Source organism: Chiloscyllium punctatum, chromosome 42, assembly GCF_047496795.1.
Source record: "Chiloscyllium punctatum isolate Juve2018m chromosome 42, sChiPun1.3, whole genome shotgun sequence".
Lineage (NCBI taxonomy): Eukaryota > Metazoa > Chordata > Chondrichthyes > Orectolobiformes > Hemiscylliidae > Chiloscyllium > Chiloscyllium punctatum.
In genome coordinates this window covers 19,500,429-19,572,517 of record NC_092780.1, presented here as the reverse complement: position 1 = coordinate 19,572,517, position 72,089 = coordinate 19,500,429, and the positions used below count along the sequence as shown (strand labels likewise).

The following is a 72,089-nucleotide window of genomic DNA, read 5'->3' as shown; positions in this document are numbered from 1 at the left end:
GGACAGACAGATGGAAAGTAAATCATGTCCCACAAATGCCAGGCAATGACCTTGTCCAATAAGAGAGACCCCAACCACTGCACCTTAACATTCAATCATATTATCGTTGCTAAAGTGCTTCACCATCAACATCCCAGGGGTGACCATTGACCAGAAACTGAACTGGACTAGCCATATAGATACTTTGGCTCCAAGAGCAAGATAGATGCTAGACATCCTACAGTGAGTAATTCACCTCCTGACTCCCCAAATCCTGACCACCTTTGACAAGACACAAGCCAGGGTGTGATGGAATACTCTCACTTACCTGGATGAAAACAGCTCACGACAATGCTCGAGAAGGTTGACACCATTCAGGACAAAGTAGCCCATTTGATTGACACCAAATTCACAAACATTCATTCCTTCCACCATTGATGTACAGTAGCAGCAGTATGCATTATCTATAAGATGCACAGCAAAAAATCACCATAATTCCTAAGACCACTACCATCAAGAAGAACAAATGAAGCATATACATGGGCAAACCACCAGCTGCAGGTTTCTCTCCAAGTCACTAAACATCCAAACTTGAAAATATATTATGGTTCCTTCAGTGTCACTAGGTCATAATCCCAGAACTCCCTCTCTGTCAGCATTGTGGGTGTACCTACATCAAATGGACCACAGTGGTTCAAGAAGATACCTCACCACCACTTTCCTGAGGGCAACTAGTAATGAGCAATAAATATTGGTCCAGTCCACGAAGCCTATATCCTATGAATTATTTTCTAAATTAAAGGTTAATTGTCAGACTCTAAGGACTGAATGGCTTACTCCTGCACCGATTTTCTATGTTATTGCTGAAGGAAATATGACAATTGTTGGGATCTTGGAAATTTAAAGGCCAATGAAATTTAGTTGAAAATGTTAACCTTTCTTTCTCTTTCTTATCTTTCTAACATTTCTTACAGACTTGCATTTATTGTAATGAACATTTTATTTTTGAATTAACAAATCCGGATGTGAGAAATTAATTAAAAGGGCATTTTCAATCTAAAATCTATCTTATCGGCTAAGATCTGATTATCATACTTTGCCATTGCTTTTCCAAATCTGATCATTTTTGAACAAAATTGTATGTGTCTTCAATATTAAACTTATGTAGCCAATATATAGAAGTATACAGTGTGGCAAGAGACCAACTCATCCAGGCCGACCAGATATCCTAACATATCCAGCTCCATTTGCCAGCATTTGAACCATATCCCTCTAAACACTTCCTATTCATATACCTGTCCAGATGCCTCTTAAATGTTGTAATTGTACCAACCTCCACCTTTGGCAGCTTGTTCCATACACTCACCGCCTTTGCATGAAAAGATTACCCCTCAGATCCCTTTATAAATCATTCCCTCTCACCTTAAGCCTCTGGTTTTAGACTCTAATGACGAGCGCAACATTGGCATCTGATAGATTCAACATCCTGTTGATTTAATAAGCATAGACCTTAAACTTAGTAATATTCTAATTTTTTTTATATATCATTTTATGATACAAAATGCAAGATGTTTTCATGAAACTTGTATCTGATCAGCAATCTAATAATTTTATGAATTTTTTGGATGATCCAGGCAACCATTGAAATGAAACAAATTGCGAAACGAAGAACTGTGGATGCTGGAAATCTGAAACAAAAACAGAAATTGCTGGGCGTACACAGCAGGTCTGGCATAATCTGTGGAGAGAAAACCACGTTGATGTTAATGCTGTTTTCTCTCCATAGATGCTGTCAGACCTGAGTTTCTCCAGCAATTTCTGGTTTTGTTTGTGATTGAAATTAAAGGATTTTGCATCTGAAATACCTAACTATCTGCTTATGACATTTCACACAAAGCCACAGGCTGATCACCAATTATTTTCAAAGCAGTGCCACTTGGAGCAGTATTCTATTCCACCTTCTAATTTGTTGATTCAAAATAACAAGTCTTTTACAAAAGTACAGCTGAACAACAAAACAGTTAGTCCCCGTATGGAGTGAAGAAAAAGCAACAACAGCACAGCAGCTTTACTGCTCCTAAACAATAGACTGTAAAATGCATCAGGAAAAAGTGAGGACTGCAGATGCTGGAGATCAGTGTCAAAAAGTGTGGTGCTGGAAAAGCATAGCAGGTCCTGCAGCATCCGAGGAGCAGGAGAGTCAACGTTTTCAGCATTCCTGATGAAGAGCTTATGCTCGAAACGTCAACTCTCCTGCTCCTTGGATGCTGCCTGACTGGCTGTGCTTTTCCAGCACCACACTTTTTGACACTGTAAAATGTGCTTGTCAGGTAATCAGGATGATCCCACAAAGAAAAAACAGTTTGCTTCTCATCCTCACAAGTAAAAGACAGGCATTAGAATGTGGCACCACAAGGTGAATGGTATCCATGGAGAATTGATTCACAGTATACTCAGAGCTCAACAGCTGTTCGTTTTTGACTAAAACTTTGCAAAACATGCAATTTACAACATCACTTCAATTGAACTGTTACGTTCCAACCTGGGGGCTTAAAACCTGGAACTGACCTGCTTACAGCACCTCCCAAAGCTACAAAGATATATACAATATTTAATGTACTTGGAAAATTGTTGGATATATCTTTCATTGCATTAAAATACAGCTTAAAATAAAGAACTGCAGATGCTGAAGAAGGTTCACTGGATTCGAAGCGTTAACTCTGCTTTCTCTCCACAGATACTGTCAGACCTGCTGAGTTTCTGTTTTTGTTTCAGATTTCCAGGATTCACAGTTCTCTGTTCATAGACAACTTGCCTTTCAATCAAACATAGCGACTGATTTTGTTTCATGTTGTTTTGTTTCTGACAGCGAGAATATTCTCAAACCTATGGAGTGGTACCACTTTGATGATGGCTGTGAACAGTGTGGAACTGACACCTTCATCCGGGAACCTTTTATAGTGCACTTCCACTCCCTCACTACAAGTATGCCTTCAGTCATCTCAAACAGTTATTTTGTTTTGTTGAGAAAATCTGGGATCCACTAAAACGAATAAGTTATTCTGGCGAGCCTGCTGACAAATGAAAAACCAAGGTTGAAAACCTGAGTGGGAAGGTGATCTGCTTCAATCCTGATGAAAAATGCTGTTAGTAACCAGTGCCTCAGCTGGAAATACAAATAATATATTGCCACATTACACTGGCTTGTGCTGTGACCAAGAATTATGTTGCTTAGAAAAATTGAATTGAACTGCAGATTTTTAATAGCATTAAATACCATCCGGATTCTGTCAGCAACATCTTGCCTTATACAAAGCCAATAACATAAAAAAATTGAACAGGTTTAAGTAGCTAAAGTGTCCAAGCCCCACATGCCCTTACATCATAAACCAGAGAACAATTTATTGTGATTGAAACTGTGGAAAACTAGTATTTTACTATAAGAGTTCTTTTAATCATTATTATTTTATTTTCCTAACTCAAGCTGCCATTTCTAGTTTTTCCCATTACTGTATTCTATTTAAAATGACACACAAGTCATTCAATAATTCTGATGATTTTTCTCTCTTGGTGAGGGACTAAAGATGGGCTCATTTTTATTTTAAAATAAAATGCCTATTTTAGACTATGTAAATCTGGAAATCTGAAAAGCAGCACAAGTTTGAGTCAGTTCTGAGGAAGAGTCACTGGATCTGAATTGTTAACTCTGATTTCTCTCTCCCGATGCTGCCAGACCTGCTGACATTTTCCAGCAACGTCTGTTTCTTTTTCTGATTTCCAGCATCTGCAGTTCTTTTGGTTTTTACAAGTCTGGGTCAGTTGTGCCCAAAGTAAAAATTCTTGGTGATTGTGTCTCTTGATGTAACTTGTGGAATTTTCCCTTCTGTTTTCAAAGTATGGGGGTGTGCAAGTTGTGTGACAATCACACTACCCCTACCACTGAGAAAACTAAATCTATCGCCCATCCATCAGCTCATTAAGAGCTGACAGACACCATGAGTGAGTTTCTTTGACACTAACATCCTGGTTCACCATAAACTATCAACCATTCAGAAGTCCATTGCTTGAGGCCTTCAAACTATCAACCATTGAATGGTTGATAGTTTGTATAATCGAGAAGATAAATACCTTTTATGCTCTTGCCATGCAGTGGGTGGGTCACAGGGAAGCAGAGGTCGTGGGGTTCAGAAGTGAGGGCAGAGTCCATCTCTTTCTTCCAATCTGTGCCTCAAATTGACCCCAGGGCAATTAGAGGCCCCTTCAAATCAACAGGCATGCTGCCTTTATTTCACATTCAGGTAACTAACCACAACTCATTCACCAGATAGGTGAGTAATCAGAGAAATGGCAAGTTGAGGTCCTTGAATGGCCATTAGTTGGCCACTTAAGGGCCTTAATTGATTGTAGGCAAGAAAATCACCCTTTGACTTTCTTGCCTGTGATTTAATTAGTAGGAGGGCGAGAAAGAAGTGAGTTTCTCTGCAGACTATGTTAAAACATTATTTCGCCTGGAAGGGAAAATCACACCCTTGTTTCCAAGACTCAAATGGAATCTAAATATTTCCTAAATGGAAATTGAAATATTGTGCTTGCTTTTTTTTGCCTTTAAAATAACCTTCAATGGGTGAGTTCTAAGAAATAATACCCTTCACAAACTCTTTGATATTAACACCTGTTACAATGTGTTTTGACAGCTGTCAAGGATTTTGTACTCGCAGCCATCCACACTAGTCCAAGTTATGCAGTCAGAGAGGTTGATGGATTGTATGATGTTTGGGCTGATGCAAAGGATCACTTCAATACTGAGGTATAGCACTGTGACAGGTCATTCGGTCCAAAAGATGGATATAAGATATAATAGATATAAGCTGGTGCTTATGGTTTACTCAAGCCTCCTCCAATCCTTATTTATCTCCTTATCAATATATCCTTCATTTCCTTTCTCCGTCATGTCTAGCGTCTCCTTAAACAAATTTATACCATTCTCACCTCATGAATTGTGTATGTGCTATGGTAGCCCAATGGTTAGCACTGCTGCCTCACAGTGGCAGGGACCCAGGTTTGATTCCACCCTTGGACAACTATCTGTTTGCAGTTTGCACATTCTCCCCATGTCTGCGTGGGTTTCCTCCCACAGTCCAAAGATGTGCAGGTTTGGTGGATTGGCCATGTTAAATTGTGTCTAGGGATGTGCAGGCTAGGTGGATTAACCATGAGAAATGCAGGGTTCCAGGGATAGGTTAGAGGGTTGGTCTGTGTGGGTACTCTTCAGAGGTTCAGTGTGTGATTGGCCTGCTTCTACACTGTAGGGATTCTATGAAGTCCATATAGATCCTTACAGACCCTCTTTTAGTCTCAAGTGTAAATAACATTCCCTATTTCTATCAAATATTTTTGATATTTCTTTCAAACCTCAGAATTTCTTAAAAGGTCAGTCTCCTTTCTCCTAGAGAAAGAAAGCACTAATCCTGTTTAACTTTGCCAATAGGCATAACATCTCAGTTCTGGTATGGTTTGAATAAAGCTCTTTTGAGTATTCAGCAGTTTTATCGGCAGTAAAGATCATCTATCGGTTCAATTCAATTATTGCATGCATTTTTGTGATTTTTTGTGACATTAACTCCTAGTTTGCTGTCCATATTTACTTCTCTGCTTTGAGGGGATTTCTCTTCCAGACCTCTGACCAAATTGTTGCTTTAGCTAATATGGCTCAACTGTTAAAAGAAATAGACACTTCCAAAAGTAATTCAATTTGTTGTCTCTTGGTTTCCAACACAGAACATCTTGATACTTGGAGATTACAATGCAGCTTGTAACTATATCACAGATAGTGATTGGCCTCATATACGACTGCGTCAACATAAAAAATTTCATTGGCTGATTGGTGATGAGGTAGACACAACTGTCAGTAAATACACACATTGTGCATATGACAGGTAATGCTTGCTACACATTGATGTAAATAGTTATAATGCATGTATTTTATGCTTCAAATATATGTTGACTATTCCAACCCAGTCATATTTCCAATTTTGACAACATTTTGCATGGTAGCAGTTAGAGCTCAACTGTTGCTCTCTTGCCTGAATTAGGTTGCTGGTTCAAATCATGCTCCAGTATCATCCTGTCAGATGTGTTGTCTTTTCGTGAAGTATTGTCTACCCTCTTGGATAGCATACAAGATCCTGTGGTGATTTCTGGGAGAACAGCAGGGGAGTTACCCCCAGTGGTTTTGCCAATTTTTCACCCTCAATCCATGTCACAAAAACTATTATTTGGTCATTATCACATTGCTGTTGGTGGGACTGTGCGGAGTACCAATTGGCCACTTCCTGTCCTACATTCTAACAGTGACTACACTTCAAAAATACTTAATTGCTTGTAAAGTGATTTGGGACATCATGAAAGGTACTATATAAATGCAAATTTCTCTTTTTATGCTTAGGTTTGTTGTGACCACAGAAGGATTGCTTAAGACAATAGTTCCTGGCTCAGTCAAGGCCTTCAATTTCCAAGAAGCTTTTCATCTCCCATATTATACAGTAAGAACATAACATCTGTACGCATCTGTTGAACTGTAAACAAAATTCTCACAATAGGTTAGAAAACATTTACTAATAGAACACTTGAAGGTCAAATTGTATGTGTCTTTTTTTTTCTTTGTTTAAATATATGAAAAATAAATTGTTGACATTGTACATTTTTGATTTGTTTTTATACTACAGGTGAAAGAAGTCTCAGATCATTACCCTATTGAGCTTGAACTGGAGGATGATCGTAAGTAAATAAGCATTACCCTTTTCTAAAATGGTTAGAATATGCAATTGTGAAGCAAAATAACATAATGGAGCTTAAACTTTGATAACTTCAGTTAGATTAACTTCTGATTAAAAATACATAATAACCAGCTTTAAAAAAATATTGCCGGTCAAGATTTCAAATATTGAAGGTACTTTTTGAACAACGTTTTAAAGAGGTTTTTTTTATTCATAATGGAGGTTTGTCACTCTTTATGACAAGTGCAAAATAGTTGCATAATTCCCTCAAGTTCTAATACCAGTCAAACACATTCCATGAAATTTAATATGCTCAGCTGGTGTTTAATTTCATATTTCATTTTTATCTTTAAAATGTCTGAATTGTCAAGTTTAATGAATTGTATAAAGAAAGAAGGCCAGCATTTTGCTGTCAGCTTTGTCAATAGCCCACATACAGAAATCTAAATACAGGCTGTTTTCCTTGTTGTTTAACCACTATGATGGTGATGTTAAAATTGTAAACAAAAAAGGACAGATAACATTTTTATGGCAATACATGGAATGCTGGCAATGTCAGCATTGCCCTTCACAGATCACATTTCAGACCGGTTCATAGGGAAATTAAGAGTCATACACATTGGCACACATCAGGAATCATAAACAGGCCTTGTTGGGTAAGGACAGCAGATTTCCTTCTCTAAATGATATCAGGAGATGAAATGGAATTTTACAACAATTTGGTGGGGTTTTTTTTAGTTACCATTGCTGATGTAATTTTTTTATTCTAGATTTACTTAGTTAATTGAACTTAAATTCTCAAACTGCTGCAGTGGGATTTGAAATGATGTGCTGTGTTATTGGCCCAGGACCTTTGGACTACTAATCCAGTAACTAGGCTACCAATATGAAACTACCATTTTTCTCATTTTCAATGGTATTCTCATTTTTCCACATTTTTAGTAGAATAGCTGAATGACTTGAGATGTGGAGACTCTGTGTTGGACTGGGGTGGACAAAATCAGAAGTCAAACAACACCATGTTATAGTCCAACAGGTTTATTTGAAATCACAAGATTTCAGAGCGCTGCTCCTTCATCAGGCAAAGTCTTGGAGAAATGAACTTCTGTGTTATTCAGATGAGTCGAATTTGTTGTTGCTTTGCTATGATTAGGGCCAGAGACCATTTGCAGTCATTCTGGCAGCAAGCAGTGGGCAGCAAAACATCATTACTTCCAACCAGTTAAATACCTTAAGGCAAAAGCAGACATTTTTCAGGCAATTGAAACCATTGGCAAAAGTACTCAGATTCAGCCTGATATTTTCTAACAACATAATAAGACTTCTTAAACTGCTGAGATTTTAGGAGGCCCAAAATGGAAAAGTTAGGGTACAGTGAGAAATGAAATAGATAAAAATCTGAAATGGGACCCGAACCAGCCACAAACCTGAGCGCTCCTACTTTCATTGGAGGCAAAGAATGAGGGAGGCAGCCAATCTGCTCTCATGAGGTGGGTTAGTTGTTAAAGTCTTTTAAAGAGGCTGCATACTTCTATTTTTAACCAATGTCAACCTGGTTTCCCAGGCCTAAAGCAACCAGCTGTTTAAAATGGCTATATCAATCAGTGAGCAGTTTTATAGCACTGCTTGTGTGCTGGGAGGAGAAGTGTTTACTCAAGACATCACAAACTTATCTGACCCCGCCCCCAACTCCACAGTCTCACCTGACACCACCTTCGATCACTGACTCCCACCACTGATCCCCAACACTAACATCTCCTCCAGTCAAGGCTCACCCAATACCCAATCTCTGCCTTTCCTCTGTCACCAACCCTGACCTCCAAAAACCAGAACATTTACTCAATTCTTGACTGTGGTATGTATAATATTCAGGTATGTGTATGGTATACAGCTGAATTAAAACAACTGACTCATAATTTTAATAGTAATTCGCAATGTGATGTGCAATACAGTCATTTGAGGGAACATGAGCAGTAAATTAGAAAGCAAATATTAGAAAGACAGCAATGGCATATCCAATTAATTTATGTATCAATATCATTATAAATTTAGATTCATTTTTAAAGAATATTGTTTGAAAAGACTTGGCCTGTTTGTCTACTGGTTCTTGCAATTGTCATGCATACAGTGAAGATTTTTTTTGAGTTATCTCATTTTCTCTTTTTGCATAGCTAGCACTGCTGATGCTAAATACAAGACTGGGACAAGTATTGGTATCAGTGGTGGAATCAGTGGTGGTCCATGTAGCTGCAAAGGTGTAGATTTCACATCCTGCGCTGGACGGTGTGGTGCATATTCACCTAATTTTCCTTGCAGTTGTACTGCAAGCTGTTCTAAATATCGGGATTGCTGTGCAGACTATGGAAATTATTGTTAAGGTTGGTAATGGCACAACCTGTTTGTGTAGTCTTTCTCCAAAAGTTGTTAGATCTTTACTAATACACACATATTTGACTCTGTTGGCTGTTTTGGAAGCATAAAAGTGGCAAAGTTTCAATCAAAACATGTACATGCTAGATACATCTGTCTTACACCTGCATTCTGCAAGTGGATCACATTGCAAACAGATTAATGCCAAATCACTGTTTGCTGTCAATACCAAGCTGGGCTGGGCTATGGAATTGGAGGCAAATCTTCAACTTGAGACAACATTGAAAGAATCCAAAAAGCCTTTGTAGACTCCACTCACAAAATATCAAACTACTAGAGTAATAATCAACAAGCCTACATAATGTTAAACTTTGCAGCAAGACAATAGAATAGAAATTAAAGTGTTAATCAAACTTCATGGCGGTCAGACCAGCCCATACCTTGAATACTACATACAGATGTGGTCATATAATAAAAACTACAGGGCAACATGTGGTGCAGACAATAGCTTTGAAGATGATATTTGGGCTCACATTTTTAAACATGCTCAGAGGTGAGGACCAGGTCTATATTGGACTGCCATTTCTGGTCTCCAAATGGCATAGCATGTTGCCAGCCTGGCCACGCCTCCAGCACTTTTGCAGAGCCTGTTTGGAAGAGTTAGTATCCTTTTGCATGTGGTGACTAGCCAAATAAGTCCCTCACTAAATCTAGGTAAAAGTAAGGACTGCAGATGCTGGAAACCAGAGTTTAGATCAGAGTGGTGCTGGTAAAATACAGTAGGTCAGGCAGCATAAATCTGTCAAGGCCATTGTGCAGTCAGTGACTTGAATGTTCCAGCTGACAATTGAGGTTCTCCGTTAAGACTAAACGTCAGTTCATTTTTTTCTGAGTGACTTTTATAAGAACTGTTTTTTTTTCTTGGGGTTGCTTTAATGGGAGGCTTTTATTTCTTATTTATAATCCATGAGAGGATAGCGAACAGCCCCACTTAAAACCAGTGTACTTGATGAATGTCTTGGTGCCCTTGGAGATGGTAGTTTGGCCAGCTCCCTGGGCATGACTTGTAGTGACCTCAAGGCAGCAAGCTGGCAAGCCAGTGAACACCTCACCCCACCCCACCATGGCCACAATTACAAGATGGCAATCTGTAGCGATAGAGAACTCCCACTCCATGATGACAGCCAGGCAGCTGCAGCCCTCCTCCTTTCCATTTTTCAAAAGTGTCTTCAGAAGGTGCCTCCTTCTTAAGATATCAGTTCTTTCTCTTTCCCACTTTGGCAACTCCAAAAATGGATAGTGAGGCTCCCAGAGTGTCAATCCTGGAGTCCACCATCTATTTATTTGGACAGTATCCCTGTTGGTGACCATTTATTTGGAAATAGCCCTCTAGTTGCCAACAGTAGCATCTTTATTTCCTCCTGATGATCGGATTGCGATTCACCAGCAAAACTTCAACTTGATGTTATAGATATGAACTATGACAACTCCCTGAAGTTAAAATTAGCTGGTCTCCCATTACTGGCATGCACTTGACCCCACCTGATTATCCCATAAATGCAAAAGTACAACTTTAGAGATGTCTTGGTTATGAATTTTATGAATGGTGAATTTGGTGCCAAGCACCTGATGTTAGGAATTTCTGATCTTCTAATGGGGAAAAAAAAACCACTCAAACAATATTGGAACATGCCACAGTGATGTTAATTGTTCTTTTGAAGTGGTGCACTCAATGACCAATGTATTCACCCCATTATATTAACGGACAAAATATTGTAGCAAATGCGTTACATGTAATATTTGGTATTTTTCCAAAATTAAATGTAAAAGGAGATCTGATTAAAGGGAGCTGGATGAAAATATTCCCTCTGAATCAAAGTGAGAGGATCATTGATTGGTGAAATAACTGCACAGTGGCTAGTATCCTGTTACCAGGTTGCCTTCTATTTACATGGGCTGTGACCAGCCAGCTCCAAGCCAGTCCCTAGACTGATGAGTCCTTGTAAATCTCCTGTTTATATCTGTCAGCCAGGGCTCCCTAATTGGCCTGAATTAACAACCTCAATCAAGAATCTCATAGTCAGTGAGATCCACCTGACCATGGTTCAAATTACTACAGTTATGAACCATTTGAGTTCATCCAAAAAACAGCAAAGAGTAGCCTGGATATGTAACAACTCATTTGAAATCCTATGTTTCAAGATCAAGTGAATTAAGCATTAAACTAAAATAACTAATTTAAATATGAAGTTATATTTTTGCAGAGGTTGAAACATTTGTTTCGGATCATCAATCTCAATGACTGTGACACCCAAAGCAATAAATTCAAATTCTTTCTACTCAGTATGATAATTTTCTTTGCTGAATAAGGAGGGTCATAAGAAGAGCTGAAAATGTGTTGCTGGAAAAGCGCAGCAGGTCAGGCAGCATCCAAGGAGCAGGAGAATCGACGTTTCGGGCATGAGCCCTTCTTCAGGAATGATCCTCCTGAAGAAGGGCTCATGCCCGCAACGTCGATTCTCCTGCTCCTTGGATGCTGCCTGACCTGCTGCGCTTTTCCAGCATCACATTTTCAGCTCTGATCTCCAGCATCTGCAGTCCTCACTTTCTCCTCGGGTCATAAGAAGAACAATGCAGAGGGCTCAGGAAATTCTGGTATTTTATAAATGATGGGATGAGTTATGTAGATCATTTCCTGGTCAGCCTGTGCTGTATCAATGTATGCACCATTGAAGCACCATTGATACAGTACGACTTCTTAGAAATGTCTAAGTCAAATATTTTACCATTTGGATTATTAATGATTTATTCTTCTTACAGGTTGCACGTAAAGGTAGTTAGAAAGCTATTGGAAGTCACGAAAGCTTAATAAGAAAAAACCTCAAATGAATTCCAGAAGCAGAGAATAAAATTGATCATTGCAATTTGCTGTGTTTCAGTTTTATTAAACAAATAGGCTTGCCAACAGAATACTTGGAATCAGAAAAGTCACAATGTGCCTGAGCATGGAATGGTCAAATTCAAATTTAGAAGCAGCATTACCAGTCAGGTTTGATTGCTGAATACCTGGGAACTACCTCGATCCAAACTTTGCCAGGAGGGAAACATTATCAAAGGGCCTTTTGCTTAAGAGCTTAGGGCTTAGGAGAAGGAGTGGCTCCATTTCACCCTGTGATCCTGTTCTGCTATTCAATAATGGAGTTCCCTTGTACTCTTGAAGGGTCAGGTACAACTTCATCTACAACTTATGGACATCAACTACTTTTCAATATAATTTTCCATCTGCCAGTCTAAACAAATGAGTGTCAGAAATTTTGCTCCCAAGTTTCCTCTGAATATATACTTTCTAACAGGAATAATTGGATAGCAATAGGAAGCAGAAATCCTGAAGAGATGTTGAACTTAATTGTAGCACTCCAGCCATCAGCCAAGCTGAAATATGTTAACTCAATGCATACAAAAAGTCTCTGTACCCATTTAATCAACACCATTGATTACAATGACAGATTAATACTTTAAAATTTGATCTAGACTTCTGACTGAACTGCAGTTCTTAGAATTAAACAAAGTCTGAGTTAAATGATTTGGTTACACTATGTTGACTTAGAATACGAACAATCAAGCAAAAAAAATTGAATCATTCATCATGGAAAGGCATTATTAGCTCATGGCATGTATTTCTGAATTCCAATACCTTACCTGACTGAATTGTTTCCCACCCACTCCCATTTTACTATATAAAACGTCCATTCCTTCAGCTAAATACAATTTAGAGCTAAATGAACCATTAAGCTGTTTCTTGGAGGCTGATTAACATCTCGGCATCTAACCAGCTTAATGACCTAATAGTGTCCTGGGTATGTTTTGCTTTTGAGATCATTTCTGTGACTGTAAATCCAGATAAGAGCTTATTCAAATACACTATTTTCTGGGAGAATGATAATGTTTCAGGATGACTGACTGATGGAAATATGAACAGCGATAAAATGTGATAAAAAAGATAGAAGCTATTAATTCACATAAAACTAAATCTTGGCTGATTCTGAAGCTGTGCAAATGACCATTATGAGTGAGATTGTGTCACTCTATCAGCTACTTCCAATGTTTAATTGACAACTGCTCAAAATATCTTAAGGAAGGAAGCCACACTGCATTCCCCACAGGGAAATGACATTGGAGCATATGTAAGGGGAAGAGCATTTGAGAAACATTGATTATGAGATCGTTGACTTGGAATTTTCATGAAAAAGATCAAAAACAATTAACTGGCAAACGAAAACTTCAGTGAATTGAAAAGACATCTGGCCTTGTTGAAGTGGAATGAAAAATTGACAGGTAAAATAGTAATTAAACCATAGGAGATGACCATCAAGGAGATGGTTCAGAGCATAATAGGAACACCCTCATGAGCAGGGCCTGGGCAGGGGAGTATATCTCAGCCCAATAGTGAATGCCCAGGCTCAATGGGGCTCACTGGGCTTATGTCGGGGCGGTGGGTGACACTGTGTTTGGATTGATGGCTGGGGCTGGGACCACTGTGTTCCAGGTGGAGGCTTGGGGTAGCAACAGGGTCCCAGACCAAGGGCAGACCCATCTCCTATGATTTCTGACCTGGCCCTCACCACATGGTCTGGGAAATGATATTGAAATCTGGAATTTCCTAAAAGCCAATAAAGTGAAATAGAAATTTGAGGTTGATGACAAGAATGTTTCCATGGCAAGCTGGTGTGATCTGGAATGCAATTACAATAAAATCCCTTCTGCTAAACTGCATCAATTAACATTTAGCACCTAAAATGAATTTCTAAACACGTGGCATTGCTCAATTCAGGTACCATCATCTTCAATTGTGAAGTCAAAAACTGACAGTTTGACCTTAACTACTTTTGTTACATAAAACACAAAGCAAAGACAGATAGCTTCAAATCAAACTGTGATCCGCATGTGTTCTGATTACACCCACTGAAACAAAACAAGGCAACACAAGGCACTCTGTGAGGTCATATGCTTGCATCAATCCTTTTGCATTTCTCCTAGTTTTTCAATAAGAAATAAAATTCAGAACAATGTAAAATAGCTTACTGAGGCTCTTACACACATGACCACACATTATCAAGACTCACAGTCACCTCAATATGCTCTAAACCTTTGAGCATTCACCTTTGAAAACAAGAGTAAGAGTCGCCTGATGAATATGGCAAACAAAGTATACAGACATGAAGTTGTCAAGCATGTGGTGCTGGAAAAGCACAGCAAGTCAGGCAGCATCCAAGCAGCAGGAAAATCGATGTTCTGGGCAAAAGACCTTCATCAGGAAGCTGTCCCTGAAAAGAATATAGAGATGCCAAGGCCAAGCAACTCCTCAAGTTTCAAGAACCGCATTGACTATATCGTCTTGCCTCTTCCAGTCAGGCTAACTGTTCAGCTGGGAAATCATCAAAAGAGTGAATCAGAAACATATAAAGGTAAAGTACATCATATTATTCAACTGCCATACTTAGTAACGTCTCTATGGACAATCCTTCAATTTAAAATCAACTGTAATCAAATCCTCATTTGCCAGTGTTGCTTGCAGTAGTTTGGAGCCAATTTTAAGTGTCACTTGATCTATCTTTAAATTCCTAGGGAACTGCAAAATGTGTGAACAGCTGCAACTCAAAGCAGCTGCTGTTGGGAAAACGCAAATCAAAATATCAAAATCATTTTACCGCTGGTTTATGACATTGTGACTAAATACTTTCAACAAAGCCTTTGGTGTTTATTTCTCCTGCTCATTAACCTATTCCCAGTCAGAACAGTTAAAAGGAAAGTTACACACTTGCCAGACAAAAATGGGGAGAGAGAGGCTCAATAGTCCCACAAGACTGGAGAATAAATGTTGATTATAGCTGTATTCAACTCTACTTGTTTGAATTGAGAGGTTTTGATAAAACCAAAACATTTTCTCCTGATACAGAATTTATTCCAAAATGGGTTGATAATAGCTGAATGTTTATTTAAAAAAAAACAAGTTCTCCTGTTCCTAACATATGGGAATAGATACAATGGAAAAGCTGAAGATATCAATTAGGATATGAATCCATTTTTGGCAGTGCTGACAATCTGTCTGCAATCTTGAGGATAATCCAAAGAGTATAAACAGTTTATTTGGATTTTCAAAAGATATGTGACAAAGTATCTACAGCAAGGCTCGTAAAGTACCTTGTGAAATAGTTGAAAAATTACTTGGGTGGATTGAACACAAGGGAAGGTGAAGATAAATCCTCTGCTTGAGAAAATATAGTCAGTGATGGTCCATAGGTAGATGTGTCAATTTTTGTGGTCTATCTTCAAAGAGAGTGGCCCAATTAAATTAATGAACTTCAATAAGGGCAATATAAAGGCATCTGAAGGAAAACATATGCAGAAGAATTGTAACAAAGAACAGGTGCATAATATGAAATCGTAATCATTGGAATGAGCCAATAAGTTTGAAAATGAATGTTAATCATTTTCTAAAAGCATCACTTGGGTCTGGAGCACTTACAGAGACATGCCTTAAAGGGGATTTAGAGAAGATTTGTAGCTCAGGTTGATGATAAGTATGTAAGTTAGCTCACTGAGTTTGAAGGTTTGTTTTCAGACATTTGGTCGCCATTACTAAATAACATCGTCAGTGAGAGTCTCTGGTGAAGTGCTGGTGGCATGTCCCGCCTCCCTATTTATAGGGCTTGGTTTCTTAAGGTGGGTAACGTAATTTCCAGTAACATAATTTCCAATTTCAAAGCAAAGTAAATAGGGCCTAAATCGATGTGTTTATCGATGGAGTTCTGGTTGGAATGCCATGCCTCTAAGAATTCTCGTGCGTGTCTTTGTTTCGCCTATTCTAGGATATGTGTGTTGTCCCAGTCAAAGTGATGTCCTTCTTTGTCTGTAGGTATAGAAAGTAGTGATAGTGGGTCATGTCTATTGGTGGCCAGTTCGTGTTCATGTATTCAGGTGGGAAGAATAAGGTCTTGATGCAGCTCTGTCTGAAAACAAACCTTCAAGCTCAGCAAGCTAAGTTACATACTTATGCCTTACAGGATTGACTCTGGGATAAAGGGATTTGTTCTATCAGTAGAGATTTACATTCTCCATGATTTAGATGGATAAGGTATGATTGATTCGGAAGATGTACAATTTTTAAATAGCTTCACAGGTGAAGATGCTTTGTGGATGCCCACCCTACATGGTAAGAATTAGAAGTCACAGCTTTAACAGAAGAAGGTTAAAAAAATCACACAACACCAGGTTAGAGTCCAACAGATTTATTTGGAAGCACTAGCTTTCGGAGCACTACTCCTTCATCAGGTGGTTGTGGAGTATAAGATCATTAGACACAGAATTTATAGCAAAAGTTTACAGTAACTGAAATCATATATTGAAAATGTCCTGGATTGTTTGGTGAGTCTCTCATCTCTTAGAATGAGTTTGTTGGTTTCAGTTCTTTCGTATGTAAATCATAGAACTTTTTTAAAGTTGCAATTTCAAGTGAACTTTAACAATTGGTGTCATGTCAGCCCAGATAAGGCATTGAAGGTATGAAGTGCCCTGTGTGAGACTGTCTGTGCCACAGTTCAGACTGATTCTAATCTAAAAAATGGATTTACAGAATCTTACAAGGATTCATACAGTTTTTGAGCAAAATGAAATGTAATTCTGCAAGTACAAATTCGCCCCACAAACTTATATGTGTGTGTGGACATGTGGGTGTGTGCATGGGGGGGCAGGAGTTATGATTGTCTGTGAGACAGTGTGTGTATGTGTGTGAGTGTATGGGTCTATAGGAATGTGTGTGTCTGTAGGACTGTGTGTCTGTCAGTGAGTGTGTAACTGTGTGTGTGTGTGTCTGTGTGTCTATGTGTGTGCATAGTGCAATGGGGTCATCTCTAGTTTGACATGAACCCCAGGTTCCGGTTGAGGCCATCCCCATGGGTACTCAACTTGGCCATCAGCCTCTGCTTGGCCATTTTGCATTGTTGCCTGTCCCAAAGTTGGCATTGGAGGCTGGTCATCCGAAGGTCCAAGGTCAAATGTCCCTGACCACTGAAGTGCTCTCCAACTGGGAGGGAACACTCCTGTCTATTGATTATTGTTGGTGTCCATTCATCCATCGCTGTAGCTTCTGCTCAGTCTAGCCAATGTATCATGCCTCAGGGCATCTTTGCCTACAGTGTATGAGATAGACAATATTGGCTGAGTTGCATGAGTACCTGCCACGTACAGGGTGGGAGGTGTCCCAACACGTAATGGTGGTAGCTGTGTCGACACTCTGACACGACTTGCAGCATCTACCACAACAAAGTTGTATGTATTGTCCTGAAAGCCAGGCAGTTTGCTATGACACATCCAGACACACGGAACAGTCATGGGGACAAAATTTGCATCCCAATATGCCAACATTTTCATGCACAGGTTTGAACAAGACTTCTTCTCTACGCAGGACCTCCAACCAATACTATACACCAGGTACATTGATGACATTTTCTTCCTCTGGACCCATGGTGATGAGACACTGAAAACAACTACATAGTGATATCAATGAGCTTCATCCAACCATCAAACTCACCATGGACTACACTCTACTATCAGTCTCGGCCTTGGACACATACATCTCCATCAAGAACAGGCACTTCAGCCCCTCATTCTACCGCGAACCCATGGATAACCTCACGATGCTACACTTCTCCAGCTTCTATCCAAAACATATTAAAACAGCCATCCTTTATAGACAAGCCATATGCATCCACAGGATCTGTTCATATGAGGGGGAACAAGATGGGCGTGTGGAATTACTCAAGGATGCCCTCATAAGAAAAGGATACAATGCTCAACTCATCGACTGCCAGTTCCGATGTGCCACAGCGAGAAACCGTAATGACCTCTTCAGGAGAGAGACATAAGCTGCAAACGACAGGGTACCCTTCGTTGTCCAGTACTTCCCAGGAGCTGAAAAACTATGCCATGTGCTTCGCAGCTGCAGCACATTATCAATGAGGGTGAGCACCTTGCCAAGACCTTCCCTACGCCTCCACTTCTCACCTTTAAACAACCACCAAACATCAAACACATCATTGCTTGTAGCAAACTGCCCGACTTTCAGGACAACACCATACAAGCTTGTCATGGTAGACGCTGCAAGACGTGTCAAAGTGTCGACACGGATACCAGTATTACACGTGCGGACACCTCCCACCATGTGCATGGCAGGTACTCATGTGACTCACCCAACATTGTCTATCGCATAAGCTGCAGGCAAGGATGCCCTGAGGCATGGTACATTGGTGAGACCGAGTAGAGGCTATGGCAATGGATGAATGGACACCGCTCAACAATCAACAGACAGGAGTGTTCCCACCCAGTCAGAGAACTCTTCAGCTGTCTGGGACATTCAACCTTGGACCTTCAGGTGACTGTCCTCCAACGCAGACTTCAGGACAGGCAAAAATGCAAAGTTACCTAGCAGAGGCTGATAGCCAAGTTGGGTATCCATGTCACACTAGAGGTAACCCCACTGCACTAAACACACAGACAGACGCAGATACACACACAGACACACAGACACTCCTACACACACACATACATTTTATTTTGCTCAAAAACTGCATGAATCCATGTAAGATTCTGTAAATCCATGTTTTAGGTTAGAATCAGTCTGAACATTGTGGCACAGACAGTCTCACACAGGGCACCTTGCACCTTCAATGCATTATCTGGGCTGACATGATACCAGTTGTTAAAGTTCACTTGAAACTGTAACTTTAAAAAAGTTCTATGATTTACATATGAAAGAACTGAAACCAACATGCCCATTCTAAAAGATGAGAGACTTACCAAACAATCCAAATGTTTTACACTATATGATTTCAGCTACATCACACTGTAAACATTTGCAATAAATTCTGTGTCTTATGATCTTATACTCCACAACAATCTGATAAGGAGCAGCGCTCCGAAAGCTAGTGCCTCCAAATAAACCTGTTGGACTATAATGTGGTGTTGTGTGATTTTTAACTTTGTACACCCCAGTCCAACACCTGCATCTCTAAATCAAAGGAAGAAATTGGCCATTTGGGAAAATGAAAAAGTGAATTTTTTTTGCCCAGAATTGCGAACTTTTGAAATACAAACCAAAAATGCTGAAAAAACTCCATAGATCTGGCAACACCTTTAGCAAGACACAGAGAAACAATGTCAACATTTTAGGTCAATGGCCTTTCATCACAAACTTGAAAAAGTTATGATTTGGAGATGCAGGTGTTGGACTGGGGTGTACAAAGTTAAAAAATCACACAACACCAGGTTATAGTCCAACAGGTTTAATTGGAAGCACACTAGCTTTCAGAGCATCGCTCCTTCATCAGGTGGTAGTGGAGGGCTCAATCCTGACACACAGAATTTATAGCAAAAATTTACAATGTGATGTAACTGAAATTATACATTGAAAAATTGCTTGTCTGTTAAGCCTTTCATCTGTTAGAATACCGTGATAGCTTCACTTCTTTCATGTGTAAATCACAAAACCTTTTTTTAAAAAGTTGCATTCTCAGGTTAGCTGTTAATAATGGTGATAGCTAGACAATATGTTGAAGGTGTTGGCCCCCTGTGTTCTCTGTCTATGCCATGATGTTTAGATTGATTCTAATCTAAAAAGTGAGATAACGGAGTTCTACATAAATTCATGCAGTTTTTGAGCAAAGTACAATGTAACCCTGAAAGTACAAATTCACCCCACAAAATATATGTGTGCATGTGGGTCTTTGTCTGTCTGTGTGTGTGTCTGTCTGTCTGGGTTGAGGGTTGTGAGTGTGAGAATGTGTATGTGTGTGTGTAGTGTGCAGAGCATCTCAAGTCTGTGAGGGGGTGCATGTGTGAGTGTGGGAGTGTGTGTGTCTGTAAGGGTGTGTGTGGGTGTCTGTGTGCGTGTCTGTGTATATGTGTGTCCGTGTGTATGTGTGTATAGGAGTGCCTGTGTGTGTGAGAGAGTGTGTGTGTGTGTGTGTGTAGGAGTATCTGTGTGTGTGTAGTGCAATGATGGTCACGTATAATGTGACATGAACCCAAGGTCCCGGTTGAGGCCCTCCCTATGGGTACCGAACTTAGCTATCAGCCTCTGCTCGGCCACTTTTCTCTGCTGCCTGTCCCGAAGTCCGCCTTGGAGGATGGTCACCCGAAAGTCCGAGGCTGAATGTCCTGGATCACTGAAGTGTTCCCCAACTGGGAGGGGGGATTGTTGCATTGATTGTTGTGCAGTGCCCATTCATCTGTTGTAGCCTTTGCTCAGTTTCCCCAATGTACCATGCCTCCAGGCATCCTTGCCTACAATTTATAAGATAGACAACTTTGGCTGAGTCACATGAGTACCTACCATGTACAAGGTGGGAAGTGTCCCCAGCATAATGCTGGTATCTACGTCCACACTCTGACACGTTTTGCAGCGCCTAACGTGACAGGGTTGTATGGAGTTGTCCTGAGAGCTGGGCAGCTTGCTACGAACAAGCATCTGTTTGAGGTTTGGCAGTTGTTTAAAAGCAAGTAGTGGAGGTGTGGGGAAGGTCTTGGTGAGGTGCTCATCCTCATTGATTATGTGTTGAAGGTCACGAAGAACATGGCGTAATTTTTCAGCTCCTGGGAAATACTGAACAACGAAGGGTACCCTGTCGGTTGTTGGGTTCATGTCACATTACAGGTGACCACCATTGCACTATATACACACACACACAGATACTCCTACACACACAAACACACACGCACTCTCACACACATACAGGCACTCCTATACACACATACACACGGACACACATATACACAGACACACATACAGACACCCACACACACCCTTACAGACACACACACTCCCACATGCACCCCCTCACAGATTTAAGGTGTTCTGCACTCACTACACATACACATACATCTTTTCACACTCACAACCCCCAACCCAGACAGACAGACACACACACACACACATACACACACAAAGACCCGCATGCACACATATATTTTATGGGGTGAATTTGTACTTTCAGGGTTACATTTTACTTTGCTCAAAAACTGCATGCATTCATGTAGAACTCTGAGCTCAAAAACTGCATGAATTTATGTAAAACTCTGTTATCTCACTTTTTAGATTAGAATCAATCTAAACATCATGGCATAGACAGAGAACACAGGGGGCCAACACCTTCAACATATTGTCTAGCTATCACCATTATTAACAGCTAACCTGAGAATGCAACTTTTTAAAAAAAGGTTTTGTGATTTACACATGAAAGAAGTGAAACTATCACGGTATTCTAACAGATGAAAGGCTTAACAGACAATCAATTTTTCAACGTATAATTTCAGTTACATCACATTGTAAATTTTTGCTATAAATTCTGTGTGTCAGGATTGACCCTTCCACTACCACCTGATGAAGGAGCGACGTCCTGAAAGCTAGTGTGCTTCCAATTAAACCTGTTGGACTATAACCTAGTGTTGTGTGATTTTTAACTTTGGAAAAAATTAGAAATGTTTTGAACCAGTGAAAGGGGGAACATAGAACATAGAACAATACAGCGCAGAACAGGCCCTTCAGCCCTTGATGTTGCGCTGACCTGTGAACTATTCTCAGCTCGTCCCCCTATACTATCCCAAAATCATCCATGTGCTTATCTAAGGATTGTTTAAATCTCCCTAACGTGGCTGAGTTGACTACCTTAACAGGTAGGGCATTCCACGCCCTTACCAATCTCTGAGTAAAGAACCTGCCTCTGACATCTGTCTTAAATCTTTCATCCCTCAATTTGTAGTTATACCCTCTCGTAAAAGTTGACATCATCATCTTAGGAAAAAGTCTTTCACTGTCTACCCTACCTAATCCTCTGATCATCTTGTATGTCTCTATCAAATCCCCCCTTAGCCTTCTTCTTTCCAAAGTCTCTCAGCCTTTCCTCATAAGACCTTCCCTCCAGACCAGGCAACATCCTGGTAAATTTCCTCTGTACCTTTTCCAATGCTTCCACATCCTTTCTGTAATGGGGCGACCAGAACTGTACACAATATTCCAAGTATGGCCGCACCAGTGTTTTGTACATTTGCAGCATGATATTGCGGTTCCAGAACTCAATCCCTCCACCAATGAATGGTAGAAAGAACGAAAGGGAAGTCCTAGGAAAAGGTAGAGGGCAGGATAGATTAAACAACAAAAGCTTTTTATAGTGCAGAGCCATTTGGAGTCATAAATAAAGAAATGAGGAAGCAAAATAGGACATTGGAGGAGGATGAAAGACAGAATCTTTAATAACCACTACCTAAGAACAAATTCAAAGAAATAAGAATGAAAAGCACAAAGCAAAACAATGAGGTTACATTTAAAAATGATTGAACTCTAGCATTTTCCCCACTACCGATGTCAGGCTACCTAATCTATAATTCCCCATTTTCTCTCAACTTCCTTTTCTAACTAGAGGGGTTACAATAGCTACTCTCCAATCCATGGCAACTGTTTCAGAATCCAAAGAATCTTGAAAGATGACCACCAATGCATCCATTATTTCTAGGGCTACTTCCTTTAATACTCTGGGATGTAGATGATTGACCATGGGGATTCATCAGCTTTTAATCCCATTAAATTCCTCAACACCATTTCCCTTTCAGTACTGACTTTTTTCAGGTCCTCCCTCTACTGAGACTCAGTGTTCCTAAACATATTTGGGATTTAGATTTGTCTTCCTTTGTGAAGACCGAACCAAATTATGTATTTACTTGGTCTGCCATTTCTTTATTCCCCACTACAACTTCCCCTACTTCTGACTGAAAAGGACATGCTTTTCATTAATCTTTTTCTCTTCACAGACACATAGTAGCTTTTAGAAGATGTGTTTGGTAAGTGAATACTTTGGTAATATTTAGCATATTTGGCAGCATTCATAGATATTTGAAGCACTTCACCCAGAGAACTATGAATGCTCGTCATTGAGTATGTTCATGTCAAAGATCAGGAGAAAGTGAGGACTGCAGATGCTGGAGATCAGAGCTGAAAATGTGTTGCTGGAAAAGCGCGGCAGGTCAGGCAGCATCCAAGGAGCAGGAGAATAACGTTGATTCTCCTGCTCCTTGGATGATGCTGCCTGACGTGCTGCGCTTTTCCAGCAACACATTTTCAGCTCATGTCAAAGATCAACAGATTCCTGAACATTAAAGGGAAGTAAGTAATATGGGAGAGTGCGGGAAGGTGTAGCTGAACATCAGATTTCATTGAAGGGTGAGAAAGCCTCAAGGGGCTACAAAACATACTTTTGTTTCAATGTTTGGATTCTTAGAGGAAGCAGTAATAAGCAATATAGTTGGGAGTTAAATTGCGTCTGGGATATGAACTGTAATAATTCAACATTAAATTATTTCCTAAAGCAAGCTTTTAAAATACAATCTTTCCATAAGCTATCCTGATTTATGACAGGATACTGTTACAAGGCTGCTGTTCATTCTGACTAGGGGATTTGGATTAGAGTCCTTATGCCCAAAAATAAAGTTATTTCAAACAAGACCCCAAAGTAGTCATTTATAAACCTCATTTGCTGCTATTACAATTTTGCTATGCTGTCTATAAATGTGAAGTGAACATGATATGGTAATAAATTAGTTTGCTGCATTAAACCAGAAGGATTTCTCATGGCATTCATGGGATGAGGGTATTGCTGGCTGGAAAAGCATTTATTGCCCATCCCTACTTGTTAGTTGCCCTAAGTATAGAGTCAACCACATTGCTGTGGGTCTGGAGTCACATGTCCAGACCAGGTAAGGATGGCCGTTTTCATACCTAATGAACGTTAGTGAATTAGATGGGCATTGTTTCAAATAGATCCATGGTCATCATTAGATTCTTCATTCCAGATTTTTATGGAATTCAAATTCCAACATCTGCCATGGTGGGATTCGAACCTGGGTCCCTAGAACATTACCTGGGCCTCTAGATTAACAGTCCGGCAATAATACCACTAGGCCATCCCTTGAACTAACCAGAAAGTCGGTCATATGACAAGTTTGGCTGCATCATGAGGTATTTATCTTCCTCTGTTGTGGGACATAAGGCTGTTTCACACACACTTCAATACCACCAGGCATTGATGTAGCAATGAAATACAATAAAGTGAAAAGAAAGTAAACAAAGATAAATACCAGTAATTATGCAGTGCCATCATCTCCTTAGTTAAAAATCAAACAACACCAGGTTATAGTCCAACTTGTTTATTTGGAAATACTAGCTTTTGGAGTGCTGCTCCAAACTAGTTACCTGATGAAGGAGCAGAGCTCTGAAAGCTAGTACTTCCAAATAAACCTGTTGGACGATAACCTGGTGTTGTGTGATTTTTAACTTTTTCCACCCCAGTCCAACACCGGCACCTCCACATCATCATCTCCTTAGTCCATCCTAAAGTATTTCATTGCAATATGAAAAGAGGGAACATCTTAGGGGCAAAAATTATACTTTGACAAATTTAGTACAATGCAGTACTTCACAAAATCCGAGGAAATACAAGTAGAAACTGATCTCCAGTTCTGGGAATTCTGGAACTACAGGAAAGCAGAAGATCAAATAGAACACTTCAACTGCAAATGCATTATGACTCATTAAATACAAATGTCTTGACATTGCTCTGTACATTGGATTAGACAACCACTGTAGCTCTCACTGAAGAAAACAGAGTGAAGGCATGTAGTATGATTCCCAAGAAACTTTCACAAAATCCAATAATTCCATGCAATATAAAACTAAACATCTTTTTCTAATAAACAAAAAAGCAAAAGGTCAATTTTGAACAGATGAACATAAAGCAATCAAGCCCGACAAAACTGCCAAATGTTCTGAAATTCCAAGCAATAAATAAGAACTTTATTCATTAGGTGACCATAAAGTAGCTGTAGCTGCATGATTATGTCAACGGTAGTTTATCGATGATGCTCTTGTTCCTGAGTCATATAGTCATTGAGGTGCACAGCACGGAAACAGACCTTTCGATCCAACTAGTCTATGCTGATCAGATATTCTAACCTAATCTAGTCCCATTTGCCAGCATTTGGCTCATATCCCTCTAAGCCCTTCTTATTCATATACCCATCCAGATGCCTTTTAAATATTGTAATTGTACCAGCCTCCACCACTTTCTCTGGCAGCTCATTCCATACTCACCACCACATGACTTGATTGATTGATTGTCATGTGTACTGAATTACAGTGAAAAGCTTTTGCACAAGCAGTACAGGCAATCATAGTAAGCTAGGATGTACAGATCAGAGGTTGTCTAAAGAATTAGACAGAGCCATACTGGTTACATTGCACAAGTTGTGTGCTAGGCGAGATCAACATTATTTGAGGATAAAGACTCTATACATCAGTATAACAACAACAGAGAAGAAGCTGTTCCTGAAGCCACTGGTGCATGCATTCAGACTTCTGTATATTCTGTTTCATGGAAGAGGTTATAGGAGAGCATTACCGGGGTGCAATGAGTCTTTGATGATGTTGGCAGCCTTTCCGTGACAGTGCGCCTTGTAAATGGAATTCATGGATGGAAGGTTGGCTTGGACTGGGCTGTACACACCACCTTTTGTAGTTCCTTACTGTCCTGGACAGAGTAGTTGCCATATAAGGCCTGTACAGTACACTTTTGATGCTGCATCTATAGAAGTTTCTATAAGTCCTTACGGACATGCCAAATTTCCTGAGCCACTGAGGAAGAAGAGGCTTTGTGCATTCTTGACCGTCACATCTACATGGGATATCCAGGACAGATTGTTGGTTAGTGTCACTCCGAGGCACTTGATGCTCTCCACCCTCTCAAATTCAGCTCCATTGTTATAGATGGGGACATACTCTCTTCCTTCCTTTCTGAAGTCAATGATCAGTTCTTTAGTTTTGCCAACATTAAGAGAGGCTAATCTCATTGCACTATGTCACTAAGCCCTCTATTTCCCTTCTGTATTTTGACTTGTTGTTAGATATCCGACTGTAGTGGTCAATGAACTTGTAGGTGGTGTTCACTTAGAATTGGGCAACACAGTCGTGGGTGTACAGGGACTACAATAGGGGCTCAGAACGCATCTTGGGGGGTTAGGGGTCCAGTGTTGAGTGTTATTGTAGAGGAGGTGCAATTATTATCTTCAATGATTGTGGACTGTGAGTCAGAAAGCTGAGGATCCAGCTGGAGAGGGCGGAGCCAAGACCAAGGTCACGAAAATTTGAGATCAGCCTGGACGGGATGATGGTGTTGAAAGTAGAGCTAAAGTCAATGAGCAGGAGTCTGACGTGAGCATTAAAACCAACGCTTACGCTATCAGTGTCATACTCAATGAGTGCTGCATTGTCAGAGGTGCATTTTTTGGATTTTTTTCAAACCAAATCCCATCTACTGTCTCAAATGGATCTTAAAAACCTTCAAGAATAGCAAAGCCCTGATGAATGTGTCTCCCTCAATTAAAGTTACAAAAAGATAATCTGATCATTAGGATGTCACCATTTGTAGGAGTTCCCTGTGGATAATTTGCATGCCATGTTTTCTACCATGCAACAGTCATTACACCTCAAAAGTCATTCATTATCTGTCAAGACTTTCAAGAAACCATATGAATGTAAATCTTTTTCTCCCCTTTTTCTGTAATTCATACAGATATTTCATAGTTAATATTTCTTGGAAGACTTACGTCTGTAAGGATTATGAAGAAAATTGATTTATATCAAGTTATTTTCAACCTCAATTGATTTCTTTGAAAGAGGTTATTAAAAGATTGCTGTGGACATTTACAACAGTTAAAAAACATTTGAATAGATACGTGAATAGGAAAGGTTTACAGGGGTTATGAGCCAAACACAGGCAAATGAGACTAGTCTGGGAAACCTGGTCAGCTTAGATGAATTGAACGGAAGGGTTTGTTTCTGTGCTGCATGACTATGACATTGGAGTTCTTTGTTCAACAAAGTTTCCCCAAAAACACATAACTGACGATAAGTGATTACTTTGTTATGAATTTCTGCTGGATTATTTTGAACAGTGACTTGCTAGGAGAAGTTCTTGTTCTATCTGATTCAGTTGGAAGAAAGCCAGCTAAGAACAAACTGCCCAGCTGATCTCTCCAATTTCAGATCTCTCCCATTTTTGAAGGAACATCTCAGTTATATTTCCTGGGCAAGCCATGTATATAAAACTGCAGGGAAAACCATGCTTGATCAATCATGTCAAAACATCAGAATAACAAACTCTGGAGCATACTACACTTTTATTTTGCTGTTAAGAATATCCCATTGGCCAAAGTGTTTTTTTTCCAGAAAATCATCTCTGCATAGAAATCTCTTGCTTGTTGCTGATCCGTGTGTGTTGTGTGCACATGTTTTGGGAGACATTTAGGGGGATACATATTTGTACTTCCATTGTAATAACAAATTCTGCATCATTGAATAAATTATGCTTTGATAATCAATCCATAATTGTGCTTGTTAATAGCTCTTTCTGTTTAAAACCTGATGTAGTTAAGGTGAACATCTTGTCAACTGGGAAACATTTTTATTTTTATGTTATGACCTGTAGGTTAGTAAAACTGGAGCATTAATGCGTTCTTACAGCTTTGGACATAACAGAATGATCAGAATGTCAAAACTTAAAGGTGGTTGACAGTTCTATTCCAGCTTTCAGAGGGAGCAGATATATTTGTCTTCAGCTCTGTTTTCTTCCGCTGCCTCCACCTCTGAGGATCCTTTCTCCCATCTCCAACATACTCAATCCACTTGGAAGCTCCATACTGGTCTATTAGCTGCCCTCAATCTCTTCATCTCTAACTGTCACCGTGACATTGACTGCCTTAACCTGTCCATCCCTCCCACCCACTCCAACACCCCACACTCACAAAGCGCAGCCCATCACTCCCTCTGGTCCAACCCCAAACTCACCTTTAAACCAGTGGTCAAGGAGGGGGCACAGTGGTGGTTTGGTGCACCAACCTCTACACCATTGAACCAGGACACCTCCTCCTACTGCCCCCTCAACCACAACTCAACTCACATCACCAATCCATCACCTCCCAGACAATCCACAACCTCATCACCTCAGGGAATCTCCCAACCACAGCGTCCAACTTCATAGTCCCGGAATCCCACACCGCCTGGCTCTACCTCTTACCCAATATTCACAAACCTGACTGTTCCCTTCAACCTATTGTCTCTGCCTGCTCCTGCCCCACTGAACCTATCTCCTCATATCTTGACACCATCCTATCCCCCTTGGTCCAGGAACTCCCCACATACATTCAGGACACCATCAATGCCCTCCCTTCTTTCAAAACTTTTGGTTCTCTGGCCCCCAATGCCTCAGCTTCACCATGGCCATCCAGTATCTGTATACATCCATCTGCCATGACAAAAGCCTCCAAGCCCTCTGTTTCTTGCTCTCCCGCCGACCCAACCAGTACCCATCCACCGACACACTCATGTGATTGGCTGAACTGGTCCTCATCCTTAACAACTTCTCCTTTGAATTGTCCCACTTCCTTCAGACCCAAGGAGTAACCATAGACACCCACATTGGCCCCAGCTATGCCTGTCTCTTTGTAAGGTATGTGGAACAGTCTAGGTTCTGCAATTACATTGACACCATTTCCTACCTTCTCCTCCACTAAATTGATGACTGTATCAGCGCCACCTCATGCTCCCATGAGGAGATTGAACAGTTCAACGTCACAAGTAACTACCACCCTGACCTCAAGTTCACCTGGACCATCTCGGACACCTCCCTCCCCTTCCTGGACCTCTCTGTCTCCATCTCTGGCAACTGACTCAACACGGACATCTACTTCAAACCCACCGACTCCACAGCTACCTGAACTACATCTTCTCCCACGCCACCACCTGTAAAAATACTATCCCTTATTCCCAATTTCTCTGCCTCTGCCATATCTGCTCTCCGGAGGAGCAATTCCACTCCAGGACATCCCAGATGGCCTCCTATTTCAAGGACCACAATTTCCCCTCCCACATGGTTAAAAATGCCCTGCAACACATCTCCTCCGCTACCTGCAGCTCCGCCCTTGAACACCACCCCTCCAACCGCAACAAGGGCAAAACCCCCCGGTCCTCACCTGCCACACCTCTAATCTCCACATACAGCTCATTGTCATCCATCATGTCCACGATCTACAGTCAGACCCCACCACCAGAGATATACTTCGCTCTCCACCCTATCAGCGTTCTTTGGAGACCATAACCTCAACGATTCCCTTGTTAGGTCCATGCCTCCCACCAAACCACCCTCCACTCCCAGCACCTACCCTTGCCGCTGTAGGACGGTGTCAAGATATGAGGAGATAGGTCCAGTGGGGCAGGAGCAGGCAGAGACAATAGGTTGAAGGGAACAGTCAGGTTTGTGTAAAGCCTGTGCCCACACCTCCCCCGCTTCACCTCTATCCAAGGCCCCTAAGGATTTTTCCAGCAGAGATTTTCCTGCACTTGCAAACACCTTATTTACTGTGTCCGTTGCTCTCAATGTGGTCTCCTCTACACTGGGGAGGCAGGACGCCAACTCACAGATCATTTCAGGGAACATCTCTGGGACACATGCACCAAATAACCCCACTTCAACACCCCCTCCCACTCTGCCAAGGACATGCAAGTCCTGGGCCTCCTCCACTGCCAAATCCAAGCCATCCAAAGCCTGGAGGAAGGACTCATCTTCCACCTTGGGACCCTCCAAACACACAGCATCAATGTTAATCTCACCAGTTTCCTCATCTCCCCTTCCTCAACCTCATCCCAGATCTAACCCTCCAACTCAGCACCATCCTCTTGAACTGTCCCACCTATCCATCTTCCTTCCTACCTATCCATTCCACCCTCCCCTCCAACCTATCACCATCACCCCCCCACCTGAATCAACCGATTGCCATCCCAGCTATCTTGCCCCGCCCCAACTCCATTCTACTGTTTATCTCTCAGCACCCATTTCCCTCAGCTTCCCACCCACCCCCCTGCCACGCCTCCAACACACACACACACACACACACACACACACACACACACACTCCTCGGATGTGCTAGACCTGTTGTGCTTTTCCAGCACCACACTTTTCAATCCATCTCTCTAAAATCTTGGCAATGATGCCTGACCAAATTTAGTAGCAATTATTGCATTAAACAGTCTTGTTATCCAAGCACAGTCTCTCTTTTGTAGATATGTATGGTAGTGCATCCTCTACCAATAATCACTAGATGGGTCCAAGTCAAAAAAGATTAATGGCAGAAAACTACCTCAAACAGCACTTACCTGTTACTTCTTACTGATAGGGGTGTCAAATGTCACATGGTGTAAGCAGGGGTCATCTGGGAAAATACCACCATCTACTATGCAATCAGCAACCCATGTGCTGCATGTCATTGTTTGAACAGAATACTATATTCATTCCAAATGTTAAAAATCACACAACATCAGGTTATAGTTCAACAGATTTATTTGAAAGCACTAGATTTCAGACCACTACTCCTTCATCAGGTGGTTGGAACAGTGTTCCAAAATCTAGTGCTTCCAAATTAACCTGTTAGACTATAACCTGGTGTTGTGTGATTTTTAACTTTGTTCACAAATTCAACACCGGCACCTCCAAATCATTCCAAATGTGCACACTTCTTCAGACTGTGGAACCAATACAGAATTGCAATTTGGCAAACTAGTGCAGACAAACCTACCCAGAGATCACTCATCAATACTCTCCACAGTATGGTAATACATTTCACTTTTAACAGAGAAACATGTCCATGACTGGCATGAGGTTAACAAATTAACCAACTTGACGACTGGAAGTTGTGGCAAGTGGAATCCAACAGAAAGTGTCAGCATACACCCTAAATCAAGATCATATCAAATATAAACAACAAATGGAACGCCAAATCAGAATAACACTACAACCAAGAACACCAAATCACCAAAATGCAATAAAAACATAGTCTAAGATGTAACTCAAACAAAAATAAACCCTTTCAAGCATTCTGCAAACAGACAGCATCCTCCAGCAAAGATCACCGTAATGATATCCAGATGGATTAGCAAGCCATCATTACATTTCAAAGACTTGCAAATTTATCCCTGCGTTAAAATTTATTTTGATGCATTGTTATTTTGTTTCGTGGTCATATAAATAGTTTGTTTCTTTATGGTAAATAGTAGGAAATAAAGGAATACTATAAGATGTGTGGATAACTTTAAAGGGCTGTTTTTAAATTACAGTCAACGCTTCTATAACGCTACGGTTGCATTCTTGTGCAACCCTCCATTATAGAAAAATCATGCTTTTAGAAACAGAAATTAAAGTGTTGGCACTGTAATTGCAATACAGCCAAAACACGTTAAAAATCTGTGCTTTAGAAACAACGGCCCCAAAACATCAATCGTGTTACACCAAATTCGTGTTGATGACCTGTACATCAATCGTTACACAACTTGACATGATGTGATAAGTTAACCCCATGACTCGTAGTCTGTCAGTAAACAGGGTAGAGACTGGATGCAGCACCCTTAGCTTCCTAGTAAATCTATAGTGTATAGTTTTACATTCAAATGGAGTACCCACATTATTGTTTCACCAATCCTTGTGTTCAGTTGGGTACATTCTTTTTTCTCCTCAATATGAACAAAGCCTGGACCATCGCTTACTCCTGCTGCTGAATGAAATGCATGTGCCTACTAATTTACACAAAACTTCAAACAGATTAAAAATCCCAATGTCTCAAATCAATCACAAGAATCTGAAGCAACAGTTCTTTCAGTGAAGAAAGAGACAGCAATTCCCCAACAATTTAAATTCTGCATCCATGGCCCACAAAAATATTACACTTTGCAATGATTATTGCCGAAATAAAGTGCAAGTGTAACATAAGGCTGAAAACGCAGATAATCAAATTAAAAATCCTTGAATATTCTATAGGAGGTGGAAGACATATGGATAGGAAACATTTCGAGACATTAGACACCACTTTACAATATTGTACAGATATAAATTATAAAACTTACTTTGAACTCTAAAGGCTGTGCCTGGATCATTGAAAATCTGAAAGCCTTGACCAATATCATAATTAACACCGTTTTCAAAAAGGATTTTCAACATCCTAGGATTTCTGTAGGTCACTCTCAGCTTATTATCCTCCATCTGGGCTCATTAAATATATTCTCATTGTCATGAAGTTAATCTTTCTGAAGTGGATAAAATTTAAAAGGCATTGACTTCATAAATATTGATTTACTGCATTCAACTTGGAACTATATTTTCACATTGCCGAAATCAAACCTGCCATTGCAGGCTTTTGTGTGTCATTCAATTCTGGCGAGGATCATCACATTCAAACTCAAAATGAGATCTCCTGTTGTTTCTGCACTGGCACGTCCATTTGTTATATTTGATTTACAAAAGTGTTCTATTCAGCATATCATGTGTCTTTAATTGATCTACCAGTGCTCGCCACTGGAAATTTTCCTTCCCTGTCAGATAATACGAAGACGCAAAATGGCGATGAGGAAACTTATTTACAATTATCTGCAAGCTTCGGGTCCAATCTTTTAATTGTATCTGCTAATGGTATAGTAGTGAAAAACTGCTCAGGAATTTTTTTTAAAAAATATAACTTTCGAAGAAAGGTCTGAATGAAGAAGGCAGGATTATTGATAAACTGAGAAGGACTGCTGAATGCTGATTTGTAAGAACATCTGATTTTATTTAAGATGTACATAGATAGTTATGATCTAACATCATGGATGGACTATTGAGAAGAAAGAGTAGTCTGAGCACCTCCAACTCAGACAATAGACAGTCAACAATCTCATGAAAAATTGAGCAGTTTATGAAATAAACATATGACTAATAGTTGGAATTACAATGCAGTAGTAAATGCACTAGAGGGAGATGTAGCACTAAAAAAAAGTTAAAACATAATGACAAACAACTGCTTTTTGTGGAGAAGAGTTCAGCAATTTTAAACAGGTTCTGACATTGGGACACCAGTGTTGGTTTGTAAATAAAAAGTCCTACCAGCATTGTGAGCTGAGCAAAAAGGTTTAGAACACAGATAACTCAGGTTAAGATTAGATTCAATAGCCCTGTAGCAAAGCATGAAGAACTATATTTCTGACATACATAAAGAGTAGGCAAGAATTATTAAAAGCTGAAGTAGACTCTCAATTTTCACCAAAAAAAGACTTCTGCATCTAGAAAAATACAATAAATACCCTTAAATTAACAGCAATTAAAAGAAATGCCAATCAGGAGAATTAAATACAGAAATAAAGAGGTGTGATGGGGTGGTCAATAGCCAACTATCACTAAGGATTAGTAATAACACAAATATTTTGGTAACTAACAAGTTAAATGTTAGGTCCGACGTGTGTTAGGATTTTGTTTCAAACCTGGATTACTGAACATCAAGTTATATTTCTAGAGATGAATGAAGAAATTTGAAAATGCATGCTAACAAAAGGAGACCAGATGTGGTGGAGGAAGCAAAGTTACTCAGAGAAGGATTTGGAAGTTAGAGGTGGAGAGGTTTAAGGAAGTGAATTTCAGATGAGGTCATTTAATGTATTGCTGAGACCGCAATCAGCTTTGTCTTTGCAAGCAAGGATAGAATTTGGTTAGCAATGTGATGTTATTGAAAGCAAAAATCAAACCCTGGCTGTTTGTAACCTAATGACATTTTGATTTACAACACTCGGATGGTTGAAAGGCATAATTTACACATCTCACTTCTTTTTAAGCCATGTTATTAAACCTGCCTATCCAGTGTGAACAAAACCCCCATTCATTTTAACAGGCTATTCCTTTGTGCTAAACCAATGGGTCATAAAAGCCTCTATTGTTAGTCTGATACTTTAATAACACATTCCTTGCCAGTATGTGTTTTGCCTATTGAAAGTAAGAATGGCTGATCCCACTTCACACACAAGGGAGGTGCATGTGTTCAGAGAGAAGCAAAAATAAAACAAAAGCATTCCGTTCTGAGCATAACAACTGATGGGAGTAAACCTTTCTCCACAGATTAACCAAAACATAGGTCTTCCCATTCCATCATCCACATCCATGTGGAATATTAATTGCAGAGTTGCTGATGCTTCGATTTACGACATCATGATACAAATGGTGGAAATTGTGATTTTGTTTTTACACACCCAAAAAAAATGACTGGGCGAGGAGAAGAGCAAATAAAATGGCGTAGGTTACGGACCCTCCAAAAGCAGTCAGGAGGTTGGTGCAATTTTAATCTGCTCTCTCAAGCAGTTAGTGAAGATGCCTGCCCAAAGATGATGGGGTCTTTCTTCACATGTGCATATCCAGACTGGAGCTTTCTCATCCAGTCAGGAAGAACAAGAAAATGAGAAATGGCGAGTTGTTTTTCTCTTTTTGGAGGGACAAGAACTTCTACAAAGAATAAATAAAATGACTGGGGTTTGATTTTAATTCTGGTGAATCAATGGGTTGCGATTATGCAAAAGGATTTACACTTTAGTTGCCTCTTGACCCAGTCACTTCTGGCCCCTGATGTGAAATGGCCACATTGTCTGCTCTGGCCATAAATCTTGTTGTGGTGGATGGCCCAAAAGTATTTAATCTCTATAACCTTAAGATTAATTTTTTTTTTAATCTTACGTGGGATGTGGGCATTGATGGCAGAGCCAGCATTTGTTCTCCTCCTTAATCGCCTTCGAATTGATTGGCTGTCCTAGGTTAGATAAAAATCAACCCAATTGTCGTGGATCTGCAGTCATGTGAAGACTGGATCAGGTAAGGATGGCGGATATGAGTCAACCAGATCAATTTTTAATGATAATTGACAGTGGTTACATGGTCTCCATTAGACTAGCCTTATTTTTATTTTTGAAGTTCCAGATTTTATTGAATTCAAATTTCACCACCATCTCTCCAGAACATGAGCCTGGGCCTCCAGATTACCATTCTAGTGACATTACCACTATGCTACTGCCTCCCTCACTGCAATATTTCTGCTCCATTTCACCCCTTATGCGTACTTTTTCCTCAAGGTGACTTTCAGGGAAGATCTTACTGTCCTTAAAAGGGTAAAGAGGATAGTTACCAGCACGGTTCCAGTGTTCCGAAAATTAAGCTGAAAGGTGAGCTTGAAGCAGCTAGTGTTGTCTGCCCAGGAGCAAAAGGTGGTTGAGAGGAGATTTGATAGAACATACAAGTTTATGACAGGCTAATCTACTTTATCTAAAAAGCTGTTGCCATTAGCTGGTTATATAAAGAACTAGGGTACATAGATTTAAAAGTGTTGGTCAAGAAATACAGGAAAGATGTGAATGATAATCTATTTACACAGGCACCTGATAAAATAGCTCCACAGAGGCCAGTACTCAATCAGTAAGTCCCCCTTTATTTACACATGGAAAGACCTTGACACTGATCCAGCTCCCTCAGAGCCATTGTCAGAATGTCAGGAATGTCTGACACTCTATAATTCCACAGAGGCCGGTATCCCATCACCAAGCCTCCCTTTATTTACATGGAGAGTCCTTGACACTGATCCAGCTCCCTCGGAGCCAGCTGTCAGAATATCAGGAATGTCTGACACTCCTGTCCTTTTTTCTCTAAGCTTTCTTTTCCCCTCTCGACCCTTCATCACATTTTGCCAAATTTGATCACTTGCCTCCAGTTCAAAAGCCTCTCGATCTTCCTAGTTATACAGCTCCCCAGACACCATCCCACACAGATGAAGACTGTGAGAATGATACAGCCCCTACTTTCCTCAGTATTGATGCCAGTGCCCCAGGAGGTAGAACCCAATTCTCCCACATTAGTGTCCAAACCATGCACTTATCTCTCTCAGCTGATGTGCCCTATGCGATGTTCATTGGTCAAGGTTACTCAAAGATATCAATGGCGGCTGAAATAACTGCACAGAGGCTGGTATCCCATCACCAAGTCTCCTTTTCTTTACATGTAGAGAGTCCTTGACACTGATTCAGCTCCCTCGAAGCCAGACGGCTGACACCCCTGTCTTTATTTGAAATAACTCCACAGAGGCTGGTATCCCATCACCAAGTCACCCTTCATTAACACATGGAGACTCCCTGATCCTGATCCAGCTCCCTCAGAGCCAGCTCTCAGAGTCAGCAGATCTCCTGACATTAATGTTTTATTTTCTTTACCCCTACATTACCGCCGAACTGCAGTAGTGCTTATTTTCCCCGCACCTATGTTGTGTGTGTGCAGGTGTAAGACACAAGGTGCAGTTTATTTATTCTTTATTCAGTTTCTACCAGCAGGAAGAAAGGAAACGCCCAAATGGCCAGTGACAAGCAATGCCCTTCACATCAAAGGGCAATGCTAACACTCCTGTCCTTATCTATGTAAGGGATAGGGTTAAAATTGTGCAGAATAAGGGAACAGGTATTGTTTCTGCAAAAGCTTACATTATAAAATTAGGCTGTGCATACAAATACTAAATAGGAGAAGCGAAAACAGGCCAAATTATCTATGACTAATAGGGCAGAGCGACCATGTAGCGGGGGGGGGGGGGGGGGGGGGGTTCTTGTGTGAGGTGAGCCGGAGGGGGGGGTTCTTATGCCATTGACTATTTTCCGTGAATCCCCTTTAAACCTTTCACTTTAAAACTGGGCTGCTTTATTATTAACCCTTCAACAAAGGGTAACAGCTGTTTTCTATCCACCCTCTCCATGCTCCTCATAGTTTTATGCACCTCTATCAGGTCACACCCCTCAGTGCTGTGAGGGAAGGGTAGTTAATCTTATCGTTTTTGAAAGTGTTGATTGTGGATATGTCGATTCAGTTCTTAACTGAAAGGCAACATTCCCTAGTGAGCAGTAGCAGTGTCTTGGAATGATGTCTGGCCCCCAGCAGGATTTAAGCCTCCTCTCAAGTTCATGTTTCATGTTGGCTGAGGGGGTGAAGATCTGCCAGGTTACTGACTAATTTCCCTCCCTGAGACCTTCAGGGAAGGGGAGAAGTGCAATGAGTGCTTTTAGTGGACTAAAGCAGTCTCTCTGTTGACAGGGCAGTGAGGCCGTCCAGAGGTATGCACGGTATCCACTGCCTCCCTACCTGGAAGATACAAACATTGACCTCATAGAAGCTTCTGAGAACGAAGAGGAGGAAGCCCCCCATCAGGACTTGTTGATTACTAGACATGTTTCTTCTTGCTGATGAAGGGCTCCTGCCTGAAATGTCGATTTTCCTGCTCCTCAGATGCTGCCTGATCTGCTGTGCTTTTCCAGCACCACTCTAATCATGTTTCATCTCGCTCCCTGCTCACAGCACATCCAGAGTTAAAAATCAGGGATGTTGTGTTTTTATAAAAGCACTAGCCTGTAATAGCTACATACAAAATATTTAGATGACCTCAAGCATTCTGCAGCCAGTCTCAGTTTATACCAAGTATGGTGCTTTAGAAAACGCAGTTTGTATTTAACAGGGTTCACTTCGAGGTTAACACAAGATTTCAAATAATCAAACAAGTCTTTTTGTCCAGCGTGCGTTAACAAAATGCTTCCTTTCAGTCATCAAATGTTGTTGCCACCATTAGACTGAAGATTCATTCATGTAGCAACCTTGCAATAATGTCAGGCAGCTTCTTCCCACTGGGCGTAAATATATTGCAATAGGTAGAGTAGGTAGAGTTAGTTAGAGAGAAGATAGAAGTAGTAGTTCAAGGAATAACCTCTTAACATTGTTACAATGAGAATAAAGCCTTGTCTATCTCAGACTATTATGTACCGTTGTATTGCACATAAAAATGCAAAAAACAGAATTCTGAACAAGTCTAAGCCTGGATACAGTTCTTGATCTTGCCTTCTCCTTGATCAGTTTGTTTTGAATTCAAACTCTTAGGTGTAGGTATAAAACCACATGACAAAAAGCATTGAAATAGACAATACACATTTTTGTGGACCTAGGTTCGAATCCCACAAGGGCAAATGGTGAAATTGGAATTCAATAAAAATCTGGAAATAACATTCTAACACTGACCACGAATCCATTGACTATTGTCAGGAAAAGCCCATCTGGTTCACTAATGTCTTTTAGGGAAGGAAACTGCCATCCTGTTTCCAGGCCTCATTGACATATGTCTGGCTCACTTGGAAGTCTTTAAGTCATAACCTGGTCTGGCCTACATAGGACTCCAAACCACAGCAATATGGTTGATTCTTAAATGCCCTCTGGCCAATTAGGGAGGGGCAATAAATGCTGGCCTAGGCAGCAACACACTCACCCCATGAATGAATAAAGGAAAAGGAGCCATATACATTGTTCTTGAATTGTGAGAAACAAACTTAGTTATATATTGGAAGGGATCCACTTTGCACCAAACATGTGGTCAAGTCTTAAGTTTTTTTTCCAATCAAAACAAAACTACAATGAACCAAATGTTAGCTATTGAGCCAACAAAGCTAACGGGCACCAGGGCAGCTGCATAATGGCAAAATGAGATTGACAATCAGTTTCCACCAGCATGCTGTCTGAAAACTGACTGAGATTACAAAGCAGTTTCAAATAACTCTCTCTGGCTACAAAAACATTTACGCAGGTTAGAATTTCTATAAAGACAATGCAATAGCAAATCAAGTCATGATAACTCTTTCAACTTAAGTTATCAAGGCTGAATTACCTAGATTTATAATAAACATTAGCATCTGGATTATTGAACGTGTGACACCAGTGTCCAGTAAAGGATTTCAAGCCAAGGCTGAGAGCCTTTCTGTATCACCATTTATAAGTTGTATTCTAGTTCATACATATAAGAGGGCACTAAAAGGCCTTCTTCTCCAACACCTTTTCACAGTAGTTTGATTGATTGATCAATAATATTGGTCTATCACAATTGCCTGAGTAGTGGTGAGCATCTATCTTGTCAAGTAAATTACTCTCTGATGAAGCTAAAAGTTAAGATCAACCAAATTCCTGGCTGTGGGTCCAAAGTAACATGGAGGCCAAATTGGGTAAGAGTGGAAGATTTTGATCCCTAAAAGGGCATTTATGAACCTGATGGGCTTTTACAGCAATCCAGAGGTTACATGGTTGTCATTACTTTGTTTTTCTTCTGATGCCAACATCAGTCAAAATAGAACTGATACGGTTTTCAGCTTCAAATATAAAAGATACCGTAACAACACATCCAATTCCCACCTTCAAAGGGATCCGGATGCAAATACACACATGTTTGATATTATAAGAATTCACCTCAATGCCTACTCCCTCAGCAGAGTTTACAATTCAGGTTTTCTTATAATTTCAACTCATGAACTGCATATACACAATTTCCTTGTTTGACTGTGTACTGAATCAAAAATCAGGCATTAGATAAAGTTTAGCCAGCAAGAACAACAATCTCATTTACTTTTTGTCTACATGCTGGAAGCAGGCTGAACGAGACCATTGCTCTACCAGGACAGCAATGGAAGATTAGCATGGATGGTGATATTGTAGCTGGCTGAAAGAAAGAGTGTTAATATTGGCCATGGCATTAAGTTCGACTTAATCTGATGATGTCAGGTGGTCTTAGTGAGGAAAAAGACAGAACAGTGTACGACTTTATAGAGTGAAGAGCTATATCCCAAGTTTCATCAAGTCAGAGTAAACAACGTCTATCTTAACATGTAGTTTAAACCTGATGGTAGTCATGCAATAAACTACATCTTGTTTAAATGAGGACCTCTTCTTGTTAAGATTCACAATGGCAGCAAACAACCCTGATTGCAAGCTAGTTGGCATCACATCGTCTACAACTACGGTACTTCTATAGAGCTAGTGTGATGTGTACAATCCTGTATTATTGTCCACTCTGAAATTTACTGGAGAAGTTATTTGACTTCTGAAAAAAAAAATCAGGACCGTGCACAGACCTTTTCAAAATAGAAAGATGTTTACTTTTTTCACAAGCTTACTGTAGGTCACAGTTTTCTGTTAGTCTTGCCATTAAATCCCAATGTCTGTGCAACCCATTGTGCTTCTCAAACAAACAAAGTTAATAAATAATGCTCCTGGTAAGGGACACAATAGACTATTTACAAATCTAGCATTATAAATTGGCCAACTACAGCATCAAAATTAGGGTGGCACAGTGGCTCACTGGTTAGCACTGCTACCTCAACACCAGCGTCCCAGGTTCAATTTAGCCCTGGGAGACTGTCAGTGTGGAGTTTGCACGTTCTCCCTGTTTCTGAGTGGGTTTCCTCCCACAGTTACAAAGATGTGCAGGTCAGGTGACTTGGCTATGCTAAATTGCCCATAGCGCTAGGTGCATTAGTCAGAGGGAAATGGGTCTGGGTGAGTTACCCTTCGGAGGGTCAGAATGGACTGGTTGGGCCATAGGGACTGTTTCCACATTGTAGGGAATCTAATCTTTTTTAAAAAAAAAGCATGATCAGAAATAAGACAACCCCGATCCATCACACTAGATATGTCACTTTTGGGATGCCAATCACATACAAACTTTAATCTAACAAAGATACTAAAATTTTGCCTTAAAAAAAGCTTTTGGTTCACCCACACTCTTGCACTCTACTGTGATAAATTCAAAAATTTTACATGATGGTCTGTAGTCCACATTTCCTTCATCAGAACAGGCTGTGCAAAGCACCACCCTGATTGCCTTTTCCTTAAAAAAGGGTCATGAGAAGTAAAAGTGCTACACAATTTCCTGTCGCTTTGGAAGCCTGTGAGAAAATTACTTTGCTTCTGGGTGGCGATTACATTTTGAGATATAACCTCAGCTTAACCTTTCCCTGAGCAGCATGAAGGTTATAAGTGCTGCTGGAGCACCTAATTCAGAATGTCTTGCAAGCTCAGACCAGGAGTAAGTCACACGAAGGCAACAGCAGCCAGACAGAAATGGCCATCATGTGGAGGAATGTGGGGGTACTCACTAGGTTTTTTTGCCCCCCCACCTTGTTTCCACTTCAGAAGAAATACCGTTTTACAAAAGGCAAAGGCAGATTTGCAATACCAGGTTTGGCTAGTTAGAACTGGGATTTAAAAATGCACAATACATTGCATGTGCAATTCCATCTTATATAGTAAGATTAATGTAAAATGTATTACTTTTCAAGCTACAGTTACATCGATCGCCTTTCCATCTGCAAGAATTGTTGAGAACACACTGACAAATTGGGCGAGGTCAGATGAGTTCACCTGCTGCACTTTTTTTGGATTGTTGAACAACCAAATGTTCCAAAAGATAAGGTCTGCCACCAGTGCCACTCATGATGTTGTTCACTGCCGGTAGTGCAGGATGATCTCTGTGAACACTTCCCTTGCAGACCTGGCATTTACGTTGGAGCTTCTGAACCAACATCTTGGTGGTAAACTCCCACTGACAGTTTGTATTGCTATTTAGATCAACCAGCAGCTGGAATATTCCATTTCATGGTGATTAATATTGAGGACTTTCATATCTCTTGACAGCAATTATGAGTCAGAAGTTTGGCAATCTGCTCCTCTTTTTGTACAGGTTACTTCAGAGTATAGCATACGCTTGTGGATTCAGCCAGCTTCTAACACGTACCCAAACCAGCAACACCTTCCTTGCTCGATTAGCACTCGCGTGCTTTTTCTAGAAAGGTCTGCTTCATTAGTGAATTCATATTTCCGTGTGATTACATCACTGGAATAATAATCTAGAAGGCCAACCTTACAACAAAAGGCAACTCATTCAAAACAAAATCATTCACAAGAGTCAAAAACAAGAGATTAAGGCAGTCACTGTTTATTAAATCTGATTATTTTAAGTATACTTGGAATTTTTTTATAGTTTCTTTCCTGTTCTAGAAAGTAATCTGCAAATACTGTTATCCCACTTAAACCTGCACATTTATCATCTGTTTGCATGACATCATGTTGAAGAATACTAACATTTAGTGTGGAAATTATGCAGTTTAAGACATAATTCACCCAATGATTAAAAAAGGATCACGTTACATATAGGAGCTCTGCATATTCAGTTATTCAAGGTAGAGCTGACAAGTTGTAGGTGATGTGAAAAGATCACATTGCAATTGATTATAATAGTGTTATTTTCATCCTCCCTAGTCAGGAATGTGATTTAAAAGTAAACTAAATACTGTGAACAAACTGATACGGAATGAGTGCATACATCCGATGAAGCCAAAACACTCACTGTATTCAAAGGTCAAATCTTCATAATAGCCCTTTCAAATCTAACATTTATTGGTGGGAAAACCACCCTACTACTTAGTCTTAACAACAAGTAGTTGCACAACATAAAACTACAATTATTAACTCATGGCACTGCAAGGTAACTTTGCACCAGAGAGCTAGAAAAAGATTGGAGGTGCCTTGGCATTCATGCAAAGGAACAATATAACAGAAAATGGTCCCAAGATTGGATTCAAAATGTGCCCCCTCAACACAGCAACTCCCAGCACATCAAACCTGAATGTATTATTCTCTTTTGTGTGCTGAGGATGAAAAAAGTGACCAAAAGGTCCCTTATCCAAGGGTCACCTGAAATTAGGCATATAAGGCAACAGACAGAGGAAGCTTAAAAACTTTGTTATCCTGCTCCTGAAGAGTACATTTTTAAAAATGGATATCTTTGAAAGAACGTTGAGCCATCGACAATATTGGTCCCCACAACTTAGCCAATTCACCATTCCGCAGGCTTCCATTTTTAAAATTAATTAAAGCAATGCGTCAAATCAATAGGAATTCCACTTCCATAATTTCTGCTGTTAAGTTAAAATAACATTTGTAAAAACAGAGAAACCAAATTAAAAAGTAGAATACATGTCAATCTGTCAAGAGAAGTATGCAAAAAAAGACCTCATTAAAGGCAATAAGCTGTCTTATCTTATATCGCTTTCATTGTCAGAGGTCCAAGATCACAGCAGCTTCCCGCCTTTGTAGACCAAGAGTCACTACTGTTGACATAGTAACAGTATTATGTAGTGAGACAGTCCCAGTTCATTTACAACAGGGAGCAGAAACTACTACATGCTCCATCCTGACTGGATGTGCTTTCAGATAATTTCACGTTTTTATTGTGTCCCTCAGCCTGCCATAGTCCTGGTGTTTGTAGAATTTTTTCTACCACTTCTTCAAATGCACAGTTCACTCCATCACAGGTCTTAGCGCTGGCCTCTGGGGAAACAGCAATCAAATAATTAGGCATCTCCCAACAGGAAAGAATAATCTAACATAAAAGGCAAGTTTTACTACAGTAATTTTTCTTTCCTCCTTGCTGCATTCATAGCAATATACACACACAAAAAAAACCTATCAATCATGAATTTCACATCATTCATTTAACCCCTAGCAAAAGAAAATCTGCATTTAATTCAAAAAACTACCAGGAAAATTCCTCTCAGACTTCCCAAGATATTTGCTTTAATTTATAAATGAATGTGGGCATTTCTGACTAAACCAGAATTTAATTGCCCATCCCTAAATGAGTCAAGGTGAATGGAGCAAAATCCATATGATAATATCATCAACTAAACAAGAAAAAACACTGCGGATGCTGTAAATCAGAAACAAAGGCAAAACTTGCTGGAGAAACTCAGCAGCAGGTCTGGCAGTATCTGTGGAGAGAAAGCAGAGTTAACATTTCAAGACTTTGACTCATCTTCCTTTCAACAGATGTTTCCACACCTGCTAAATTTCTTCAGTAATTTCTATTTTTGTTTCATAATCTCAACTAAACTTGCCTCTCCATTCTTAGACCTCAGTAGTAGCATGAAGAAAGAATAGTTGATTTTTTAGCATAAGGATCTGAAAAGGTTAACATCAAGAAGAACACAATGAGCACTACCCAGTGTATTGACATCAAGAGAGACAGGAAGACAGAAGTTCTTCTTATGTAATATGCATATAGTGCGACTGCATGAGAGAAAGTCTTATTAACTGTACTTGATTCTCAAGATCGACAAGTGTGTGTGGCTGGAAAAGCACAGCAGGTCGAGCAGCATTGATGCTGCAAGCATAAGCCCTTCATCAGGAACGTTCAACATCCCCAAAATGTCAACTCGCCTGCTCCTTGACCTGCTGTGCTTTTTCAGCACCACACTTTTCAAATCTGACTGTCCAGCAGTCCTCACTTTCTCTCTAGACTCTCAATATCTCTACCAAGTAGAGCTAAGTGTTGTAGACTCCATTCACCATAGTCTACTATAAAGACGCAGTGATCACAGAGAGCCAAACAAAGATACATGTCCAACAGGTTATTCCCAATGTTGAAAGTGATAGGATTACTTTATTGCCTTGTTTTGAAATGCTCCAATGATTTCAGGTGCCACCTCAGAAGATATCAGCTATTTAACCAAATCCAATGAAACTCTAAATTAACTTTGTAGCTCCTTTGATTTAACAATTCCTCCTATTTGACAGTGCTATGACACAGACTAGGAAAGTTGTAGGTTATATGTCCCACTCAGAGCAATAAGACCATTCAGACAATCAAGTTTGCTCTACCACTCAATCATGGCTGGTTAGTTTATCAATTCCATTCTTCTGCCTTCTCCATGTAACACCTGATCCCCTCCCCAATCAAGGACCTCTATCTTAATACACTCAAATGACTTGTCTCCACAGCTTTCTGTGACAGTGAGTTCCACAGATTCACCACCCTATGGCTGAAGAAATTCCCCCTCATTTCAGTTCTAAAGGATTAGCCCTTTACTCTGAGACTGTACACTTGGGTCCTAGTCTCTCTCCTACCGGTGTAAACATCTTCTCCACGTTCATTCTCAGTATTCTGTCAGTTTCAATGTGATCCGCTTCATCTTCCTAAACTCCATCGATTACAGACCCAGAACCTTCAACCGCTCCTCTTGTGACAAACCCTTGTCCCTGGGATAATTTTCATAAACCTCCTCTGGACCCCTTCCAATGCCAGCATATTTTTCCTTAGATATAGGCCCATTATTGCTCACAATATTCTAAATGCAATCTGATCAAAGCCTTATTGAGCCTCAGCAATAGATCCTTTCCTTGTCTTCTAGTCCTCTTGTAATGAATGCTAACATTGCATTTGCCTTCCTAACTGCCAACTGAACTTGCATGTTAACCTTAGGAGTCCTAGTTCAGGATTTTCTTGAGTCTCTTCATGCTTCACAAATCTTTCCGCATTTAGAAAATAGTCTTTGCCTTTATTCTTCCTCCCAAAGTGCAAAATCTCGCACTTTCCCACATTTTATCCCATCTACGACTTCCTTGCTCATTTTCCTAGCCTATCCAAATCTTTTTGCAGCCTCGCTGTGTCCTCAACATGACCAGTCTCTCCACCTATCTTTGTGTCATCTGCAAACTTAGCAATAATGCCATCAGTTCCTCTGTCCAGATCATTCACATCTGTGTGAATGGTCCTAACACTAGTCACTGGCTGCCCTTTTGTCCCCACTCTCTGCCCTCTGCCAGTCAGCCAATCCATTATGCATGCCTGCACCTTGCCTCTAACACCATGGGCTCTTATTTGATTTAGCAGCCTACTGTGCAGCACCTTGTCAAAGACCTTCTAGAAATAGATCACATCCACTGGCTCTCCTTTGTCTAACTTGCCTGTCACCTCCTCAAAAAATTCTAACAGATTTGTCAGGCATGACCTCTACTTGAAGCTGCAATGACTCAGCCCCATTTTACCATGCACTTCCAAGTACTTTGCAAATCTCTTCCTTCACAGCCATGTTAGTGAATCTCAGGAAGAACAATAGGAATGTAACAACAATCTTCCCAGGATTCCCGTGCTGAAGTAAGGGAAAAGGGGAAACGATCACAAAAAGGTCCCAACTTGCTGAACTGCAGTGATTATTGGAAGATCGGCACTGGAGAACATCAGGGAAGACAGGGTTGAGCTTAGCTCAACACAATGCCCTTCATCTTAACCCTCTTCCTATCTATAAAATACCTGAAGATTCATCATTGGGGCTTGCCAACAACGATCAGTCATTTGAGAACTAGAGGGTGGTCAGACCATATGGAACATGGCCATGTCAAGGAATCAATGTCTTGAGGCATGAGGTGAAAACTGAACTGGCAAAAATAGAACTGGAAATGTAAAAGAGCAAGAAATAAAAACGGCCAAAAAATATAGAGCTTACCGATAAAAAGCATTGAATGTTTTCTGGCAAATCTCAGCCCTTCATTCCGGTCAACCTCACGGTTTTGCTAACAAAAAGAAAAGGAAGTTTTAGACAATTTTTAAAGCTATCAATGGAGACCAAATTTACTGAACAAAGTAGATTTATCAATGTTAAAGAGCACTCAGTTTGCATTTGAATTTGCAAGTGAAAAGATATGATGGAAAATGACACAATGTTTTATTCTCCTGTTACAGAAGTCATAGAATCCCTACAGTGTGGAAACAGGCCATTTGGCCCAACAAGTCAACACTGACCCTCCGAAAAGTATCCTACCCAGACCCATTCCCCTATTACTCTACATTTCCCCTAACTAATACACCTAGCCGACATATCCCTGAATACTACGGGCAATTTAGCATGGCCAATTCACCTAACCTGCACACCTTTGGATTGTGAGAGATAACCGGAGCACCCGGAGGAAACCCACACAGACACAGGGAGAATTTGCAAACTCCACTCCACACAGATAATTGCCCAAGGCTAGAATCGAACCCAGGTCTCTAATGCTGTGAGGCAGCAGTGCTAACCACTGAGCCATCATGCTGCACATAGTCTCCAGTACCAATAAAGTAACCAAATGTTATTTGGCTAGCATGGAAAATTACAATCACAACTCTGCCACTATAATCACCTTTTAACTTCAGCCGAGTTTCTAAACAATGCAAAAACTGGCTTCACAACCAACTTTATTTAATTGAATGTACACAGATGAAGTGATCCATTATAGCTATTAGAGTATCAAACAAAGTTAATTCTTGGTTTCTATCCACTTCAGCTGGATATTTTAAAAAAATTACAAATTCTTCTTTCCACACCCAACGTGCATAAAAATGAAAGCTCTTCAACTATTCCTTTCTTGCAAAAAGCAAGCATCTTTTCTTTTCATTTAAGGTTCTTCCAAGGCTTCAACAATGCCATCCTTCTCCCAGACTCTCTTCATTCTTTAGCCTATGGATCACATTTGCTGTATAAGGAATGCAAGGGTTAAAGCTGAAAAGGGTGAAATATAGTTTCAGTTCAAAATGTTTTAGCAGAATAAATGAAAGCAGAATTTGAAGATTAGGTACATATACTCAAAAGACCCAGGCCAGGAAGTGAGTGATACAAACAAGAATGCAGCCTAGACTGCACAATCAGCAGAATTAGGGGAGGCCTTGGATGGCCACAAAGCCTGTATGCACTGTGGGAAATAAACAACATCTTGTTATGGACTTTAGTAAGGTGTTTGATAAGGTTCCCCATGGTAAACTAATAGAGAAAGTGAAGTCATATGGTGTGCATGGTGCTCTGGCTAGGTGGATAAAGACCTGGTTGAGCAGCAGGAGACAGACAGTAGTAGTTGAAGGGAGTTTCTTAAACTGGAGAAAAGGTGACCAGTGGTGTTCCACAGGGATCAGTGTTGTTTGTGATATACATAAATGATCTGGAAGAGGGCACTTTGGTATGATTAGCAAGTTTGCAGATGACACGAAGATTGGTGGAGTAGCAGAAAGCATAAGGGACTGTCAAAGAATACAGGACAATATAGATAGACTGGAGAGTTGGGCAGAAAAAGTGGCAGATGGAGTTCAATCCAGACAAATGTGAGGTGATGCATTTAGGCAAGTCTAATTCTAGAGCGAATTATACAATGAATGGAAGAGCCTTGGGAAAAGTTGATGGGCAGACAGATCTGGAAATGCAGGTCCATTGTACCCTGAAGGTTACTACACAGATAGATAGAGTGGTCAAAAAGACAAAGAGTATGCTTGCCTTCATTGGACAGGGTATTGAGTAGAAGAGCTGGCAAGTCATGTTAAAATTGTACAAGACATTGGTTCGGCTGCATTTAGAATACTGTGTACAGTCTGGTCACCACATTACCAAAAGGATGTGGACGCTTTGGAGAGGGTGCAGAGAAGGTTTATGAGGATGTTGCCTGGTATGGAAGGTACTAGCTATGAAGATAGGTTGAGTAGGTTAAGTTTATTTTCATTAGAAAAAAAGAAGATTGAGGGTATATGAAGGGTATAGACAGGGTGGATAGAGATAAGCTTTCTCCCAGGGATTCAATAATGAGGAGGTCACTCTTTCAAGGTGAGAGGTGAACAGTTTAAGAGGGATACAGATGGCAAGTACTTCACACAGAGGGTGGTGGGGGTCTGTAACGCATTGCCAGCAGAAGTGGTAGAGGCAGGCATGGCAGGTTCATTTAAGATGCATCTGGACAGATGCACGAGTAGGTGGGGAGCTGATACTTAGGAATTGGGCGACAGGTTTAGACAGTAATTTGGATCGGCTCAGGTTTGGAGGGCCAAAGGGCCTGTTCCTGGGCTGTAAGTTTTCTTTATTCTTTGTTCTTATGATTGGAAATTGACCACATTAGAAGTTGAATATTTGATCAAATATGTACAAGAGATAAGAACTTGTGCAGTCTTAGAATGTTTAGGACTGACTCTTCTTGTGTGCATTAATAACTGACAGTAACTTGTACCCAAGTCTCCTCATCAAATTGAATAGCATCAAGAGAACACAGAGGCAAACTTGCCGCCTAACATCCCAATAGTTCCCAGAGATGAATCAATATCTAACAATCATTCCTTAAAATCCTTTCCATTTCTTCTTCAATTTTATGATTTCAACGTTTTGAGCTGAAGAGTGGTCAAAAAAAGTCAAATTCATAAATTGTAGACATTTGCCACTTAAAAAGGGCTCTACAAACTATGACACACAAAAGGCATTTGAGAGCACTAATGTCTTTGGCAAATTAATATTTGAAAAAAGTGCTGATTTTTTTCTTTAATATTAACTTGTAGGATGTGGAAATCTCAGGCTTGCTGACATTTATTGCCGGTCCCTAGTTGCCATTGAGAAGGTGGTAGTGAGCTGCCTTCTTGAACCGCTCCAGTCCACTTGTGGAAGGTTGACTCACTGTCCTTAGGGAGAGAATTCCAGGAATTTGTCTGGCGACTCCCATATATTTCCAAGTCAAGGGGAGTGGCTTGGAGTGGAATTTGCAGGTGATGGTGTTCCTGTGCATCTGCTGCCCTTTGGCCTTCTTCTTGGATTTGGAAGATGTCATCGGAGAATATTTGATGAATGGCTGCAGTGTATCTTGCAGACAGTAGACACTGCTGCTGAGTGTCAGTGGTGGAAGGAATAATAGACGTGGTGTCGGGCTGCCTTGTCCTGGATGGTGTCAAGCTTCTTCAGTGTTGTTGGAGCTGCACCAAACCAAGCAAATGGGGACTATTGCATCACACTCCTGACTTGTGCCTTGTGAATGATGGACAGGCTTTGGAGAGTTTCTTGCTGCAGTATTCCTAGTTTCTGATCTCCTCTTGTAGCCACTGCGTTTATGTGGCACGTCCGATTGAGTTTCTGATCAATGATAACCTTAAGTATATTGACAGTGGGGGATTCAGCAACAGTAACACTATTGAATATCAAGGGGCAGTCGTTAGATTGTTTGTTATTGGACATGGTCATTGCCTGGCATTTGTGTGGCATGAATGGCATTAGCCGCTTGTCAGCCCAAGCCTGGATATTCGAGGAGAAAGTGAGGACTGCAGATGCTGGAGATCAGAGCTGAAACTGCGTTGCTGGAAAAGCGCAGCAGGTCAGGCAGCATCGACGTTTCGGGCATAAGCCCTTCTTCATGCTTATGCCCGAAACGTCGATTCTCCTGTTCCTTGGATGCTGCCTGACCTGCTGCGCTTTTCCAGCAACACATTTTCAAGCCTGGATATTGTCGAGATCTTGTTGCATTTGAACACTGCCTGCTTCAGTATCTGAGGAATCGTGAATGATGCTGAACATTGTGTAAACATCGGCGAACATCCCCACTTCTGTCTTAATAAAAGGGAGGCAAGGTCATTGATGAAGCAGCTGAGGTTAGTTAGGCTGAGGACACTACCCTGAGGAACTCCTGCAGAGATATGCTAGAGCTACGATGACGGACAATCATCACTGTCTTTCCATGTGCTAGGTATCTCTCCAACCAGTGGAGAGTTTGCCCCGATATCCACTGTTTCCGAGTTTGCTAGGGCTTCCTGATGCCACACTTGGTCGAATGCAGGTCTGATGTCAAGCGCCATCAGTCTGACTTCACGTCTGCAATTCAACTCTTGTCCATGTTTGAATCTAGGCTGTAAATGAGGTCAGGAGCCAAGTGGCCCTGGCAGCACCCAAACTGGGCATCACTGAGCTTCTGAAATATTTTAAAAGATTTACCTTATCAATCTTGTTGCCAACAAGCATCTTTACAATTCCATGCTTTGTGCTGAAGGTTTCCAATTCATTCAACCAATTATCGAGCTTTCCAAAGGTTTCTCTCCTCGTGACATCATATACTGTAACAAACACCTTCATTTTAGAACAATAGTTTACTATAAGCCAATCTACAGAATCGTAATGTCTGAGCTACCCTTCTTTAAACTTATATTTTTCACAGAATAAGAGTGTCATTGGTTCAGCCAGTATTTGCTGCTGCCCTTAGGAAGGTGGTTGCAGCATAAATAATTCAAAACATTGTCCAGAAATTGTGTAATTTTGTCTGTAAAGTTGCATTGCTCAGTCAGTCAGTCAGTCAGTCAATCAGAAAAGACTGCAAAAATGGAAATGTTTTACTTTTATAACTTCTCTCCAAAATTCCAGATGCAAAACTACCAGTTTGCTTTGGTCAGTTAATATTAACGCAATCTTTCCAAATACCAATTCATGTTTGCTGTAAATAAATTAGGTTATTAGATTTGCATTGCACAAATCATGTATTGTTAGTGAACCGAATTTCCTCAAAATTGCATCTGAGAAACAAGCAAACAAATTCAACTTAAGTGCACTCCAGGTCATAACTCCCTTATAAATGATATACAGTACCATCATAATTCAGTCAAACATTTTAATCAGCTGATTGAGAAGGATGGGTAAAAAAAATTAGGCTTCCACTTCCTGCATCAAATTTAATTGCTGGATAATTGACATACAATACAAAGTAGAACAGCTGTGTCTTTATGCTCTTCAAACAAAAAGGAATGGCTGAGGTCTACGAGGTCTTTAAAAATACAAAAACAACAAAAAAGGTTTTAATGGACCAGACACAGAGCAAGTATTTTCTCTTGGGGAAAGAGTAAAACTAGAGGCTATCAACAAAATGATAGTCACCAAGAAATCAGAAGAAATGTCTTTACCTTGAGTGTAGTGAGAACTCCCAGCACTTGTTAATGTGAATACGATTGGAGGTGTAGTGGACAGCGAAGAAGGTTACCTCAGATTACAACAGGATCTTGATCAGATGGGCCAATGGGCTGAGAGGTGGGAGATGGAGTTTAATTCAGATAAATGCGAGGTGCTACATTTTGGGAAAGCAAGTCTTAGCAGGACTTATCCACTTAAATGGTAAGGTATTAGGGAGTGTTGCTGAAAAAAAAAGAGACCTTGGAGTGCAGGTTCATAGCTCCTTGAAAGTGGAGTCGCAGGTAGATAAGATAGTGAAGAAGGCGTTTGGTATGCTTTCCTTTATTGGTCAGAGTACGGAGTACAGGAGTTGGGAGGTCATGTTGCGGCCGTACAGGATAGTGGTTAGGCCACAGTTGGAATGTTGCATGCAATTCTAGTCTCCTTCCTATCAGAAAGATGTTGTAAAACTTGAAATGCTTCAGAAAAGATTTACAAGGATGTTGCCACAGTTGGAGGATTTGAGCTATAGGGACAGGCTGAACAGGCTGGGGCTGTTTTCCCTGGAGCGTCAGAGGCTGAGGGGTGACCTTATAGAGGTTTACAAAATTATGAGGGGCATGGATACGATGAATAGACAAAATCTTTTCCCCAGGGGTGGGGGAATGCAGAACTAGAGGGCATAGGTTTAGGGTGAGAGGGGAAAGATATAAAAGAGACCAAAGGGGCAACTTTTTCATGCAGAGCGTGGTATGTGTATGGCTTGAGCTGCCAGAGGAAGTGGTGGAGGCTGGTACAATTGCAACATTAAAGAGGCATTTGGAGGGTATAGGAATAGGAAGGGTTTGGAAGGATATGGGCCGGGTACTGGCAGGTGGGACTAGATTGGGTTGGGATGGGATATCTGGTCCAACCCGTCCATGCCGGCCAAAGGGTCTGTTTCCATGCTGTACATCTCTATGACTCTAACAGGTGCATTTATAGAGACAAGACATGCATTTGGGAGAATGAGAATAGCAGGTTATACTGATAGAATCAACATGAAAAGGATAAAAGAAAGTACAAGCAGAGCACAGAGTCAGAGATGTACAGCACAGTGAAAGACTCTTTGCTGGTCAAAAGCAACCACCTAACTAAACTAGTTCCATAGCTTTGTATGCCTCAGTATTGCAAGAGCATATCTAAATGCTTCTTACATATTAAGAGGGTTATAATTGTCAGACTGATTCATCCAATTCTGTCCTGTATATTCTATTTACAAATGGTGTCATGTTGAAGCTACCAGCAACCACAATACTAGATAGTTCAAGGTCAACCAATAGGCACAGTCACAAACAAAAACCTTCAGCACTCTCTCTTAGTCCACTTGGTAAGTTTACCTAGAGTTTAAGACTGGCTACAAGGAATACTTGCTCAGAACACAAAGTCCTAACAGTCTGGGAAGCTCCGTATAGCAGCTTTTAACTTGGAGATCATTCTAAACTGAAGAAAGTAATTTCGACCATGCAACAGACTTGGATAATACTCATGTACTGAAGCGAAAGTTAATGTCATCATGGCTCCTGAGCACCACAGGCTGTTCTGAGAGATAACTAGTAGAAAGTTTAATCCACCATAGGAGAAGGTAAAAAAAACAAGGCTTTTACGGTGACCTCTAATTATATTGCATATGAGTCTTCTCCATAAACTTAAAGCAGAAACTGTACTAACAACATGTGCTGGAATTAGCCCACTGAACTAACTATTGCACAATAACCACTTCACAAATGGTTCATTTCGGTTCCAAAACATATTTGTTTGGTCAACTCTGTTGCAACGTCAGAGGTTTGTACAATCATGCCGATCTTGCAAGAGGGAAGGATTGTGAATGACACAGAATCTCCAATGCAATAAACTCCTTACCCAAAATAACACCTTGAGCACCTCTGTAATAACTTGGTGTTAGCGTCCGGAATCGCTCCTGTCCAGCCGTGTCCTATCAAAGCAAAAAAAAAATCTGAAAAGTAAGGCTAAAGGAACCAGCAATGCAAATGAACAACAATTACAATAAAGCAAAAGATATGGATAGAGCATGTTGGCAGAAGGGCATCATTCAATAATGGCCTTGATTAATCCAAGATCACTCTTCTATCAAAATGATTATCTCAAAAGCTTCAAGGTACTCTTCACAGCATTGAGATACATTTTAAATGTTAAGTCGAACATGTGGGCTTTTCAAATATTCAAACATTTTAAGTTAAATGTAGAGAATACATTGGCCCAAGATCATTCAAGCCTGGGGATAACGTAGTTTTCACAAATTAGGGCCATTCTGGACTTTTTTAATGGGCAACAGAGAGTGAGACAGTCAGAAATCAGGAAAGTAAGCTTACAGAGATAAGCCTGAGAGTTTGATTCTTGAAAGATCAAGGAGAAACTAAATGGTATGAAAAGGTTCCACGATTTTGATATTTCAGATACATTTTTTAAAAAAATAAGCACCTTTGATTTTTCCCTTTTCTGCAAAAGTGGGAAGATGATCGAAGGATACCCAGACTGATTATCAGTCCATTAAACCAGTCCTTCTGCAGCTAACAAGTCTTGGCAGGGGAACAGAACCCAGAGCTTCTGGCCCAGAGATAAGGACACTCACCATTGCAGTGCAAACCTCTTGTAAGATCATGATTAGCTACCACAACATTGCTTATTTCATCACCTAAAGTAGCAGAGATGATCACATCCTTCTAGTTGATTTCACCACATTTCTCCTTCTTCCGGTTGGATAGAAACAGAGTGTGGCTTAATTTCTTTCACGATCAAAAAACGACAAAGGCTAGATTGGTGCTACAATTCTGAGCCAAGCCGAACCTGAAATGGCTTATTTAGAAGTAACAGAACAAAAAGTAAACTTTCCAACGGAGTGTGCAAGAGGCCATTCCAGGAGCAGCACCAGGCATAGCTATAACAACTCAAGAGTCAGAGATGTACAGCAAGTAAACAGACTTCAGTCCAACTCATCCATACTGACCAGATATCCTATAAAAATCTAGCGCCATTTACCAGCACATGGCCCATATCCTTCCAAACCCTTCCTATCCATATACCCATCCAGATGCCTTTTCAATGTTGCACTTGTACCAGCCTCCACCACTTCCTCTGGCAGCTCATTCCATACATGCACCACTCTGCATGAAAAATCTTCCCCTTAGGTCCCTTTTAAATCTACCAAACAGTACTATTTGCATGCCAAACATCATTAGCAGCAAGTGATTAGACAGAGCTAAGCAATCCCCACAACCAACAGATCAGATTTAAGCTCTAGTGGTGGTGGACAATTAAAAGAACATGCTGGTGCAAGGCTGAAGCATTCACAATTATCTTCAGCCAATTTAATTCCACATGACATTAAGAAACTGTTGGAGGCACTGGTTAGTACAAAGGATATGGGCCCTGACATCATTTTCACAACCGTACAAAAAATGTGTGCTCCAGAATGTGCTGCCCCTAGCCAAGCTGATCCAGTATAATTACAACACTGGCATCGACCTGAAAATGTGGAAAATTGCCCAGGTGCATCCTGTACACAAGAAACAGGACAAATCCAATCAGTAAAATGATGGAAAGGGTCATCTATTGTGCAATCAAACAGCATCTGCTCAATGGTGCCCAGTTTGAGTTCTGCCAGGGCCACTCAGCTCCTGACCTCATTACAATCTTTATTCAAACATGGATAGAAGCACGGAATCCTAGAGGGGAGAGTGACAGCCCTTGATGTCATAGCCACATTAGACCAAGTATGTCATCACAGAGCCCTAGTAAAAGTGGAACCAACAGGAATCAGAGACAAACTCTCCACTGGTTGGAGTCTAACCTGGCACATCAGAAGATGGTAATGGTGAAGAAGGTCATTCATCTCAGCTCTAAAACATTGCACTGAGGAATTCCTGCAGCAATGTCCTGGGCCAAACCATCTTCAACTACCTCAGTGATCTTCTGTCCATCATAACTTCAGAAGTGGGACATTCACCGAAGATTCCACCATGGTGAGCACCGTTTGCAACTCCTCAATTCAAATGCAACAAGACTTGGATAATATCCAGGCTCAAGCTTATAAACTGGCAAGTAACATTTGTGGAGAAAGTGAGGACTGCAGATGCTGGAGATCAGAGCTGAAAATGTGTTGCTGGAAAAGCGCAGGTCAGGCAGCATCCAAGGAACAGGAGAATCGACGATTCAGACATCAGCCCTTCTTCAGGAATGAGGAAAGTGTGTCCAGCAGGCTAAGATAAAAGGTAGGGAGGAGGGACTTGGGGGAGGGGCATTGGGAATGCGATAGTGGAAGGAGATCAAGCTGAGGGTGATAGGCTGGAATGGGGTGGGGGCAGAGAGGTCAGGAAGGAGATTGCAGGTTAGGAAGGCGGTGCTGAGTACGAGGGATTTGACTGAGACAAGGTGGGGGGAGGGGAAATGAGGAAACTGGAGAAATCTGAGTTCATCCCTTGTGGTTGGAGGGTTCCCAGGCGGAAGATGAGGCGCTCTTCCTCCAACCGTCGTGTTGCCATGGTCTGGCAATGGAGGAGTCCAAGGACCTGCATGTCCTTTGTGGAGTGGGAGGGGGAGTTGAAGTGTTGGGCTACAGGGTGGTTGGGTTGGTTGGTCCGGGTGTCCCAGAGGTGTTTTCTGAAACGTTCCACAAGTAGGTGGCCTGTCTCCCCAATATAGAGGAGGCCACATCGGGTGCAGCGGATGCAATAGATGATGTGTGTGGAGGTGCAGGTGAATTTGTGGCGGATATGGAAGTGTCCCTTGGGGCCTTGGAGGGAGGTAAGGTGGGGGGGGGGGGGTGGTGGTGAGGCGTAGGCGCAAGTTTTGCATTTCTTGTGGTTGCAGGCGAAGGTGCTGGGAGTGGAGGTTGGGTTGGTGGGGGGTGTGGACCTGACGAGGGAGTCACGGAGGGAGTGGTCTTTTCGGAACGCTGATAGGGGAGGGGAGGGAGATATGTCCCTGGTGGTGGGGTCCGTTTGGAGGTGGCGGAAATGACGGCGGATGATACGCTGTACATGGAGGTTGGTGGGGTGGTAGGTGAGGACCAGTGGGGTTCTGTCCTGGTGGCGGTTGGAGGGGCGGGTCTCAAGGGCGGAGGAGCGGGAAGTGGAAGAGATGCGGTGGAGGGCATCGTCGACTACGTCTGGGGGGGAAATTGCGGTCCTTGAAGAAGGAGGCCATCTGGGTGGTACGGTTTTGGAACTGGTCCTTCTGGGAGCAGATGCGGCGGAGACGAAGGAATTGGGAATATGGGATGGCGTTTTTACAGAGGGAAGGGTGGGAGGTGGTGTAGTCTAGGTAGCTGTGGGAGTCAGTTGGTTTATAATAAATGTCCGTGTCGATTCGGTCACCCGAGATGGAAATGGAAAGGTCTAGGAAGGGGAGGGAGGAGTCTGAGACGGTCCAGGTGAATTTGAGGTTGGGGTGGAAAGTGTTGGTAAAGTGGATGAACTGTTCAACCTCCTCGTGGGAGCATGAGGCAGCGCCGATACAGTCATCGAAGTAGCGGAGAAAAAGGTAGGGGGTGGGACCAGTGTAGCTGCGGAAGATGGACTGTTCCACATATCCTACGAAGAGGCAGGCATAGCTGGGGCCCATGCGGGTGCCCATGGCTACTCCTTTGGTTTGGAGGAAGTGGGAGGATTGGAAAGAGAAGTTGTTCAGGGTGAGGACCAGTTCAGTCAGTCAAAGGAGGGTGTCGGTGGAAGGGTACTGGTTGGTACGGCGGGAAAGGAAGAAGTCCTTCGTGATGGGGGATGGAGGTGTACAGGGACTGGATGTCCATGGTGAAGATAAGGCGTTGGGGACCGGGGAAGCGAAAATCATGGAGGAGGTGGAGGGCGTGGGTGGTGTCCCGAACGTAGGTAGGGAGTTCTTGGACTAAGGGGGACAGGACCGTGTCGAGGTACGCAGAGATGAGTTCGGTGGGGCAGGAGCAGGCTGAGACAATGGGTCAGCCGGGGCAGTCAGGTTTGTGGATTTTGAGCAGGAGGTAGAAACGGGCGGTGCGGGGTTGTGGGACTATGAGGTTGGAGGCAGTGGATGGGAGATCCCCTGAGGTGATGAGGTTCTGGATGGTCTGGGAGATGATGGTTTGGTGGTGGGAGGTGGGGTCATGGTCAAAGGGGCAGTAGGAGGAGGTGTCTGCCAGCTGGCGTTTAGCCTCAGCGGTGTAAAGGTCAGTGTAACATTTGTAGCGCACAAATATCAGGCAATCAACATCTCCAATTAGAGATAATTTAACCAATGCCGCTTGACATCTGATGGCATTACCATAACTGAAACCCACTACCCTCAATATCCTGGAGGTTACCACTGACCGAAACTCAACTGGACTCACTATATAAACGCAATGGCTATAATGGCAGGTCAAAGGCTCACTTTCTGACTGCCCAAAGCCTGTCTATCATCGACAAGGCACAGGTCAGCAATGTGACAGAATACTCCCTAATTGCCTGGATGTGTGCAGCTCCAATGACACGTATGAAACTGGAGTTGTCCATCCAGGACAAAGCAGCCTGTTTGCCTGGCCCCAAGTCCACAGGCAACTACACCTGCCACCACCAAGGCTCAGTCGCAGCAGTGTGTACGGTCTACAAGATGCACTTTAGAAATTCTAAGAAAATCTAATTCTTAGACCATCACTTCTATCTAGAAGGACAAGGCTAGCAGATACATGGGAAAACCACCACTTGCAAGTTCCCTCCAAGCCACTCGCCATTTGACTTGGAAATATTTTGCCATTCCTTCACCCTTGCTGGGTCAAAATCCTGGAATTCCCTAACAGTATTGCGGCTCTACCTACAGCACATGGACTGCAGAGTTCAATAAGGCAGCTCACCATCACCTTCTCAACAGCAACTAGAGATAAATGCTGGCCAGCCAGTGACACCCACATCCCACAGGAGAATTAAAATAAAAGATGTGTCCATTTTAATCTATAAATATTATTTATCATCTGAAGTTTCCTTCCACTCCACATTCCACTGTCTAAAAATAACTGTAGATAATAGGCCATTGGCATGTGTTTCAAAGATTTGAAAAGTGAAGTATTCAAAAACCAAGCATTACATTCAGCCTTAATTCAAGATGCTAGCCACTGTTTGCAAGCTGTATTTAATGGACTTACCCAGATTGCAAGCTTAATACTGTTGTCATTAAACTTCATGGTTTTCACTTTAAAGTCAACCCCTAAAAGAAAAGTTTGCAAAGAATCAAATCAATACATGCACATGGAAAAATGTGATTTTTCATCATCCTCAGATATTATAGAATATGTTAAAAAAAAAGTTTAACCTCACCAATGGTTGAACCAATTTCAGAGTCAAATGTATCATCTGTGAACCTTAGTAGAAGGCTAAAATATATAAAAAAAAGAGATTTTTAGTTCTGTGTATAAAAAGGTATTGCTGCAATTTCTTTTAAAACCCGTAGCACACTTAAGCACCAATTTCAAAAAATCAAACTACACCAACTCTGACCTTGCTGTGTTTCTATAAGAGCAGATCCCAATTACCTCTGGAAGTCAACGTTTGGAGACCTCCACCTACCAGTGCTATTCCCACAAGTAGAACTGGGCACAGATGGAAACTTAAGTTATAAATTGCACAGCTTTGAACAACTGCTTTTGTCTAAGTCGGATTGCTGCATTGATTGGAGCAATGCCTTCAAGAACCGTCATTGCAAAAAAATGGAATCATCAATGGAAGCTAGGGCAGGTTTGTGCTGCAAGTCAGGCAAGCTGGTCAAACATTAGAGTTATGCTTTGCAAAACTGGAAGAATCAGATATTAAAGTGAAAGCATGCAAAGATGAGTTTCTAGTGCACATCACCTGCTTTGTCACTTTAAGATTATTTCTCTCCACTGCGAGTCACAAGTTTATGTCCAAGCAATTGATATCAAAGGTTTGGGCTCTCACTGGGTGGACATTAGAGACAAATGTGGATTCTTTCCCCAGCAAAGTACATTCCCGATGAGGCAATGCCTATGTTATCCATTGCTACAAAGAAACTCAGCATGGATTGTGTGGCCTGTTGAAAGATCCACGAGATATTTATTACAGATATCTGCAAATTCACATGTACAAGTATCTGGGTTAATATTATACTATGCTTCTAATAGCATGTCATGCTTCAAGTGATCAGAGTCAAGTTGGAGTCTTGGACCTTCGTACCATGCACAAATGATACAATAATGATGTCATGAACAGGTCTCAAAAGGTGTACTGACTATGAGACATAACCCAATAAGGACCTCCTCCCAAGACATGAGCTCATAATTAGATGGTTAACTTCACTATTTTCCAATCTGCATCTTTAACCACACGTGACCCAATATCACAATACGGCACAATCAGAAAGAAAATAATGCTAAGTGAACACCACAGTAATCACTGACTGAGAAAATAACACTTCCAGAAATACTTGAAACCAACAATCTAAGGCTATAGCCGACAATGAATATATTCAAAGAGAATGTGCAACAGTGAACAATCTTGCCACTCTTTCACAGTTGTTACATCTACCTTTATATGATTCTTAGAACCAGAATATGCACCAGATAGATTTGACTAGGTAACCTACTGGCTTATCATGCTGTCACAAGGGACACTACATCAAATGCCCCACAAAGAATTAACACAAGTAGGTTTCCCTTCAACTTTACAATGTGCTGCAGATCTAGTATAAACCTATCCTTTACATTGACTAATATGCAGGTTTCAGATGAGGAATGTTGTACCTTAGACAGCACCTTATAGATCCCTAGGCCAACCAAAAGATTGCCCATGTTGGTTTTGCCCAACATTGAATCGCAATGTAATAAAGTCTCCACAATCATTGAACAACTTACTAAAACTTGCAATACAGTATTTCAGAAGTAAGAGTGGAATGCTGGGAATCCCTGGACAATGTTCATATCAACCAGATGCTCCCGAGAAAATGGAAGGCTTAAAGAATCATTTGCACAAAGTGAAATTCAAGAACATGTCAGCAAAAGGTATCAGATAAAGTGAAAATTCAACATTCCCCTTTTTAATTATATCTTTCAAGTATTCCTTCCTGAATGCACTAATTCTTTTGCTGTATAGTTCCATAGCCACTGATCTTTCTATACAAGCCGAGAAGGTATGGACTATTCAATTGTATGGAGTGCATCCCACCATGTGGCAGAGTCCTGGCTGTCTTCCCTTCATTCAACTCAAGGATCCTGGCCCAATTGATGCAAATCTACTGTTACCTAGCTGGCATCAAGTGGAATTTCCAACTTGTTACCACTTTAGCATTTGGGAGAGTCCCATAAAAGGCAGGGCTAAATAACCTGATAGCTGAGCATTCATTATTGGCCAGGACCCTGGAGAATTATTGAGCACTTTTTTTCAGGTGAGTGTTTGAAGGCTTTTTATATGCACTTATGCATGTAAGTGAAGACAAAACATCAGTTTTAACATCCAGTCAAGGAATGCAGCTGATAGTTCAGCTGTCCCTGCACAACGCACTGAAATGTATGTTCAAGTCTTTAAAACGGAATTTGACCCTGTGATCTGTGACTTGGAAGTGAGAGAGTGTTACCACTGAATCAAAGGTCAGCTTGGAAAATATACCAGAGCTTTAAATGCAGATTAGATCCATTGATCAAAAGAGCCAATAAATTAATGGAAGATGCTCACTTTCCACTGCCACCCTTTAACAGATCTGAGCACTTCATGCACTGGGCACTTACTAGAATCAATTTCACAAAACAAGTTTGTTGCTACAGTTGCCTTCAACATCCATTATAGGTATTTGTTCAATTCTTCCTTTGACTTGAGTTTTTAAAAAAAAGTTAATTTAGTGCAAAATCCAAGTTAACATTACTTTTTTTTAAAACAATGGTATAAATCCTAGTATTCTATGCACTTGCTCACCAGATACTGTGCATAAATTCTGTACATGGAGTTAAAAATGTTGTTTGACAGTTACACTCCAACCAGTGTTTAATCTGGAACAACACATCCTGTCCCTGTTTAGATACAAAGTGTGCAGAAACAATGTGAGACTGGCAACATTTTTTTTAGGAAATAAATATTAGATGCTCTTTGGTATAGTGCAAAGCAAGATGCTAAAAATAGCTCCATGGAAATCAGAAGTTACAACCTAAACAAATGCTCCTCGTCTGGGATTCTGACAAGTTAAGAATTTCAGTAATTTCAATGTTACAGATCACTTAGTTCTTTGAAGGTACCAGATTCATTTCTACAACTTTAAACTATTGTTACTTTGGATTCCTGACAACATGTTTATTTTTCTGTTTGCCCTTTACATGTAAACAGAAATATAGGATAGAATTAGTTGTTGTTCCCATTTACTGACCACGTCTGGTCAACCTCAGAGTGTGGAAGGAGAATTGTACGTAGGCCAAACTAAGTAGGAGTGGCATATTCACTACTGAACTTGCAGGGTTGCTAAAACTACAAAACCACATTTTATGGTCATTTTCTTTTCCCTCGGTACACATGAAGTACCAGATTTTTCAAGTCCAATTTCATAATTTACCACTGCGGATTTCAACACAATATTCAGACAGAGTTCACTATAATACTTCAGCTACCACAAGCTTATTTAGGAAACTGAAAGAAAACCATTTGTTCGGCGAGGGTAGGATTTATTTTCACATATACCCCCCTCTCCCCTTACCCTATTCTTCCAGATTAGAGAATAGGTCTGGTTGGCTCATCCAGAAAGAGTTTCTTTAAAATAGAGAACAATGAAATAGAGTCAGAGATGAACAGCATGGAAACAGACCCTTCAGTCTAATCCATCCATGCCGACCAGATATCCCAACCCAATTTAGTCCCACCTGCCAGCACCTGGCCCATATCCCTCCAAACACTTCCTATTCATACACCCATCCAAATGCCTCTTAAAAAATGTTGTAATTGTACCAGCCTCCACCAAGTCTTCTGGCAGCTCATTCCACACACGTACCACTCTGAGAAAGTTGTCCCTTAGGTCTCTTTTATATCTTTCCCCTCTCACACTAAACCTATGCCCTCTGGTTCTGCACTCCCCAACCCCAGGGAAAAGACTTTGCCTATTTACCTTATCCATGCTCCTCAGAATTTTGTAAACCTCTATAAGGTCACCCTCAGCTTCCGATGTTCCAGGGAAAACAGCCCCAGTCTGTTCAGCCTCTCCCTATAGCTCAAATCCTCCAACCCTGGCAACATCCTTGTAAATCTTTTCTGAACCATTTCAAGTTTCACAACATCTTTCCGATAGGAAGGAGACCAGAATTGCACGCAATATTCCAACAGTGGCCTAACCAATGTCCTGTACTGCCGCAATATGACCTCCCAACTCCTGTACTCAATACTCTGACCAATAAAGGAAAGCATACCAAACACCTTCTTCACTATCCTATCTACCTGCGACTCCACTTTCAAGGAGCTATGAACCTGCACTCGAAGGTCTCTTTGTTTAGCAACACTCCCTAGGACCTTACCATTTAAGTGGATAAGTCCTGCTAAGACTTGCTTTTCAAAATGCAGCATCTCACATTTATCAGAATTAATCTCCATCTGCCACTTCTCAGCTCATTGGCCCATCTGGTCAAGATCCTGTTGTAATCTGAGGTAACCCTCTTCACTGTCCACTACGTCTCAAATTTTGGTGTCATCTGCAAACTTATTAACTGTACCTCTTATGCTCACATTTAAATCATTCATGTAAATGTCAAAAAGTTGAGGATCCAGCACTGATCCTTGTGGCACTCCACATGTCACAGGCCTCCAGTCTGAAAATCAACCCTCCATCAGCACCCTCTGTCTTCTACCTTTGAGCCAGATCTGTATCCAAATGGCTAGTTCTCCCGATCTTCCACGAGATGAGAACAAACACAATGGTATTTGTTGCATTTCATAATAATAATTTCATTTTCTATCGAGACATTTTTAAGTAGCACGTACTTTGTAAAAGAGGCAAGACAAAGTAATGGAAAAGTTGTTAGTGATGTGGAGTTGCATCTATGAGGAAACGATTGAGAATTCTGAAGGCATTTAGGCCCACATTCCTGTTCCGCATGCAACAAGATCATGATGACGTATATCTTAGCTCCCATCTCGCTGCCTTGATTCCAGATCCTGATATACCAAATCACTAGCAAAAATCTAAACTTGAATTTACAATTAGCAACTCAGCTAGCATTTATTCATTCCTGAGAGATTCTACTGGTCTACTACCCATTGTCTCAAGAAATACAATCTCAGTTACAATACAATTTCATATCATTTCAAACAAAAACAGAAATAGTTGGAGAAACTCAGCAGATCTGACGGCAGCTGTGGAGAGAAAACAGAGTTGACCTTTCAAATCTAGTGACCCTTCTTCAGAGTTTCTCGAGGAAGTTCAGTTTATGTTTCAGATTTCCAGCATCCAGAATTTTGTGTTTTATTCATAACTTCTCTCTGGCTCAGATTTTGAGATTATGTGTCCTTGATTCAGACTGCAGACCAGGTCAAAAATAAAATCTCTCTGCTTCTATTTAATCCATTCCTTCAAAAAAAAAATTAATTAAATTGTCCCTGACCTTATAATTGTTGGAACTGGAAGCCTAGTTTATATACTTTCTCCTTGCTGACAAATTTACATTGCACAACTTCCAAGGCCACTCTGGTCCCTTCCCAGTCAGAAATCACACAACACCAGGACGTAGTCCAACAGGTTTATTTGGAGGCACTGGCTTTTGGAACGCTACTCCTTCGTCAGGTGGTTGTGAAGCAGGATCATAAGACACAGAATTTATAGCAAAAGATTACGGTGTCATGCAAGTAAAATGATATGGTTAACACACCTAGATCGCTATTAAGTGTTTCAACTTTTAGAATGGGTTACAGGTTTCAGATCATTAATATGTAAATCCCAGAACTTCTTTTAAGTCATATTCTCAAAATAACTTAAGGTTTTATACATATAAAAAAAAGTGACATCTCAGCTCAGACAATGCATTAAGGGTGTTTAAAAGGTGACAATGCGTTAAAGGTACAACCAGTCTGACTGAAGATTGGGATTCAGACAGACTCTGACTTCACACTTTTAATGCATTGTCTGAGCTGAGATGTCACTTTTTTTTTAATTAAACCTTAAGTTATCTCAGGAATGTGACTTAAAAGTAGTTCTGGGATTTACATATTAATAAACCAAAACTTGCAACCCATTCTAAAAGATGAAAGACTTAACAACAATCTAGATTTGTTAAATATATAATTTTATTTGCAATGAGACTAATCTTTTACTATAAAATTCTGCATCTTATGGTCCTGCTTCACAACCACTTGATGAAGGAGCGGCACTTTGAAAGCTAGTGCCTCCAATTAAACCTGTTAGACTATAACCTGGTGTTGTGTGATTTGTAAACTTTGTCCACCCCAGTCCAACACTGGCTCCTCCACATCATAGTCCCTTCTAAACTGTGCTGCTCAGAGCTATACACAATATTCCAGATGTGGTCTAATCACAGCTTTGGATAATTACAGCAAAACCATCTTCCCTTTATATCCTACACTCTGACAACAAAGGCGAACATTCCAATCATCTTTTTGATTTGTTGTTGTACCTCTCATTTTGGAGATTTAGGGAAGTTGCCAGCAGTGGCGAAGACTAAGGGTCAATGGGCAAGTGTCTTCAGATTCAAAAAACAATAACTCTCAGAGTCATACAGCATGGAAACAGACCTTTTGATCCAACTAATCCATGAAAACATGCTCCCAAACTAAACTAGTCCCACCTGCTTGGTCCTGGCCCATATCCTTTCAAATCTTTCCTATCCATATCCTTATCCTTTTTAAATATTGTAATTATAGCCACATCCACCACTTCCTCAGGAAGTTCATGCCACACTTGACCCACTTCCACAAAAACATGGCTTATTTTTTGCTTTATTCACTTGTGGGACGTGGCTGTCACTGGCTGGCCAGCATTTATTGCCAGTCCCTAATTGCCCTTGAGGTGGTGGCGAGCTGCCTTCTTGAACCACTGCAGTCCATGATGATAGAATGCTTCGACAATAGAAGATAATTGCAAATTACATTGGTGGGAGGTGAAGGTGTTTGGTAGCTAAAGGATCTGTCTGGACAAATGAATCAAGACTTTGAAGCAAAATTGTTTTGTTTTGGTCATAAAGGAGAGAGCAAGAGGAAGACCCCAACCCCAAGTTGGAAAGTTAGCAGCACCCAGAGGTGTAGGCAAGAGGAGGACGCAGAGACAGAAATTTGAATGAATTTGAAAGTAATTCATGACAGTCTCTGAGGATTTCCTTCAGTGGTTTCCAAAGTGGATTTTTCTTAATATTAATCTCTTCAGAGACATTATTATATGCTCTCCATTTTTGAAGTAGTAGTATCCTAGGCTCAGCCATTCTTCTTAATAAGGTATGAAATGGGACTATTCACTGATGATTGCAGAATGTTCAGCACAATTGGTGAATTCTCAGATCCTGAAGATTGTTCATAGAGAGCAAGATATGGACAACATTCAAGCTTAGGCTAACAAGTGGCAAGTAACATTTGAGCTAAAAAAAGTGCCTGGTAACAGCTGTCTCCAATAAAAAGGAAACCCAACCATTCCTGAATTCCCCACTCCCAACATCCAGGGAGTGACCATTGACCAGAAACTGAACTGGACCATCCATATAAAGTATTGTGACTACAGGAGTGAGCCAGAGGCAAGAATTTTGTGGCAAATAACTCATCTATATCTCCAAGCTGTCTGTAATCTACAAGGCACATTTCAGGACTGTCATGGAATACCCTGCACTTACAACACCAACAATACAAGAAGCTTTACAACATCCAAGGCAAACAAGTCCACTTGACTGACGCCCCATCCTTAATGCTTATTCCTGATGAAGGGTTTGCCTGAAACGTCAATTCTCTTGCTCCTCGAATGCTGCCTGACCTGCTGTGTTTTTCCAGCAGCACACTCTTGATCCCATCCTTAACATTCACTCCCTTCAACATCAGTGCAGAACAGCAGTAATGCTTACTATCTACACGATGCACTGTTGTAACTCATGAAGGACTTCTTGCAACCTAGATGGACCATGGTAGCAAATGCACTCTGTACTGCTAGCTGAGTTATAGCCCAACTCATGTTTTACACACTTCTACCATAGCATCCTTGCTGGAGATGGTTGTCCTCAGTGAAAGAAAAAGTACGCAATGTACCTTTCTTGACTGCCTCATCTACCTGTTCTGCTGTCTTCAGGGATTATGAATGTGTACTCCCGAGGTCTCTGCCTCTCTACACTTCTTAGTACTCATCCATTTATTGTTTATTTCTTCGCTTAGTTTGCCTTCTCTCACTTCATCAGACTGAATTTCAGTTGACACATTCGCCCAGCTGACTAGTCTATTGAAATTGTTCAGCAACTTGCAGCCATCTTCCTCACAATCACACACCCATTTTTGTATCGCCTGCAAACTTTTAAAATCGCATCCCCTAAATGAGTCTCAAGCACCAATCTGTAGCACGAAAAACAAGACTGCCTGTACTTACGTCTGCCAAACCACATCAGAAACAACCTTCGCAAGACGCATTCAGCAACCTTTTTCCTTCCTTCAAACCAATGCTAGAATCAACTTGCCACTTGCTGTTGGATCCCATAGCTCTTAGTTTTCTGACCAGTCAGACGCACGGGGTCTTGTCAAAAGTTTTGCTAAAATCTATATTGATTGCATTAAACACATTTGCCTCATTGATTGGCCCTGTCACCTCTTCTTAGGGCTTATCCCATCCATTAGTTCACACTCCTGATGTCGACTACAATGTCAACATCAGCCCCCTCTTTTGAGAAGCAGACACCAAACCATGTCTAAGGAACCATGTCTAAGGCTTCCTCCACATAAAAGGTACATGTTGAGGTCTCAAGCTAGGGAGGTGATGACATAGTGGTAACATCATTGGCCTAACAATCCAGAGATCAAGACTAAACACCTCTGGGAATAGTAGCCAAAATCTCACCAAGGCAGCTGGCGGAATTCAAATCAAATTCATAAAATGTTGAATTATATAAATTAGTCTCACTGACAAATATCAGTAACTGTTATTCATCTGTTTCACTCATGCCCTTCAGGAATTCTGTCAGGTTTACCCAACAGAAAGTGAGACAAAGTCTTTTCCCTGGGGTCGGGGAGCCCAGAATTAGAGGCATAGGTTTAGGGTGAGAGGGGAAAGATATAAAAGAGACCTAAGGGGCAACTTCTCCACACAGAGGATGGTACATGTATGGAATGAGCTGCCTGAGGAAGTGGTGAAGGCTGATACAATTGCAACATTTAAGATTCATTTGGATGGGTATATGAATAGGAAGGGCTTGGAGGGATACGGGCCGGCTGCTGGCAGGTGGGACTAGATTGGGTTGGGATATCTGGTTGGCATGGACGGGTTCGACCGAAGGGTCCGTTTCCATGCTGTACATCTCTATGACTCTATGACTGCAGATACTGGACAGTCAGAGTCAAAAAGCGTGGCACTGGAAAACGCACAACAGGTCAGGCAGCATCCGAGGAGCAGGAAAGTCGACGTTTCACGCATAAGCCCTTCATCAGGAATGTGGAGGGGAAGGGGGCTGAGAGATAAATAAGAGGGTAAGGGTGCGGCTGGGACTGAGGTAGATGGGAAGGCGATAGATGAATGCAGAAAGGAGGCAATTGTGATAGATCAGTGGGGAAGGCAGATGGGTGGGAAGGAAGATGGACAGGTAGGAGAGGTCAAGAGGGCACTGCCGAGTTGGAGGGCTGGATCCGAAATGGGGAGAGGGAGCGATTTGGAAACTGAAGTCATTGTTGATGCCATGTGGTTGTAGAGTCCCGGGTGGAAGATGAGGTGTTCTTCCTCCAGTTGGCGAGTGGTTTTGAAGTGGTTGGCTACAGGATGGCAGGGTTGTTTGGTGTATGCGAATGAGAGATATTCCCTGAACCACTGTGCAAGGTGGCACTCAGTCTCGCCGATGTAGAGGAGAGCACTGTGAGAGCAATGGATGCAGTAAATAAGGTGAAGGTGGATGGGCAGGAAAATCTCTGCTGGATTTGAAATGATCCTTTCGGGCCTTGGAAGGAGGTGGGGGGAGGGGGTGCGTGGGAGGAGGCGAGGGCGCAGGTTGTTTTACCTCGTGTGACAGCAAGGGAATGTGCCAAATGAGGAGGGTGAATCAGTAGCAGGCATGGACCGCAGAGTCATAGAGTCAGAGATGTCCAGCATGGAAACAGGCCCTTCGGTCGAACCTGTCCATGCCGACCAGATATCTCAACCCAATCTAGTCCCATCTGCCAGCACCCGGCCCATATCCCTCCAAACACTTCCTATTCATGTACCCATCCAAATGCCTCTTAAATGTTGCACTTATACCAGCCTCCACAACATCCTCTGGCAGTTCATTCCATACACGTACCACCCTCTGCGTGAAACAGTTGCCCCTTAGGTCTCTTTTATATCTTTCCCCTCTCACTCTAAACTTATGCCAACTAGCTCTGGACTCCCGACCCCAGGGAAAAGAAAGACTTTGTCTATTTATCCTATCCATGCCTCTCATAATTTTGTAAACCTCTATAAGGTCACCCCTCAGTCTCCGACGCTCCAGAGAAAACAGCCCCAGCCTGTTCAGCCTCTCCCAGTAGCTCAGATCCTCCAACCTTGGCAACATCCTTGTAAATCTTTTCTGAACCCTTTCAGGTTTCACAACATCTTTCCGATAGGAAGGAGACCAGATTTGCACGCAATATTCCAACAGTGGCCTAACCAATGTCCTGTACAGCCACAACATGACCTCCCAACTCCTGTACTCAATACTCTGACCAATAAAGGAAAGCATACCAAGTGCCTTCTTCACTATCCTATCTATCTGCGACTCCACTTTCAAGGAGCTATGAACCTGCACTCCAAGGTCTCTTTGTTCAGCAACACTCTCTAGGACCTTACCATTAAGTGTATAAGTCCTGCTAAGACTTTCTTTCCCAAAATGCAGCACCTCGCATTTATCTGAATTAAATTCCATCTGCCACTTCTTAGCCCGTTTGCCCATCTGATCCAGATCCTGTTGTAATCTGAGGTAACCCACTACACTCCAATTTTGGTGTCATCTGCAAACTTACTAACTGTACCTCTTATGCTCGCATCCAAATCATTTATGTAAGTGACAAAAAGTAGAGGACGCAGCACTGATCCTTGTGGCATTCCACTGGTCACAGGCCTCCAGTCTAAAATCCAACCCTCCACCAGCACCCTTAGTCTTCTACCTTTGAGCCAGTCCTGTATCCAAATGGCTAGTTTTCCCTGTATTCCATGAGATCTAACCTTGCCGAACGCCTTACTGAAGTCCATATAGATCACATCTACTGCTCTGCCCTCATCAATCTTCTTTGTTACTTCTTCAAAAAACTCTACTGAGTTTGTGAGACATGATTTCACCTGCACAAAGCCATGTTGACTATCCCAAATCAGTCCTTGCCTTTCCAAACCTAACGCAGGAGTCACAGAGGGAATGGTCTCTGTGGAACGCAGATGGGAGGTGGGGGAATATATATTTTTGGTGGTGGGGTCTGACTGTAGGTGTCAAAAATGGCAGACGATGATGAACTGTATCTGGAGATTCCTGGGGTGGAATGAGAGGACCAAAGGATTCTATCCTTGTTGCAGTTGTGGGGGGTTGGTTCGAGGGCAGAGGTGCGGGAAGTAAAGGCAATGTGATAGAGGGCATTGTTGATCATGTGGGAGGAGAAATTGCAGTCCTTGAAATAAAAGGACATCTGGAATGTCCTGGTTGAATTGCTCCTCCTGGGAGTATAGACAGTGAAGATGGACGAATTGGGAGTAAGGGATCGCATTTTTACAGGAGAGGGGGTGGGAGGCGATGTAGTCAAGGTAGCTGTGGATGTTAGTGGGGTCGAAATAGATATCCATCCGTGTTAAGTTATTTGCCGTATACAGAGACAGATAGGTCCAGGAAGGGAAGCGAAGTGTTGGAGACGGTCCAGGTGATCTTGAGGTGAGGGCAGATGATGTTGGTGAAGTTGATGAACTGTTCTATATCCTCATGGGAACACCAGACAGCACTGAAACAGTCACTCAATCCAGCCTACATGTGACTCTGGAATCACATGACCGATTCTTAACTGTCTTCTTAAATAGGTGACGCAGTTCAAGGGCAATTGGGAATGGGTAAATTGCCGGAGACACCCACATCCTACAAAAATTGTGAAGAAAATAAATTATCCCACTCTTTGCAAAACATCTTGGCGATTTCCTTTGATTTTGCTTTCAGCATGTTTTGACACCATCTCTTTGGTTTCTTAATTTATTTACTAATTAAATTCCTTCTCTTTATGCAGTTCTCCCAGCTTTAAGCTCTCTCAATCTGTCAAAGGCCCTTTCTTTTAAAAAATAAAAACCTTATGTTTCTGGACGAGCGGGGGGCCCCAAAACCAAAAGTCCTATCCCTGTTCTTGCTGGCGAAATATTAGTTTCGAAATCTCATAATCGCCTCGGCAATGCCTCCCACTCTCCTGACACTGATTCCAAAAGGTAATTCGGATTTAAATTGACTCAGGATAAACAAGTAAAATTGGGCAAATCGGAGCATTTCGAGAACACGCCAGGCCAGCCATTACCCCAAACCGAATCTAAAAACGTTATATAACAACGGTAATACCATAAATCAAATATACTTCTGTAAATCAGCTGGACTATTAACTTCAATTTTTAAATACTATAGAGATTTTTGTTTTAGTTCGAAAAATGTAATAATTGTTCAGGCGGGTTGACGCCTTCCTAGTCGAGTGGCTAGACCAGTCGCCAGTGAATTGCATGGAGCTAAAAGCTGACACGTTGTGTGTTGCCTCTCACCTGGACTTGCCCACTCCACTCTCCCCAATGATCAGAATCTTCAATGTAGCGAGAATTCCCTCTTCCATTGTCCGAATGTTTCAGGATTCCAAAAGAACAAAGACGCCGCGTCAGCTGATCACCCAATTGTTACTTTCCCTCCTTACATAGATGTTGCAGCGTGCGCTGACGCAACCGCGCAATTTCTTCCCACGTACCTTTTAACCTTTCAGGGCAGCAGCATTCCCAGTCTGCAAACAATGATCGTTCTGAGGAAGGGTCACCGGACAACAAACATTAACCCTGATTTCTCTGCACAGATGCTACCAGACCTATTGAGCTTTTCGAGCAATTTCTGTTTTTTTTTGTTGTTGATCATTTCTCAAACCTGTTCATGGACTGATTAAATTGCCAGTCGTGAAACTCGCGGGCAGCAGAATTCTGGATAGCAACTAAAAGTAATGCTTCTTTTAAAAAAAGTTGCTTGCTGTGACTCTTTAATATACAGTCCGTGTTTTAAAATTTGAAGTATTGCTTTCAATTGCTATTCAGACTCGTTAAGGCTCGCACCAAGTTATTTTTGAAGAAATGTTGTGTGACAATCCATAATCCTCGCGGTGGGCGTGTATTTTGAGATCAGTTTTATTTTTATTGCAATATATAAATTGTTAAAGGCTGGTTTTCCTTCTAAGAGGAGGGCAGGAACTTTATTTTTACTTACTTAGCAAAGGGGCTATCGCAGAGAATATTGGACGGCTGGGAATGTGTTAGAAAG

General features: G+C 41.2%; 2 protein-coding genes across 2 annotated transcripts in view; one reads left to right on the top strand and one right to left on the bottom strand.

Annotated features, from left to right (window-relative positions):
• Positions 1 to 11,986, top strand: part of LOC140465560 (deoxyribonuclease-1-like) — a 16,980-nt gene extending 4,994 nt beyond the window's left edge. The window contains exons 5-11 of the mRNA XM_072561101.1: positions 2,849 to 2,964; positions 4,674 to 4,786; positions 5,758 to 5,915; positions 6,425 to 6,521; positions 6,705 to 6,756; positions 8,927 to 9,133; positions 11,946 to 11,986. Of these exons, the coding sequence (XP_072417202.1) occupies positions 2,849 to 2,964; positions 4,674 to 4,786; positions 5,758 to 5,915; positions 6,425 to 6,521; positions 6,705 to 6,756; positions 8,927 to 9,132 (742 nt within the window). The 3' untranslated portion in view covers position 9,133; positions 11,946 to 11,986. The remainder of the gene's footprint in view (positions 1 to 2,848; positions 2,965 to 4,673; positions 4,787 to 5,757; positions 5,916 to 6,424; positions 6,522 to 6,704; positions 6,757 to 8,926; positions 9,134 to 11,945) is intronic.
• A 29,890-nt stretch (positions 11,987 to 41,876) lies between these two features.
• On the bottom strand, positions 41,877 to 71,513 carry LOC140465801 (ras-related protein Rab-18-like). The gene is made up of 7 exons (XM_072561589.1): positions 71,336 to 71,513; positions 58,762 to 58,817; positions 58,590 to 58,651; positions 53,339 to 53,411; positions 50,495 to 50,613; positions 46,241 to 46,307; positions 41,877 to 43,286 (listed from the first exon to the last, which is right to left on the bottom strand). Exons 1-7 carry the CDS (start codon positions 71,401 to 71,403, stop codon positions 43,114 to 43,116), a joined length of 618 nt encoding a protein of 205 aa, XP_072417690.1. The 5' UTR covers positions 71,404 to 71,513; the 3' UTR covers positions 41,877 to 43,113.
• Between the last annotated feature and the right edge of the window lie 576 nt (positions 71,514 to 72,089).

Excerpts from the sequence above, each read along its gene's own strand:
- LOC140465801 (XM_072561589.1), bottom strand. The coding sequence starts at position 71,403 with ATGGAAGAGGGAATTCTCGCTACATTGAAGATTCTGATCATTGGGGAG. Across the intron at positions 50,614-53,338 it reads TGCTCAAGGTGTTATTTTGG|TATATGATGTCACGAGGAGA; the intron begins GTAAGGAGTTTA and ends TGTTTGTTACAG. Across the intron at positions 46,308-50,494 it reads TTGGCAACAAGATTGATAAG|CAAAACCGTGAGGTTGACCG; the intron begins GTAAATCTTTTA and ends TCTTTTTGTTAG.